This window comes from Oncorhynchus tshawytscha, linkage group LG02, assembly GCF_018296145.1.
Source record: "Oncorhynchus tshawytscha isolate Ot180627B linkage group LG02, Otsh_v2.0, whole genome shotgun sequence".
Lineage (NCBI taxonomy): Eukaryota > Metazoa > Chordata > Actinopteri > Salmoniformes > Salmonidae > Oncorhynchus > Oncorhynchus tshawytscha.
In genome coordinates this window covers 33583057-33655145 of record NC_056430.1, presented here as the reverse complement: position 1 = coordinate 33655145, position 72089 = coordinate 33583057, and the positions used below count along the sequence as shown (strand labels likewise).

General features: G+C 44.5%; 2 protein-coding genes and 1 pseudogene across 6 annotated transcripts; 1 reads left to right on the top strand and 2 right to left on the bottom strand.

Moving 5' to 3' along the window:
• Nucleotides 1-23646: 23646 nt before the first annotated feature.
• LOC112262865 lies at nucleotides 23647-30550 on the bottom strand (annotated as a pseudogene).
• A 5932-nt stretch (nucleotides 30551-36482) lies between these two features.
• LOC112217388 (ruvB-like 1) lies at nucleotides 36483-44572 on the top strand. Its single transcript, XM_024377622.2, has 11 exons — nucleotides 36483-36802; nucleotides 36977-37063; nucleotides 37343-37475; nucleotides 38388-38539; nucleotides 38731-38820; nucleotides 42479-42628; nucleotides 43138-43201; nucleotides 43398-43596; nucleotides 43726-43828; nucleotides 43933-44024; nucleotides 44118-44572. The coding sequence occupies exons 1-11, from the start codon at nucleotides 36662-36664 to the stop codon at nucleotides 44275-44277; spliced, it is 1371 nt and encodes a 456-aa protein (XP_024233390.1). The 5' UTR covers nucleotides 36483-36661; the 3' UTR covers nucleotides 44278-44572.
• Nucleotides 44573-52696: 8124 nt separating this feature from the next.
• LOC112217394 (scm-like with four MBT domains protein 1) lies at nucleotides 52697-71132 on the bottom strand. 5 transcript variants are annotated; one of them, XM_042297108.1, is made up of 21 exons: nucleotides 71010-71132; nucleotides 67835-67931; nucleotides 67675-67766; nucleotides 67295-67538; nucleotides 64396-64484; nucleotides 63996-64248; nucleotides 63707-63801; nucleotides 63537-63638; nucleotides 62353-62512; nucleotides 59988-60070; nucleotides 59784-59904; nucleotides 59452-59565; nucleotides 59298-59340; nucleotides 59092-59153; nucleotides 58873-59012; nucleotides 57200-57309; nucleotides 56617-56792; nucleotides 56280-56452; nucleotides 54616-54819; nucleotides 54394-54522; nucleotides 52697-54287 (listed from the first exon to the last, which is right to left on the bottom strand). In XM_042297108.1, the coding sequence occupies exons 2-21, from the start codon at nucleotides 67857-67859 to the stop codon at nucleotides 54147-54149; spliced, it is 2556 nt and encodes an 851-aa protein (XP_042153042.1). In that variant the 5' UTR covers nucleotides 67860-67931; nucleotides 71010-71132; the 3' UTR covers nucleotides 52697-54146. The 5 variants fall into 5 exon arrangements, with proteins under 5 accessions (XP_042153042.1, XP_042153034.1, XP_042153029.1 ...); XM_042297100.1 differs by having other exon boundaries at nucleotides 59784-59910; nucleotides 67675-67763; XM_042297095.1 differs by having other exon boundaries at nucleotides 59784-59910; nucleotides 71010-71131.
• Between the last annotated feature and the right edge of the window lie 957 nt (nucleotides 71133-72089).

The following is a 72089-nucleotide window of genomic DNA, read 5'->3' as shown; positions in this document are numbered from 1 at the left end:
AACACAAATACACAGGCCTCTGTTGAGCATATAAACACAAATACACACCCCTCTGTGGACCTATAAACACAAATACACAGGCCTCTGTGGAGCATATAAACACAAATACACAGGCCTCTGTTGAGCATATAAACACAAATACACAGGCCTCTGTGGAGCATATAAACACAAATACACAGGCCTCTGTGGAGCATATAAACACAAATACACAGGCCTCTGTGGAGCATATAAACACAAATACACAGGCCTCTGTGGAGCATATAAACACAAATACACAGGCCTCTGTGGAGCATATAAACACAAATACACAGGCCTCTGTGGACCTATAAACACAAATACACAGGCCTCTGTGGACCTATAAACACAAATACACGGGCCTCTGTGGACCTATAAACACAAATACACAGGCGCAATGCAGACAGACAAGACCATACACAGAGGAAATATCATGGACACAAGATGTGTCAGATGAACCAAGTAAGTGGCATGTAAATTGAGGTGGCAGGTAGCTTAGCGGTTAGGACGTTGGGCCAGTAGGCAAAAGGGTCAATCTGTCGATGTGCTCTTGAGCAAGGCACTTAACCCTAATTTCCTCCTAGCACTATGGCTACTAGTACTATGACTGACCCTGTAAAACAACACATTTCACTGCACCTATCTAGAGGGTTCGACAATAAAACCTAACTTTTTTTAACACAGATACTGTACATGATTCTAACGATGTAGTACATTTGTCAATATACAGTACATTGACAAAATATGCCATTGATTACAGAAAGTATAAAAGTATTTAGAAAGAATATACACATTCACACACCACACACACACACACACACACACACACACACACACACACACACACACACACACACACACACACACACACACAGAGACAAATAAACGTTCTCAAATAAACATCTCATGCACACAGGAACGGTTATGGGCTGTGAATGCGACTCAGCGATCTGCACACTGCGGCCTGTGGGCTATAGTAGAGGGCACGGAGCAGGGCATAACAACCACAGAATCTCCATTCTGCATGTGCCACTTCAAAGACAAGGGAACTCAGTCAATTGCAGCCAGTGGGCAAGCAATGTAGGAGTTGGGGAGGGAGGGGTGGGGGCTGTGTCGGTACAACAACGCTATTTTGGCTCCCGGAGTGCCAGGGAAGCAGGACGGATGGGGTAGAAAGGGAGAAGGATTGAGAGGAGGTAGATATGGTTGATTTGGGGCAGCACCGTGTGCGAGTCAACGCTCCCAATCTGTGAAACCAGAGGGAGACGAGAGGATCTAATTACAGAACAGAGACGAATCAAATTAGAGGCAGGAGAGGATTAGTGAAACAGACAAAGTTGTGTTACTTCTGTAAGAGAGTTGAGCTCGGCTCACACAGGGAGGAAGAGGAGGAGCAGAAACTTGGGAGAGGGAAGGTGATAAAGAGATGGATACAGAGAGATGGATTAGGAAAGGTTTGGCTGGTGCTGCAGAGTGGATATACTTTAGAATAGATTCCTACACCGAACATTATATATATATATATTCTCTTTATCTAGTCTCTCATCCTTTTCATTTACCATCTACTCTCTCTGATCTTCTTACCATCCTTTACTATCCTGCTCTTTCCCCACCTCTCTCTCACTCCCTTTCTCTTCCATTCTCTCAGTTTCCCTCAGTCTCCATCCCAGCCCTATCTGATTGGCAGTAGGCCACTGTTTTCATAAACACAGTTTTGGAGGGCCAGCATACATACATAAACAGCAGCTCTGCAGTCTGTCCTGTCAGGTCTCCTCCAAACCTCCGTCACTCACTCTGCCTGCCGGTCTAAAAGCCCCCCCACACCCTTCACGAGCCCCCCCGAACCTCCTCCTTGGGCCTGCCCCTGACAGCCCTAGACGGGTCGCAGACGGTCAGAACAGCCCTGATCCAGCCCCATGTTTAGGTCCCCAGCACAGCCTCCCCCCCACACACAAGAACCCTGGCTGGTTTGAGCTTGTCAGGCCAGGATTAACTCTGTATACAGTCTGCTGCTATTACAGTCCATACAGCACAGCCTTTAGGCCACAATAAATCCTCTACTGCCCTGATCTGATAACATTACTGTAGAGTTTCAACAAAGTCTCTTTCACTATGATACAGTACTGTATCAGGAACACTGTTAATACAAGACGTACATACTGAACATATACACATAACATGCTATAATATAAATAACATCTCAGTTGTAGTTTAGAGAGATACATGCAACAGAATATAAAACACAGGAGGTTGGTGGCACCTTGATTGGGGAGAACGGGCTTGTGGTATTGACTGGAGCAGAATCCCTTCAGCCACAAGAGCATTAGTGAGGTTGGGCATTGATGTTGGGCGATTAGGCCTGGCTCGCAGTCGGCGATCCAATTCATTCCAAAGGTGTCCGATGGGGTTGAGGTAAGGGGTCTGCGCAGGCCAGTCAAGTGGTCTTTTCATTACAGTATTTTCACTGCAGGAACATATGAACAATATCTCTCTATCCACAGACAGACAGACAGTCAGACAGACAGTCAGACAGACAGTCAGACAGACAGTCAGACAGACAACTTTAACATGTGGCATAGTAAAGATTATATTTTCTATTTAAAGGACTAATCCTAAAACACCCTCCATGGTTGCAGCAGGTCAAGAGTAAAGCTGAACAACAACTCTCTATGGAGCATCCATGAGCTACACCTTTAAATAGAGATGCACGTCTACTAAAGTAATAAGAATAGCATGAAGCACATATCTAAAAATGCTGTCATTCAGGGTTAAAGGTCAAATGAAAATGAGGTTTTCATGGAGAAGGAGTGAGCGACCCCAAGACAACACTGACAAGCTCTGTGACATCACTTCCGGGATGGAGTGTGCAGCCTACTCTTTTAGGTCATCCAGTGAGGAAGAGGAATTTTCACACGACCTTTCACATCTCTTTCTAAGCAGAAGTCTTGCTCCAACCTCACATCCTTGTGACTACCCCCACCCCTCACTCTCAGACCCCCACTTGTACCCCAATCTCCCTCCCCACAACCGGGATAAACACAGAATGCCTTAGGGGCTTCCCTAATACAGCCAGTAAAAGCCCCTCTGTCCGCCACCTAACCCCTGACCCCAACCCTGCTATTTGAACATGGTGAAATAACCTCCACACTGAGTTAATGATGTTGATGATGAAGAAGATGATGATTATGTTGGGTTAGAAGTTCATTTACTGATAGAGAGAGGGAGAGAGCGAGAGAGAAAGAGCTAACACAAACGTCTGCCAACTGTTATATTCTGAACATTCAATCTGTAACAATGGCAGTCCAGAGCCATGATGTCACCATGCTGTCATGATACCCTACTGGCCCCCGATCAAAGGTGACATTGACTGATCAGCATGGTGGGGTTGCCAGTTTGGGCCACAGAATTCCCCCACACCCCTCCCCTCCCTGAGGCCAGGTCACAGTCTACTACACAGATCATTCACGGTTAACTGTGACACAACACTTGTGTGCAAGTGTGGCATGGGCATAATTAGGGCCAGGAAAGTCAAGAGTAAAATGGTTCTGTGGTTAAAGAAATTTGAATAAAACACGAACCGCAGAGGGAAAAGGGAGATCCATCTCTTGTTGTCTCCCTGACAAACTGTGGTAGGGAGGGAAATAAATACATACTTTAATCATAACTGTGGTAGGGAGGGAAATAAATACATACTTTAATCATAACTGTGGTAGGGAGGGAAATAAATACATACTTTAATCATAACTGTGGTAGGGAGGGAAATAAATACATACTTTAATCATAACTGTGGTAGGGAGGGAAATAAATACATACTTTAATCATAACTGTGGTAGGGAGGGAAATAAATACATACTTTAATCATAACTGTGGTAGGGAGGGAAATAAATACATACTTTAATCATAACTGTGAAACACAAACTGCTTATGGATTCTTGTCAGCTTGTGTCTGAAACTAAGTTTGGCTTAAACATTTTTCATCCCTGTTCTCTTCTCTTTCATCCCTCCCCCTTTATCTAGCCCTCCATAACTCTACCTCCCACAGATCTCTCTCTTCATCTCTCCCCATTTCTCTCTCCCATCACTGTGATGTGTGTGTGCAGTAGTTGGCCCAGGGGAGAGAATTGGTGTTGCATGTCCATGACAAATTAACGACATCTCTCTCTAGTCGAACAACAGAAAGCTATTGCTTTAGTATACACACAACAGGGCTAGTGTAGGTGAGACAGGTGGGAGGTACAAGGCCTTAAGGTGGAGTAATGATGGAGGGGTGGAATAGATAGGCACAGGTGGAGAGGACGGGAGCAGCATGACGAGGGAAATCCTTTTAGCATTCAATGCGGACAGGATTACCTGAATTACCTGAATCCCATATTGCTCTCATTACACTCAGTAAACACAAACACTCTGTACTCCCCCCCCGCAAGTCTACAGACTCCAGCACCCTGTCACAGAGGTCCCAATCTCTGGCTCACAGCTGCAGACAGATGGGGGGGCAGCCAATCATAAAGCACCCAGGGCCAGGGCGTCTGGTAGGGGTGGTGATAGGGGGTCTAGGATGGACAGGATGACACAGTGACGCTGGTACAGTGGGGCTGCCTGGCATTTCTCAATGTGCGGCTGCCCCCTGACCTCAGTGGCTGGGTTCTGCTGAGCTCTGTTCAGTTGCCATGATTGCCGGTTATTCTTTAGCTGTCAGCCACCCACCCACAACCACACACACTCTCTCTCTTTCTCTGCAGCCATCCTCTTCTTAAAGCGACATGGAGAGCATGGGAATGACAGGGCTGGTAAACACAAAGACAGCAGTCACACAATAACTGGACCTTTGGGTGGGAGAGGTTGGTGTGTTTGTGCATGTGTGCGTGCGTCAGGGATATAGAAACAGTATATCAATACAATGCTGTGCAGGGGTGCCAGCACTAATTTGCATGACTGTCTTTCTCTGTGTGAGTAATGAGACAGGAATAGATATGCAAACAAGCAGGCGGTGATGGGGGAACAATGGTGGCCTTGGAAGGGTCATTTGCTTTTCTTTCATAAGGGTATTCTGCTTTTTTACCTTGCACCAGTTTTACTGAGTGATCAGCTAATGGGTTTCTTTTGTATGTAAATAAAACAGAAATGTGGAATTGGTAACTGAACTTCTGAGGGATTCTTGGATTCATGCATATGTTATTGTCACAGCCGATTGGAGCAGTGTGCGATCCAGTATTGTTGAACTCAATAGCACATGAAATGCCATCTTTTCCTTTGCTATTTACGTCTAATGATGATATTAAAACACATCAACTCAAATCAGGTACATAAGGAAGGTGCTCAAGATGGTTGCCATGAATCAGTGAATGTTTAAGCCTATAGGGATAACTGTGGAGGTCGGTCTACCAATTCAGTGCCTTTTGAGATGTGTAAACGCATTAGATTTCACCTCATTTTAACATCCTGTCACAAAGAGTACATGTTCAAACTTCACAATTTAATCCCGAGGTATAGTAAGTGCCAGGGTTGATCGTAACAGCCATCCCTGAGTCCGGGTCTGGTAACTTGTACGTCTGAAGGTTAACAATAAGGTAAGATGTGGGAGAGGTTAATGCAAGAGGGCTTTATAGACAGAAATATCGCAATGTATCAATCTACGAGACTTCAAGGAGGGCTAGCCTACTTTCTGATACAAAATGCAATGATGTTCACTGAACCTATCACGTAACGGTTTTCTTCCGTTGAAGAAGAGGAGGACCAAAATGCAGCGTGGTTAGAGTTCAACATATTTAATAAAGACCATACATGAGAACACTACACAATACAAAACAACATGTGAAAACTGAAACAGTCCTATCTGGTGCGATGACACAAAGACAGAAGACAACCATCCACAAATTACCCACAGAATATGGCTGCCTAAATATGGTTCTCAATCAGAGACAACGATAGACAGCTGCCTCTAATTGAGAACCAATCTAGGCAACCAAAGACATACAAACTACTTAGAAAGGAAACAGCCCCATAAACATACAAAAAACCCTAGACCAAACGAAACACATAAATCCCACATGTCACAAACTGATCTAACCAAAATAATAAAGAAAACAAAGATAACTAAGGCCAGGGCGTAACAATCACCCGTAATAAAGAGTAACTAAACTGCATTCAATGGCTTCAATACAGTACAGTGGGGAGCTGCATTCATATAGACGATATTGTCATAGTCAATAACCGGAATGAATGTTGAATGAAAAATGTGTTTGCTTCTATTTAACGAAAGACAGGACCAGTTTCTATAGAAGAAGCCTATTTTAATTCTTAATTTCTTAATTCAACATGCTTTTTGAAAGTGAGCATTTCATCAATCCAGATGCTGAGATATTTATAAGTGGGGGCATGATCAATGAGGGCACCACCCAAAGTATGTATGCAAACATCATCAGACACATTTTCTTTTAGAGGGTGGATCAGCAATAATACTGCAAATAGATTGTGGCTTCTATCAATGTAATTGTCTGCATCATTTAAAATTGCCCTTCTATCTTTTTAATAAATATATATAATTTTAAATATAGATATTATTTTCCTTTAACCCTACAACCCCTCCCCTAATTGGAGTAAACTAATGGACAACACAACAACACTTAGGCTTCTACAGCTTCTACATTCTATATACATTTTACGGACACACTATATTTTACATTAGTTATCTCTTTTTGTTTTTGGTCCCATCCTTCAGATACATTTTTACTTGATTTGGAAAATAACAAACTTGCTATACCTGCAAAACTACCAATTTCAGTTCAATAAAGACTTTCTGCAGGGCAACAAAGGCAGATTGAAACTCTGACAGAGCCTGGTCAGCTGTGGAGGCAATAGCAAACACCACAATGTCATCTGCATACAAGTGAACCAATATTGTTAATGTAAATAGAGAAAAGAACTGGACCAAGAATCAATCCCTGTGGGACACCCTTTGTTATGTTCAGAAAACCTGATGTAACACCATCTGTAAATACACACTGCATTTTGTACTTTAAACACGTAGCCTGGGCCAGGCCTATTGACGAAAGCCTCTGAATAAGTAATGAGTGATCCACAGTGTCAAAGGCTTTAAACAGGACAATAAAAAGAGCCGCACAAGGTGTTTCTTCTTATCCAAACAATTAACATGATTTAAAACCAAAGAAGTAGCAGAGATGTGCTACATACTGAGTGTACATCTTCCTAATATTGAGTTACCTCTGCTGCAGAGGATAAGGTCATTAGTGTTACCAGCCTCAAAAATTACAGCCCAAATAAATGCTTCACAGAGTTCAAGGAACAGACACATCTCTACATCAACTGTTCAGAGGATACTGCGTGAATCAGGTCGATTTGCAGGTCGAATTGCTGCAAAGAAACAACTACTAAAGGACACCAATAATAAGAAGAGACTTACTTGGGCCAAGAACACGAGCAATGGACATTAGACCGGTGGAAATCTGTCCTTTGGTCTGATGAGTCCAAATTTGAGATTTTTGGTTCCAACCTGTCTTTACGAGACGCAGAGTAGGTGAACGGATGATCTCTGCATGTGTGGTTCCCACCGTGAAGCATGGAGGAGGTAGTGTGATGGTGTGGGGTTGCTTTGCTGGTGACACTGTCTTATTTATAATTCAAGGCACACAGCATTCTGCAGCGATATGCCATCCCATCTGGTTTGCGATTAGTGGGACAATCATTTGTTTTTCAACAGGACAATGACCCAACAAACCTCCAGGCTGTTTAAGGGGTATTTGAACAAGAAGGAGAGTGATGGAGTGCTGCATCAGATGACCTGGCATCCACAATCACTTGACCTGAACCCAATTGAGATGGTTTGGGAAGAGTTGGACCGCAGAGTGATGGAAAAGCAGCCAACAAGTGCTCAGCATATTTGGAACTCCTTCAAGACTGTTGGAAAAGCATTCCAGGTGAAGCTGGTGGAGAGAATGCCAAGAGTGTACAAAGAATCTCAAATATAAAATATATTTTGATTTGTTTAACCCTTTTTTGGTTACTACATGATTCCGTATGTGTAATTTCATAGTGTTGATGTCATTACTATTATTCTACAATGTAGAAAATAGTACAAATAAGAAACACCCTCGAGTGAGTAGGTGTGTACTGTATTTGTATTCTCGTGTTCTTTAACTCTCATCTTAGTTCTTGTGTAGTTTTTATTCTTACTTGTATTTACAGCATGTTCTTATTATCACTGCATTGTTGAGAAAGAGCTGTCAAGGTACGAATTTCACTGTACTGTTTTACACCTGTTGTATCCTGTGCACGTGGCGAATAAACTTTGAAACTATGACCTGGTCTGAAATCTGACTGTTGTACATTTGAAGTTTTAGCAAGGATTATAGAATTGTTGCTAGGCAAGAGAGTTTGGAAATGGGGCAATTATTTAAATCATGTCACCACCAATGTGAAGGGGGAGTATATGGGCCGCCTTCCAGATCCTGGGGATGGCACCAGAAATATTTGTAAAGTCAAAAACGTGTTATGGGTAACAGGGTTGACGTGTTTTGCTCGACCCATTTAGTTTTCCACCACAAAACACCAGAAAATTGCCAAAAAGAGTAAAACCAGCTCACCTGCTTTTACACTATGATTTGACTATTAGATGCTCAATGTTTCTTTTGAAAAACATCTTGAAAAAGGAATAATATCACCATTTTAAAACAAGAGTTCAGTTCACGTAACAGGGTCGACCTTAAAATGAGGGACAAACGTAAATTAATCACATTAAATAATCATCTTCAGAAATAACTGTCAAAGCAACAATGTAAGTAGGACTTTAGAATGGTGAAACTTAGAGACATTTTGGGAATAAGTGGGTTAAAATCTTCTTAGAAAGGATACAGGGTTGACGGACACTTCAGCAAACAAAATTAAAGTTCCAACCTGGTTGTGCACACAGTTTAACAGATGTTATAGCGGGTGCAGTGAAATTGAGTTACTAACTCCTTAACAGTACACTCAAAACGTCAGAAAAGTATACAAAAAAATCATCAAAAACTAGAAACCACGAATGTCAGGACGAAGCCAACCCAAAAAACACTAATACCACTCCAATAAAACAAGCCGTTCTTCATATTAAAAATCAGATGTATTTAATTCTCCATGTGGTCTACATTAAAGGGGCCTTTGTTGACTATAACAGGATTTTAAAATGAAATATTGGTGCACAATTCCTACTTAAAATATCAAAGAAACACAAAAGGCACTCTTTTCGTAGAGCGACCCGTAGAACAACCCGTAGAGCGACCTGTAAAGCAACCCGTAGAGCGACCCGTAGAGCGACCTGTAGAGAGACCCGTAGAGCGACCCGTAGAGCAACCCGTAGAGCAACCCGTAGAGCGACCCGTAGAACGACTCGTAGAACGACTCGTAGAGCGACCCATAGAGCAACCCGTAGAGCGACCCGTAGAATGACTCTTAGAGCGACCCATAGAGCAACCCGTAGAGCGACCCGTAGAGCGACCCGTAGAGCGACCCGTAGAACGACTCGTAGAGCGACCCGTAGAGCAACCCGTAGAGCGACCCGTAGAGCGACCCGTAGAACGACTCGTAGAGCGACCCGTAGAGAGACCCGTAGAGCGACCCATAGAGCGACCTGTAGAGCGACCCATAGATCGACCCGTAGAACGACCCGTAGAACGACCCATAGAGAGACCCGTAGAGCAACCTGTAGAGAGACCCGTAGAACGACCCGTAGAACTATAAAAAGCCTCATGGAATTTGAAGACGCATCACCCTTAGAATGGCTCATATGAAGTTATGATAATACAATACTGAAAGTTCTTAACTCCCCCAGCTGTCATTCTTCCCATTCAACTTGGACCAAATCCTAAACACCTTCCCTCTCTTCCTCTCCCCCATTTAAGGCACTCTGAGACCCAGGATTTTGAGGAGGGAGGGTGAAAACGGCAGTATGCTGGATCCCATGATGACCAGTGCCCTGCTTTATTGAAACCATACTCAGTTCTCATGTTCCCGAAGAAAGCTAATCCAAAACAACATAGTTTCCATATTCATGTATACATTCAGTCAGAAGGACTTACTTTTCTTCCCCATTCTGCTTAGACAGTAACATTGTGGGCATTAGGCCTGTTAGCAGGGCAGAGGCCATGGCAACACACATGTTTATTTGTTAAAACAATCCTATGAGCCCATCATTTAAATGTATTCCCATAGGCTACAGTACAACAGTATACATATGTATTTAGATCCATCCATCCTTTGGCCAAATAGCAGTATAAATGAATGAACAGAAAAGAGAGAACAGAGAGATGGAGATTCTGACTTTCCTAAGCTCTTTACCGTTAGCGTCCTTTTGACGGCAAAATATGACCGTTAAAAGCGAAACAATGAAGAAATGGCTGAATCTGCACATGTACATTAATGTTCACAATTCTCATCAATCAATGTTGAGGATGACACAAGCAGTAGAGGGACAGAATGAGAGAACCAAACAGCAGCTACAAGGGGAAAGAAAAGGCAGATGGACAGATGAGAAATAGGAGAGACAGGAAATGGAGAGGTAGAGAGAAAAAAGGCGGTGTGGCATTTATTTAAGAATGGACATTTTAAACCACAGTTAATTCCATTTGAAGGCGAGGGAAAGGCTCATCTACACAATGCGGGGGTTTTCTTTTCAATAGAAACAGCAACCATATTTCCTTCTTCATATCATCAATAACATAAACATGCATGGCTTCATGTGAATACAGCGCTTTGAGAACAGGACTTTGAGAATAGGGTCATGTACTATAGGCCTGCCATGGCACTTGACAACAAATTCTATCTTCTGAGCGAACCTTGTACAAGCCATGATCGAAAGACACAGCGAGTGACAGAGAAGAATACGCACATGATCCAAACAAATCATGGAGTTAAAAGACAGATACCAGCGCTACAAAAGTAAATGAGAGAGATTGAGGGTGAGAGAGAGTGAAGAAGAGTTAGGAGAAACAGAGGACGTTAGTAGCCTAACCACATCCACACTGTTAAAAGGCTGTTAATTAACCACATGCTCATTTATCAGTCAAACGCCTGCTAATTATTATTTTTAATCTCCTTCCTCTGCCTCCTGCCACTTTCTCCTTCTCTCTCTCTCTTTCCCTTGCCAATTACCATCCTACCATCCCCCTCCCTTCAGCTCCCTTTCTTTCACCACTCCTCTACAGCCTCTCTCTCTCTCTCCCTGTCTCCTTCTCCATCCCTCTCTCTCTCCCTCCCTGTCTCCTTCTCCATCCCTCTCTCTCTCTCCCTGTCTCCTTCTCCATCCCCCTCTCTCTCTCTCTCTCTCTCCCTGTCTCCTTCTCCATCCCCCCTCTCTCTCTCTCTCCCTGTCTCCTTCTCCATCCCCCCCTCTCTCTCTCTCTCTCCCTGTCTCCTTCTCCATCCCTCTCTCTCTCTCTTTCCCTGTCTCCTTCTCCATCCCTCTCTCTCTCTCTCTTTCACTGTCTTCTTCTCCATCCCTCTCTCTCCCTGTCTCCTTCTCCATCCCTCTATCTCTCTCCCTGTCTCCTTCTCCCACCCCCCCTCTCTCTCTCTCTCTCTCTCCCTGTCTCCTTCTCCATCCCCCCTCTCTCTCTCTCTCTCCCTGTCTCCTTCTCCATCCCCCTCTCTCTCCCTGTCTCCTTCTCCATCCCTCTCTCTCTCTCTCTTCCTGTCTCTCTCCTTCTCCATCCCTCTCTCTCGCTCTCCCTGTCTCCTTCTCCATCCCTCTCTCTCTCTCTCTCTCTCTCCCTGTCTCCTTCTCCATCCCTCTCTCTCCCTGTCTCCTTCTCCATCCCCCTCTCTCTCCCTGTCTCCTTCTCCATCCCCCTCTCTCTCCCTGTCTCCTTCTCCATCCCTCTCTCTCTCCCTGTCTCTCCATCTCCATCTCTCTCTCTCTCCCTGTCTGTCTCCATCTCCATCTCTCTCCCTGTCTCCATCTCCATCCCTCTCTCTCCCTGTCTCCTTCCCCATCCCTCTCTCTCTCCCTGTCTCCTTCTCCATCCCTCTCCCTCTCTCTCTTTCCCTGTCTCCTTCTCCATCCCTCTCTCTCTCTCTTTCACTGTCTCCTTCTCCCTCTCTCTCCCTGTCTCCTTCTCCATCCCTCTCTCGCTCTCCTTCTCCATCCCCCCTCTCTCTCCCTGTCTCCTTCTCCAGCCCCCCTCTCTCTCTCCCTGTCTCCTTCTCCATCCCCCTCTCTCTCTCTCTCTCCCTGTCTCCTTCTCCATCCCCCCTCTCTCTCTCTCCCTGTCTCCTTCTCCATTCCCCCCTCTCTCTCGCTCTCTCCAGGTCTCCTTCTCCATCCCTCTCTCTCTCTCTTCCTCTCTCTCCTTCTCCATCCCTCTCTCTCTCTCTCTCTCTCTCTCCCTCCCTCTCTCTCTCTCTCCCTCTCCCTGTCTCTTTCTCCATCCCTCTCTCTCTCCCTGTCTCCATCCCTCTCTCTCTCCCCGTCTTCATCCCTCTCTCTCCCTGTCTCCTTCTCCACCCCCTCTCTCCCTATCTCCTTCTCCATCCCTCTCTCTCTCCCTGTCTCCTTCTCCATCCCTCTCTCTCTCCCTGTCTCCTTCTTCATCCCTCTCTCTCTCTCTGTCTCCTTCTCCATCCCTCTCTCTCTCTCTGTCTCCTTCTCCATCCCTCTCTCTGTCTCCTTCTCCATCCCTCTCTCTCTCTCTGTCTCCTACATCCCTCTCTCTCTCTCTGTCTCCTTCTCCATCCCTCTCTCTCCCTGTCTCCTTCTCCATCCCTCTCTCTCTCTCTGTCTCCTTCTCCATCCCTCACTCTCTCCCTGTCTCCTTCTCCATCCCTCTCTCTTTCCCTGTCTCCTTCTCCATCCCTCTCTCTCTCCATCTCCTCCATCCCCCTCTCTCTCCCCGTCTCCTTCTCCATCCCCCTCTCTCTCTCTCTCCCCCTGTCTCCTTCTCCATCCCTCTCTCTCGCTCTCCCTGTCTCCTTCTCCATCCCTCTCTCTCTCTCTGTCTCCTTCTCCATCCCTCTCTCTCTCTGTCTCCTTCTCCATCCCTCTCTCTCTCTCTGTCTCCTACATCCCCTCTCTCTCTCTCTCTCTCTGTCTCTTTCTCCATCCCTCTCTCTCTCTCTGTCTCCTACATCCCTCTCTCTCTCTGTCTCCTACATCCCTCTCTCTCTCTCTCTCTCTCTCTCCTTCTCCATCCCTCTCTCTCTCTCTGTCTCCTACATCCCCTCTCTCTCTCTCTCTCTCTCTCTGTCTCCTACATCCCCCTCTCTCTCTCTCTCTCTCTCTCTCTGTCTCCTTCTCCATCCCTCTCTCTCTCTCTGTCTCCTACATCCCTCTCTCTCTCCCTGTCTCCTTCTCCATCCCTCTCTCTCTCTGTCTCCTTCTCCATCCCTCTCTCTCTGTGTCCTTCTCCATCCCTCTCTCTCTCTCTGTCTCCTTCTCCATCCCTCTCTCTCTCTCTGTCTCCTACATCCCTCTCTCTCTCTGTCTCCTTCTCCATCCCCCTCTCTCTCTCTGTCTCCTACATCCCTCTCTCTCTCTCTCTGTCTCCTACATCCCTCTCTCTCTCTGTCTCCTACATCCCTCTCTCTCTCTCTCTCTCTGTCTCCTTCTCCATCCCTCTCTCTCTCTCTGTCTCCTACATCCCTCTCTCTCTCTCTGTCTCCTTCTCCATCCCTCTCTCTCTCTGTCTCCTACATCCCTCTCTCTCTCCCTGTCTCCTTCTCCATCCCTCTCTCTCTCTCTGTCTCTGTCTCCTTCTCCATCCCTCTCTCCTGTCTGTAAACATGTTTGCTCAGCGGTTGACCCTTGGCCCCGTCGTGACCCTGAGGTGGACAGAGACGATACCAGATATGGAGGACGAAGTGAAACACGTAATTTACCGTCTTTTTCTGGTTCAATGAAAGTCAATAAACTAAGTAGACCAGAACAAGCTGCTATTGCATTGGTGTCTATGGGGGAGACACCCATTTAAGTAGACCAGAACTTACCTTTTTTATAATGGTAAACGACCTGAGTGAAATATCTTCATTATCCACCATCTTTGACGATACTAGGGTGAATGGAGACCTAAATTGAAACACGTCATTGTTATCTCTGTGTGGAGAGAGGACCTGGCAAAAACCTCTCCATCAGATTGATTATCTCAGTAACTAGATTAAATGTGGTTAAATACAGAAAGTGAGCATAGACTTACACATACATACAAGTAATCTAGTAATATCACTTATTGAGTGTGGGCGTCTATGTGCTGGTCTGAGAGAAAAGAAAAGGGAAAGGTACCTAAAAGGTGTGATCACTCTATCTGGTGTCTCTCTTCTCCTGTCTGTTTACCTGTCTGTCTGTCAAGTGTATTAAGAGGGTCTGGGGCGAGAATGTTACCCCATAGCCCAAGTCACATCGCCTCCCTGTCTGGCTCCTCTCCTCCTCTTGCCACAATCAGCCATGGCTCTAAAACCAGATTATACCCCCACCCCCTCTAACCCTCCTCACCTAAGCCTAGATAGGGCTCCAGTGATGCTCCCAGCACCACACACACGCAATCAGCCAAGCACACACACACACAGGCCAAGTTGGCCAACAGGATTAGCATGCATCTTATAACACACACACACAGGGAAGAAAGCAGCCCACACTGGCTTGTCTGTCTTAATGAAGCGCAAAAAGATCTTTATCCCGGCAGGAGAAAAGAATGAAGAGAGGGATCGAAACAAGAGGATCACTAAAACATTTTCTCTCCATCTCTAACTGTTCCTCTGTTCCCCAACAAATGCTGCCTCAATTCTCTACGTTCTGTAGGGTTTCTGTCTTGCTTTGCAAAAACAGAATAGACACACTAAAAACCAATTAGGTCGTATGAGTATTTAAGGTCTATACAGTATGACAGATTATACAGGGAAAACCCCTGTTCGTTATTGATGTAATTGACTGATAAATCTGCGTGATAAACAGAACTACAGAGACGAGCTAAAATGGATGGATGATGATGATGACAGTCTGACGGCCAATGACAATGGTTTATTACCCCGCTAACACTGTTATTCCCTGTCTGGTTGGTGTGCTCATATCTGAGGCATGTATACAAATGAACACCTAGTCACATTTGTCACAGTACCGCACAGATCAACACCAACACAATAAAGCAATATATGTAAAGATTTCCCCATTCCCACAATCCTCCTTGAGCTGCACTGTCTCCGTCTGAGGAAATGTTAATGGGTACACATACAAACATACATTAGCATGCACATGCATCTGTGTACAAACACACACATATTCACTACATATACACAGCTGTGCAAATAATGTGTACATGAACATACACGCATCCATGTTCTGGTAAATCGTTCTACTCTAAAATCTATGTGAGTAGAGAGGTTTCACACAAAAAGCTGTGAGGTGCTACTGAGGAAGAATTGACACAATGTGAGAGTGGGAAGTTAGGAAGACAAAACGTGAAAGGGGGTTGAGAGAGTGACATACAGGCACAAATAAAACGCTGAAGGGAGAGACATGAGCAAGGGAGAAATGGGAGAAAGAGAGGAGTAAAGGAGAGGAACAGGCAGAGGTTTTTTTTACCCTTCGTCTGGTTTTCAATAAGAGGAACAGGGAGAAGGTTTTCTATAAGAGGAACAGGGAGAAGGTTTTCTATAAGAGGAACAGGGAGAAGGTGCATTGGTGCGGCTGGCTTCCGGGTTGGATGCGCGCTGTGTTAGGAAGCAGTGCGGCTTGGTTGGGTTGTGTATCGGAGGACGCATGACTTTCAACCTTCATCTCTCCTGAGCCGTACGGGAGTTGTAGCGATGAGACAAGATAGTAGCTACTAACAACTGGATACCACGAAATTGGGGAGAAAAAGGGGTCAAATTCAAAAAAAGAAAATGAACCACAGGAAAAGCGTCCTCCATTTGCTATTTAAGTGCAAAGATGACATGTCTTTTTTTCTGCTGCCCCTGTTTCGAGACAGGTTAATGACAATGGTCCATTTTAAAATCAAAACAAATTTCACACATCATTCAGTACAGTGCCTTGCAAAAGTATTCGTCCCCCTTGGCGGTTCTTCTATTTTATTGCATTACAACCTGTAATTTAAATGGATTTTTATTTGGATTTCATGTAATGGACATAGACAAAATAGTCCAAATTGGTGAAGTGAAATGGAAAAAATTACTTGTTTCAAAAAATGTACAAAACTTAAAAACAGAAAAGTGGTGGGTGCATATGTATTCACCTCCTTTGCTATGAAGCCCCTAAATAAGATCTGGTGCAACCAATTACCTTCAGAAGTCACATAATTAGTTAAACAAAGTCCACCTGTGTGCAATCTAAGTGTCACATAATCCGTCACATGATCTCAGTATATATACACTTGTTCTGAAGGCCCCAGAGTCTGTAACACCATTAAGCAAGGGGCACCACCAAGCAAGCGGCACAATGAAGACCAAGGAGCTCTCCAAACAGGTCAGGGACAAAGTTGTGGAGAAGTACAGATCAGGATTGGGTTATTTATTATTATTATTTTTTTATCTATTTTACCAGGTAACTTGACTGAGAGACTGAAACAACCAAAGATTTCAAGACTAAACGTGGTTTAAGTAGTAGCCTACATTAATGAAAATCTCCAGGTAACAATACACGTTGTCTCGTCCGTGGCCTATATCCTAATCTTACTTTGAAAGTGTCCAGCTAAAAATATTGTATAAATATTTCAGAATTATTAGATGATGCTTACCCAGACCCTAAATTGATGGGCCATGTTAAATAAATGCTATAACCACCCCCCAGCCACATCTATCTAAGTGGATGGGTCACTAGACATGTACATGAAATACAATAGATGGCCGTAATCACCCCCAGACACATCTATCTAAGTGGATGGGTCACTAGACATGTACATGAAATACAATAGATGGCCGTAATCACCCCCAGACACACCAGGCTAAATTGATGGGTCACGTAATCATTCTCTTGCGAAGTGGAGTATTTTGTTTAGACATGTAGCTAGCTAGCAGAAATAAAGTTATGTTAGCTAGCTAGCTAAACAATTAACCATAATCCCAACCCATAGCTACAGTGCAAAATGGATTGTCATAGCTAGCCACCATGCATGAAATGCTGGAGTATGAATCTGCAGGTAGCTAAAGCTAACCAACTAGATTCAATGTTAGTTAGCTAGCTAACATTAGGCTATAACTAGCATTGCAATGGCTTTCTGGTTTATTAATTACATTTGGACAGTGTATCAATACACCCAGTCACTACAAAGATAAAGGCGTCCTCCCTAACTCCGTTGTCGGAGAGGAAGGAAACCGCTCAGGGATTTCACCATGAGGCCAATGGTGACTTTAAAACAGTTACGGCAACACCTGAAAATGACTGTCTAGCAAAGAATTTTGAAATGTATAAATGGGCAAATGTTGCACAATCCAGGTGTGGAAAGCTCATAGAGACTTACCCAGAAAGACTCACAGCTATAATCACTGCCAAAGGTGCTTCTACAAAGTATTGACTGAGGGGTGTGAATACTTATGTAAATGAGATATTTCTGTATGTCATTTTCAATACATTTGCAAACATTTCTAAAAACATTTTCACTTTGTCATTATTTTGAAATCAGGCTGTAACACAACAACATGTGGAATAAGTCAAAAGGTATGAATACTTTCTGAAGGCACTATGTGCTCCAGATACAGAGGCCAGCCTTTACACCGTCTCTGAACCACTCATCTTTCCATCATTACTGTAACATGGCTGACACACCTTTTATTTTGTGCAAGCATTTATTCACCTATCATGGAAAAATGTATTGAAAATATAGTAATCGTTACTTTCAACTCGAAGAGGAGAACAGTGTAGCCACTTGTTTTAACCGCTCTGTTCTCATCCTCTAGCTACTGCTGCCAAGGTCAGGGCTGCGGTCTGTTGGTTTTTACATTCTGGAACGTTCACTTGAACGGAAACGGTGCTGTACTGAACAACCAGTTTAAAAATGGGGAGGGGTTGTGGGTTTGGGAACGCTGTCTGCATGACCGCTGCCCTTTCAATTCGTCACTCCTTGCTTCAAGCCACACCTCGCCATACCCACCAAACGTAGCACAAAGTCTGTTCAAGAACATACAAGAACGTTTTGGGGAAACGTGTTGTTCAGTACAAACCGCTCCACAATGTAGCAAACGTTCAAGTGAACTGAACGCACCTCAAGACTGAACCATCTTCTTGTGGGGGTCAAAAACGTATCTCTTGAATCGGAGGCTGATGTTGATTGGCTGAGTGTCCATCTTGGCATCTTCCTCTTTGGCTAGTTCCCCCTTAGCCCCACCCTTTCCTTTCTTCTTGGAGGTGGAGGAGAGGAGCTGCTTAGTTTCTAGACTGAGACCCTCTGAAGAGAAGAAAGGGGGAATGGGGAAGAGAGAGAAAGAGAAATCATATGAGCATTAGAATTTCTGGTAGTTTATACAAGTCACATAGGTATTTAACAAATACAAAAAAATACCATTTAAATTATCAAAATTAAACAAAGGATTGGACAGAGGTAGAGAGAAAATATAGAAGAGCGAGTGTGCTGAAATAGCAGTAGACCAGATTCGTACCCATGCTGTTGCGTTATATGTGATCTGGAGGCAATGGCTTAGACCACTAGACCTGTTATGACTGCTCTCCATTGGTGAATCAGGGTCAATGGTATATATCTGCTCTTTAGAGTGTTGATGACAGAGATGGAGATGGGAGAGAGAACAGAAACACTACATGACCATAAGTATGTGGACACCTGTTTTTATGAACATCTCATTCCAAAATAATGGGCATTAACATGGAGTTCCCCCTTTGCTGCTACAACAGCCTCCACGTATCTGGGAAGGATTTCGACTACATGTTGGAACGTTGCTGCGGGGACTTGCTTCCATTCAGCCACAAGAGCAGTTGAGGCTCTGTGCAGGCCAGTCAAGTTCTTCCACACCGATCTCGACAAACCATTTCTGTATGGACCTCACTTTGTGCACGGCGGCATTGCCATGATGAAACGAGAAAGGGCCTTTCCCCAAACTGTTGCTACAAAAAGATTTCCATTCAATGGAACTAAGGGGCCTAGCCTAAACCATGAAAAACAGCCCCAGAACATTATTCCTCCTCAACCAAACTTTACAGTTGGCACGATGCAGTCGGGCAGGTAGCGTTCTTTTACAGCACTCTTGCAGCAATCGGCAGTGCCGTTCTGTGAGCTTGTGTGGCCTACCACTTCGTGGCTGAGCTGGTTTTATTTTATACACCTGTCAGCATTGGGTGTGGCTGAAATAGCCGAATCCATTCATTTGAATGGATGTCCACAACTTTGTTTATATAGTGTAGATCTGTTGTGCTGGTCTTGTCTCACAGTTCCTATAGTTGTAGAAGAAACGTGTCTCTGTCAGGGTTCTCTGTGGCGGTCCTGTCCTGGCTGACATTTACACTGGTGTCTGACAGCCGTCAGGCGGTTGTGGGCATGCTCTGGATTCCCCTGGGGCATCTATGCCTGTGTGTGTGTGTGTGTGTGTGTGTGTGTGTGTGTGTGTTTCTGCTCACGTGTAGCTGAGAAATGTTCCCTGAGCAAACCTCTGCATCGGCTGACCTTGCCTACCCGCGTCACACGGCGCCACCGAGGAGATTGTTATGGTTATGCCAGCATGAGGGTTGTTAGGATTACGGGGATGGATATCTCCGATCTATTCGCTTGGCCTTACCCCACTTCTCTCTCTCGCTTTCTCTCATTCACTTACTCACACAAACACTCACGCAAACAATCACACAAAGGGAAGCACTTAGATAAATAGCAGTAAATACAAACTAGAATGAATCATGTGATAGTGTCCAATAAAACGGTCAAATCTAGTTCAAGGTTTAAGTAAAATGCAACTCATTTGCAAACACGCACACAGTGAATTACCCTCCTGAAGCCACCTTCACACATGTATAACAAGCTGTGGTATTGATTTAAACCACATAATGAAAACATTTGTTCTATCCAAGCGGACATCACGTACACAAACCACACTACTCCCCTATCTTTCTCTGCTCTGTTCCCTCCATCTATCCCTCCATCCCTCTCTGGAGAGACAGAATAACTGTCTGGTGCCAGGCTGGTGGCCTTTAGGGGCTTGCAGGGGATGAGTTTGGGGTCAGGTCCAGGGGAGGGCGGATAGCGGGGGGATTGGACAGTAGTGCCTGTGTGAGAGGGGGGAGGTTGTGGAGAGGCCTGGAGGGCCTTCAAAGAAGCCCTTCAAATCTAACTAGCCCTCCTCTTTCCATTTCTCCCTCTCTCCGTGGCTTTCTCTGTCTTTAATCATGTGCCATGAAGGGGTTTGAGGGGAGAAGAAAAGAACAACAACGAGAGAAAGGGAGCACACACACAACACAAACACACCTGGGGTAGCTAGAGGTCAGAGGATCACACAGCACCGTCATTCTATGAGTGTGTACGAGCAATGAGCATACTGAATATCTTAAGTGACTAGCCAAGTATGTCAGTGTGTATGTAAGAGCATGTGTGTGAGTGTGTGTACGTGAATGTGAGTGAGTTGAGAGGATATAGGTAGGCTTCTCTTTCTAAATGTTTTTGGTTTCTCTTCCTGCCCAGCCCGGTGTGGAGCCTAGCTGTGGGTCGGAGGGGAGCGGAGAGACACAAGGTAAAATAAACAGGGAGCAGACTTCCCTCGGACCCAGAGCTACCCCCAGAGGAATCCTGGGAATGCTGGAGTGGGATTCCCAGCCCACCACTCTAACCACATCCTGATCCTGATAACGAACGTAACTGCGAGCACAGGAACCAGAGAGAGAGAGATACAGGAAAAAAAGAGAAGGCCCCTTTCATTCTTTGGTTGTACTATAAATGCAATTGCATAATTCTGACTAATAAACAGATGGAATAAGAAATTGGCAACAAACGCAGTAAGAAACTCTGATGATACAGTCCTTATCTTGACTGTTAATGGAGTTTATGAAGGAGAGACGCCATAGGGAACGTTGGCCGTGCACAGTAGATCACCTGCTGTCAACGAACAGTGGCAGATCAACATGTAGAATCGCCAGGAAATTAATAGAAAATGATTGGTGGTATCGGATGGTCAGATGTGATAAGACGCCCATCCACTGCAATATCTGATGGTAAAATGTGATAGGACGCCCATGGGTCCGCTGATTTTAACCAAGCGTCGGCGCGGTCCTTTTCTTCCTAAACAGATTCATTCACCACCTCCACCTTCCTCTCCAGCCCCACCACTACTTACCTGGCACCCAGATCGTAAACTTGACGCTTTGTCTGAAACCGCCCTCGATGATCCCTGCCCCGCTGATTGAGAGTGACCTTTAACCCCAAAAACAACTGCAGGTTGGTCTACTTCTTAAACAGGTTTCACCCAATCACAGTGTAGTCATCTGTTACCTGATCAAATCAAATCAGATGTTATTGGTCACATTCACGTGTTTGGCAGATGTTATTGAGGGTGCAGCAAAATGATTGTTCCTCGCTCCAACAGTGAAGTAATATCTAACAATTCACAACAATACACACAAACCTAAAAGTAAAAGAACGGAATTAAGGAATATATAAATATTAGAGATGACTAAAGAGACATGAGGGGCACCAATGACAGACACAAAGAAATCATATAAGAAAATATAAAATATAATTATTCTAATGTAATAAGCTTAAATAATATTATTATTCAACGAACAGCTTCCAGTTAATGATACAAGCAAATAATACAGGTGGAAAATCTCCTAAAACCACCCAGCATATCCTTGAATTATTTATTGAGTCTGTCAGTATAAACTTCCTCCAGCACAGAGAGGTCAGTGTGTGTTTGTTTTCTATGTTCCTCTCTCTGATTTAACAGACACTGGTGCATGACCTCGTGTTACCATGCTGCCACTCTGTCGCCATAGTGGGGGGTGGCTGACCCCACCATGACACTGTTCTGTACCCCGTCCCAACCCAACGAGCCACATTGCCCTAGGCCTGCCACCAGCTTGTCTGTATCTCCTCTTTCGTTCCTCTACACATTCTTCTTCTGTTTGTTGTTTGTATTTTCTCTCCATCACTGAGACTCTCTCAACCGTCACTGATCCGATAAAGGGAGGGCACCGCTCTGTCTCTCTCTCTACTTCTCCCCCTCACTCTTTCCTGAACCCTCCCCACTTTGCTCCCTTTCTCTCTCTCTCTGACGTTGGGTTCTGACTGAAGCGTGACCACAGATAAGCTACAGTTGGTACACATGTCAGACAACACTGTGACAAAGGCATAACATAAAGACACAGTCATATCTCAAACATTCCAACATCTCAGGTATGTGTCCTCTTAGAAGACAAAAAACAAACAGCACTTCCTCATTATGTGAGGGGAACCCACACACACCCACATGAACAGAGTCTGACCTCACAGGGAGAGGGTCAAGGACTGCTGTGTAACTGTGGGGTTGGCTGTCGACAGCCTGAGGTGCTAACAGCAGTCAAACTTGTCCACACACTTGACCTCTGACCTCTTAGCGACCCTGACTGAGGGTGTGTACACACAGACAGACTGCTGGCTGCTGCTGGGTGGCAGACAACACTCAAACAGACAGAGACAGACAGGAGCAACGAGAGGCAGATAAGACTCTTATGAGCCAAAAGGGGAAAAACAAACTGAGGAACATAGAAATATATTACAAGAGTGAGATGGAGCCAGGGAGAAAGAGGCTGAAAGTGAGAGACAAAAAACATGATGGATCGAGTACACAAAGAGAGAGAGAAAGAAAAAAAAGAGCAGAGAGTGAATGAGCAGAGAGAGTGAATGAGCAGAGAGAGTGAACGAGCAGAGAGAGTGAACGAGCAGAGAGAGTGAACGAGCAGAGAGAGTGAACGAGCAGAGAGAGTGAACGAGCAGAGAGAGTGAACGAGCAGAGAGAGCGAGCAGAGAGAGCGAGCAGAGAGCGAGCAGAGAGAGCGAGCAGCGAGCGAGCAGCGAGCAGCGAGCGAGCAGCGAGCAGAGCAGCAGCGAGCGAGCAGCGAGCGAGCAGCGAGCGAGCAGCGAGCGAGCAGCGAGCAGAGAGCGAGCAGAGAGCGAGCAGAGAGCGAGCAGAGAGAGCGAGCAGAGAGCGAGCAGAGAGCGAGCAGAGCGAGCGAGCAGAGAGCGAGCAGAGAGAGCGAGCAGAGAGCGAGCAGAGAGCGAGCAGAGAGCGAGCAGAGAGCGAGCAGAGAGAGCGAGCAGAGAGCGAGCAGAGAGCGAGCAGAGAGAGCGAGCAGCGAGCGAGCAGAGAGAGCGAGAGAGCAGAGAGAGCGAGCAGAGAGCGAGCAGAGAGCGAGCAGAGAGAGCGCAGAGAGAGAGAGCAGAGAGAGCGAGCAGAGAGAGAGAGCAGAGAGAGAGAGCAGAGAGAGCGAGCAGAGAGAGCGCAGAGAGAGCGCAGAGAGAGCGCAGAGAGAGCGCAGAGAGAGAGAGCGCAGAGAGAGCGCAGAGAGAGAGAGCAGAGAGAGAGAGCAGAGAGAGCGCAGAGAGAGCGCAGAGAGAGAGCAGAGAGAGAGAGCGCAGAGAGAGAGAGCGCAGAGAGAGAGAGCGCAGAGAGAGAGCGCAGAGAGAGAGCAGAGAGAACAGAGAGAACAGAGCGAGAGAGCGAACAGAGCGAGAGAGAGAGCAGAGAGAGCGAGAGAGCAGAGGCTAGAGTGCGGGTCGGGAGGAATGCAGAGAGCCATGTGGGTATATTTCTGTGCCACTCAGGTGTGTCCAAACAGCACCAGTCTGTCTGGCTGCTGCCTCTGGCATCAGGGGACCACACGCCTGTGTCACAGCCCAGCACAGGTCAAGGCCCCGCATACTTCTCCACACTGCCCTCCCGCACCGCCCCAGGGACTCTGTGTGTGTGCGCACAATGGGAGCTCAGTCCCTGCAACACGCTCCAGCACCACCAGCAATGAAAAATCCAAACAAAGACTAGAGAGAGAGAGAAAGAGGGAGAAGAGGGGTGAGAGAGAGGGCAAAGGAGCAAGGACAGAGATCCATGAAGGGTGATGGGAGGGCAGGGTGTCAGGGAGAGGCGAGCAGGGCGTCCACTCACCCTCTCCACCGCTCCCTCCTTGCGTTTGGTCTTGTAGATGCGTAGTCTGGGTAGCGTAGTCTCAGAATAGCTCTTCTCCTCAAAGCCCTCCAGCAGACGCCCCTGGAACGCCAGCCGGCACGAGTTGGCGTGGATGTCAGTGTCCAGCTTGGAGCCTATCACCAGGCATAGAGGGGGACACGTGACAGGACGCTCAAACTCCAGCAGCGCCCACTGCTTCGGGTCTGGCCTAGCTCCTCCGGCCTCCCGCTGACCAATCACATACTCGTCCTGGTGGAAGTACTCCCGGTCCAAGGAGAAGGCTGAGCTCAGGGGGCTGGGTTCTGGCTGAGGGGAGTGGGGAGTGGGGAGTGGGGGTCGGAGGGTGGTGGTTGGGGGTCCGTGTTGGGAGTCTGGGGGGTCTCCCCAGGGGGCAGACCGAAGAAGGTGACCCTGGCCAGGACGGTCTCGTGGCCCACGGTGATGTGGAACTTGGCACGGGTGGCCAATCTTTAGCCAATCTTTCTGACGGAGATGTGGGCAGCGTGGAGGGTGTGTAGGGAGGCAGGGGTACACACCACCCCCCGTTCTAGCAATTTGGGGCCAAACTGGGTCACACATGCGGTCACCCTGCATGGCCCCACACACCGGCTGCCGGAACATCTGAATCAACTTCACGTTTTTGGTCTCCTATGGGTTTAAGACAAACACAGACAGACAATCAAACTAACCGACTCTTTTTTGTTGTTTGTGCAAGGTTAGTTTTGCAATTGACAAATTACGAGGTATTACCATGTACAATATACAACAGAACAGAGAATGGGGAATACCTATTCAGTTGCATTCAGTTAATGCTTTCAACTGAAATGCGTCTTACGCATTTAACCCAAACCCTCTGAATCAGAGAGGTGCTGGGGGCTGCCTTAATCGACGTCCACATCATCGGCACCCCGGGAGCAATTGTCGTTGGGGTTAACTGCCTTGCTCAAGAGCAGAGCGGCAGATTTGTACCTTGTCGGCTCAGGGATTTGAACCAGCAACCATTCGGTTACAGGGCCAATTATCCTACCCATCACTGAGTGTTGTTTTTGTTGTGTGTCCACTGTAGTGTTGTGACGGAGAGTATGGTCGTTGTGGCCTAACCACCATTCTTCTCTGACACTGAATGCTGAGACAAAAGCCTGTTTTTTTCAGGCTTTTGCTGCCACCTGATGGAGGATGTTATAATGACACCAGTTGATAGTAAGGTTGAATACAATAAGCTGGTGTTTAGACTAGGCTGGCCTACAAACAAATGTGAGTGACTGCATCTGGTCTAAATTAGTCAGCTCCTGTACTGTCAACCCCCACCCCTCTTCTCCAGTCTCCCCATCCTGCCCTTTCCAAAACACACACACATCCTCCACCCCCACACTCCCATCCCTCTTTCCCCTCCCTCCTCTTCCAGTCAACTTATGAACTCTGTAGATTCTACTTCAGCCTTGTGCTGTCCAGGTCATCTGAATCAGGGTTGTTCTACTGCAACAACGTTTCTCCACCTTTCTGGAAGCAGGGACTAAGAGCATGCCATGGAACTAATTCAATTGACTAACGCACTATAATAAATCAGCAATATCACAAATAATTGTTGCTGGTCAATAGACTTAGCGGGTTGAGAACCACTGACCAGGACTTCTTTCAGTGGTCATGCAAATCAATGTTCTGTGGTCAGTGACCGTAGCTCGAGGGCTGGGATCTCCACGGTGTCGTTGACAGCTAGCGCCCCCTGTAGGATGGTTCCGGTCATGACCGTGCCCTGACCGCGGCTGGAGTAGCAGTGGTGCACCGCCATCAGCAGGGCTCCCCCCGGGTCTCTGTGAGGGAGGCACGTCTGGCTCTTCAACAGCTCGGGGAGACGTGCATACAGAGCAAAGTCAAAACTGCTGTCATAACATTGTACAGTCACCGTAGGCATGAGTGTGATTCACACACACACACAGACTAGAGGGCCCGTCCTAATCAGAAGCATATCTTAGTGTTGAGTCTGTGTATCCTGTGGTTTCATAAAGACTTCCTGACAGTGGCTCTTGTGTTTTAATCATAGGTCAGGGGGTTCTGCCCTAGGACAGTGTCTGTCATATGCCTCTTTGTTCTATGGTATCTACCTTTTACTGTGTCATTTCAATTAAAGGATACTGTAGGTGTCATTGAAGTGGTCTTCACATCCGTAAGAAACGCGGCATCGAACGTTCAGGCTGCTGCACAGACACTATGGAAGCTGTAGTCTAGAGCACCCGGTTCAAATGTGTTTGAGAGCACTTAACTCTCTAAATGGGTAAACTAGTGAGAAATATATGGTGATTATTGTACGTTAACTAACTATAACCCTAAATTAAAATATTGCATTTTTATGCCACATCTAATGAATTTACATGACGCTACATCCCATGATGCGGACAGTATGTGTTACTACATTACACAAGCTCACGTTTTGACCACAGGGCAATTCCAAGTTAACCGAATTACTCTGAGACCGATTTTTCACTTCAAAATGTATATCAAACCCAAACTATTGATTTCAAAGTTTAACCAACCATACAGCTCTATGCACAAGGACTACTTTAACAAATTCAACAGAAAATTGTACAAAAACACATCTACTGGAAAAACTGTGCAGATGTCCAAACTTGACATCAGCACAGATCTTCTTGTAAATGTGTTTTGGTACCATTTTCAGTAATTCCATTACCGTGGAATTTCCCTACATCAAATTGGGGGGGAATGAAACATCCTTTTTTACCTCAGATTGGTGATGTTAGTATAAAAGTTTATAGTCAGCATGATGGCACGAGATCATTTGCTTAAAACAGATCAATCTCTTTGGTTTTGTCCTGTGATTTAAGACTCCTGTGGGTCACAGGAGTTAGAACTGTGCTCTCATTTTCGACCTCAAACAGCATGGAGAATTTGGGGTGGTCTCTCTATAAAAAGTTGCTAGCCTCACACCAGATTCAAACTATCACTGACATAACAGCCAAACGTTGTCAGTGTTGATATCATATGCAGGGGCGTGATTCATGTAAGTTACATAACAAATCAATATGTAGACCGCTGTCTTTAGCAAATTAACTTCTAACCAGTGATATATAAAAAAATATCCTCAGACTCAATGTGGCCTTTGAATAGTGTTAGTTCAAACAGCGCCTACCACCCAGACGTTTGCCTCGCTTTATTGATTTCAATGTAATATTGATATGAGTGATTAAAGGGATACTTCGGGCTATTGACAATTCATCTACTTCCCAATAGATTTACTGGAAATCTATAGGTATCTACAAGCATGCTATCCAGCAGTTCATCTGACTCTGGGGAAGTACATAAAGGACCTCATTGACAAAATCCCGAAGTATCCCTTTAACAAAATAGTGCTGCGTTTACCTTTCTGCATTAGCGATCCACTTGAAACAAAATGCAACAATCGAAAAGGTAGCTGGAAGTTTTTTTTTACAAGTTGTGATCTAACCAGTGATACAGTATACGTACTATTCCCAGATTCCGTGTGGTTTTTCAGTAGTGTTCGAACAGGACGTGCAACCTGACTCCCCCCGTTCTATTGATTTCAACGTGATATCGATTATGAGTGATTGGCAAATAAGTGCTGCGTTTCTCTTTCCGTTTTGGTGAGCACCAAATTAAAATGCATCACTCCAAAATGTAGCAGGCTGTCTTCAATAGCTTGTCCTCTAACCAGTGATGTAAACAATATTTACAGTTCCTGTGTGTTTTTTGTTGTGCATACAACCTGATTCCCCCAAAATAAATACGAGTGATTTATTGCCACTTGTTTTTGGTGCATATGCAGTTTATAAGGTGCTCGTAAAAAATTATAATACAAGTAATATATTACTGTTGGGCACATGTAGAGTTGAAGTCGGAAGTTTACATACACCTTAGCCAAATACATTTAATCCTCTTTAAAAATTCCATGTCTTAGGTCAGATAGGATCACTGCTATTTTAAGAATGTGAAATGTCAGAATAATAGTAGAGAGTGATTTATTTTAGCTTTAATTTTTTTCAGCACATTTCCAGTGAGTCAGAAGTTTACTCAATTAGTATTTGGGTGCATTGCCTTTAAATTGTTTAACTTGGGTCAAACGTTTCAGGTAGCCTTCCACAAGCTTCCCACAATAAGTTGGGTTAATTTTGTCCCATTCCTCCTGACATGTATGGTGTAACTGAGTCAGGTCTGTAGGCTTCTTTGCTTGCACCTGCTTTTTCAGTTCTGCCCACAAATCTTCTGTAGGATTGAGGTCAGGGCTTTGTGATGGTCACTTCAATAGCTTGACTTGGTTGTCCTTAAGCCATTTTGCCACAACTTTGGAAGTATGCTTGGGGTCATTGTCCATTTAGAAGACCCATTTGCGACCAAGATTTAAGTTCCTGACTGATGTCTTGAGATGTTGCTTCAATATATCCACATAATTTTCCTACCTCATGATGCCATCTATTTTGTGAAGTGCACCAGTCCCTCCTTCACAAAGCACGGTTGGGATGGTGTTCTTCGGCTTGCAAGTCTCCCCCTTTTTCCTCCAAACATAACGATGGTCATTATGGCCAACCAGTTCTATTTTTGTTTCATCAGACCGGAGGACATTTCTTCAAAAAGTACAATCATTGTCCCCATGTGCAGTTGCAAACCGTAGTCTGGCTTTTTTATGGCGGTTTTGGAGCAGTGGCTTCTACCTTGCTGAGTGGCCTTTCAGGTTATGTCGCTATAGGACTAGTTTTACTGTGGATATAGATACTTTTGTACCTGTTTCCTCCAGCATCTTCACAAGGTACTTTGCTGTTTTTCTGGGAATGATTTGCACATTTCGCACCAAAGTACGTCCATTTCTAGGAGACAGAACGCGTCTCCTTCCTGAACGGTATGATGGCTACGTGGTCCCATGGTGTTTATACTTGTGTACTATTGTTTTTACAGATGAACGTGGTACCTTCAGGCGTTTGGAAATTGCTCCCAAGGATGAACCAGACTTGTGGAGGTCTACTTTTCTCTGAGGTCTTGGCTGATTCTTTTGATTTTCCCATAATGTCAAGCAAAGAGGCACTGGGTTTGACAGTAGGCCTTGAAATACATCCACAGGTGCACTTCCAATTGACTCAAATGATGTCAATTAACCTATCAGAAGCTTCTAAAGCCATGACATAATTTTATGGAATTTTCCAAGCTGTTTAAAGGCACAGACAACTTAGTGTATGTAAACTTTGACCCACCGGAATTGGGATACCTTGAATTATAAGTTAAATAATCTGTTTGTAAACAATTGTTGGAAAAATTACTTGTGTCATGCACAAAGTAGATGTCCTAACCGACTTGCCAAAACTATAGTTTGTTAACAAGACATTTTTTTAAATTGTTTTAATGACTCCAACATAAGTGTATGTAAACTTCTGACTTCAACTGTATATGTAGGTAGTACATTTCATATTTAGGTTTTCAATATCACAAATAGTTTTTGTATCTATTGGCCTATTTATGAACAGTTCTTGTCAACAGGAATCAGCGATAGCATAATTTTGTATGTTTTAAGAATACAAAATGTTTGCTTTCAACATTAATTTCCAACAACATTCTAAACGGGTTTGTCCTGTCTCGTCAGAATATTAACCCATACCGCTAATAGTGCAGGCACATCCTGGGGCACCAGTGTGTTCAGGGTCTTTACCTCCATTAAGTCAGGCACTCCCTGGTGTTCCTCTGTTTCAGGGGCCTCAGGACCCCCAGGCTTCGCTGCCACGGCAATCATAGGACAGTCTTTAAATCTGGTCAACAGGGGATGAAACAGGGTTTAGAATGACTGTGTGTGTGTGTGTGTGTATGTGTGTGTGTTACCTGGTGTTCTCTAGGGTCTTGTGCAGTCTCTTGGTCATCTTGTCGATGGCGGTCTGTCTCTTGTTGGGCTGCAGCAGGTCAGTCTTGTTGAGAATGACCACCATGCGGGTTGCAGGTCAGCTCTCCTATCAGCAGACACTCTGCTGTCTGGGTCTGGACCCCCTTCACCACATCTACCACCAGCATCATCAGGTCTATGATCTGAGTCCCTGGAACACACACGCACAATTATACTTTCATTTATGCTATATGACTTGTCAATAATAAACACCGCAGTCCAAAACTACTGCAGTGAAATGATTGTGCACACTCAGCACTGCATGGTTACAGCTCCTCTACACAGGACTCCTGGAGAGCCAAATGACCAAATTCATAAGTTGAGCAACCAATGGAGCAACAGGAACAGAAACAGACAACCAAGAATAACAACAGAACAAGAAGAGAGGGAAAGAGGGAGGGAGGGTACAAAGGGATGTAAAGAAGGGAGAAGGGCTAGAGGGCTGAAATTAGAGCCCCAGCTCGCTTGGTTGTCTTTCCTCCCTCTTTTCTTCCCCTCACTTTGGCAGTCTTTCTTTCCTGTGCTCCCCTCTTTGCTCTGCCTCTCTTTGGCTCCCTTTCTTTCCTGTGCTCTCCCCATTGGGGATAGGAGGGGAAGCTTATTACATACCCCGTTCCCCACACCTTCCTTCCGCCCTAATCCACAGCATGTGCCATCCACAGGGACACACTGGCTTTATATAGCAAACTACCAGCCATATACACTGACTCAGGCTGCACTCCTGTGTGTGTGTGTGTGTGTATATTCGCCTTATCCTGCTTTCCTTCTACTGCGACTCCCTCTGTTCTCTTCTCCCACCAATGCCCAGTTTGCTCACCCTCACCTCTCAGGCCTGTCAAAGCAGTCTCCTCTTACAGGATACATATTGTCAACTCCTGATATTAATAGAAATAATAAAACAAAGTGGATCAACCCTACAAACACTCATTGGGGGGGATAGTAGCAAGAAAGAAGAGAGGGGAAATGAGTGAGCAGAGTTCAACTGAGCCGTAAGGATAAGGAAATCTCTCTCGTCCTCCTGGAGAGTTCTACCCATTCCTCCTCTCTCTCTCCTTGCAAAGCCACAGGATAGTGGAGGGGCCAGTCAGTCTGCGTTAACCATGTAATGGCTGCTATGCATGGTTGATTCGAGAAATAATCTAAATAGATTTTAGATTCTTTAAAGTAGCCACCCTTTGCCTTGACGACAGCTTTGCACACTCTTGGCATTCTATCAACCAGCTTCATGAGGAATGCTTTTCCAACAGTCTTGAAGGAGTTCCCACATATGCTCAGCACTTGTTGGCTGCTTTTCCTTCACTCTGGGGTCCAACTCATTCCAAACCATCTCAATTGGGTTGAGGTCGGGTGATTGTGGAGGCCAGGTCATCTGATGCAGCACTTCATCACTATCCTTGGTCAAATAGCCCTTAAACAGCCTGGAGGTGTGTTGGGTCATTGTCCTGTTGAAAACAAATGATAGTCCCACTAATCGCAAACCACATGGGATGGCGTAATGCTGCAGAATGCTGTGGTAGCCTTGAATTCTAAATAAATCACAGTGTCACCAGCAAAGCACAACCACACCTCCTCCACCATGCTTCACGGTGGGCCCCACACATGCAGAGATCATCCGTTCACCTACTCTGCGTCTCTCAAAGACATGGCGGTTGGAAACAAAAATCTCAAATTTGGACTCTACAGAGCAAAGAACAGATTTCCACCGGTCTAATGTCTATTGCTCGTGTTTCTTGGCCCAAGCAAGTCTCTTCTTATTATTGGTGTCCTTTAGAAGTGGTTTCTATGCAGCTGTTCGACCATGAAGGCCTGATTCCCTGTCTCCTCCGAACAGTTGATGTTGAGATGTGTCTGTTACTTGAACTCTGTGAAGCATTTATTTGGGCTGCAATCTGAGGTGCAGTTAACTCTAATGAACTTATCCTCTGCAGCAGAGATAACTCTGGGTCTTCCTTTCCTGTGGCGGTCCTCATCAAATCAAATTTTATTTGTCACATACACATGGTTAGCATGTTAATGCGAGTGTAGCAAAATGCTTGTGCTTCTAGTTCCGACAATGCAGTAATATCCAACGAGTAATCTAACCTAACAATTTCACAACAACTAACTTATACACACAGTGTAAAGGAATGAATAAGAATATGTACATAAAAAAATATATGAATGAGTGATGGTATGAGAGCCAGTTTCACCATAGCACTTGATGGTTTTTGCGATTGCAATTGTCCGAGTTGACTGACCTTCATGCCTTAAATTAATGAGGACTTTTCTTCTGTATACCAGCCCTACCTTGTAACAACACAACTGATTGGCTCAAACTTATTAAGGAAAGAAAGTCCACAAATTAACTTTTTTCAAGGCACACCTGTTAATTGAAATGCATTCCAGGTGACTACCTCATGAAACTGGTTGAGAGAATGCCAAGAGTGTGCAAAGCTGTCATCAAGGCAAAGGGTGATTACTTTGAAGTCTCTAAAATATATTTTTATTTGTTTAAATCGTTTTTGGTTATTACATGATTCCATATGTTATGTCATAGTTTTGATATCTTCACTATTATTCTACAATGTATAAAATAGTAAAAATCAAGAAAAACTCTTGAATGAGATGGGGTGTCCAAACTTTTGACTGGTACTGTATTTGTATGGGTGTTTGTGTAGTCTTTATTCTGCAGTCCTCATTCGCCCTCTGCTGGCTAGATCTAGAGCTGAACTCTGACAGCATTTCCTGAGTTCACAGACAATACAGTAAACTCTACAGTATCGGAAGTTACCACCCTCAATCAATTATCCATGAACATGTTGTCCTTATCTTATAAAGTCATTGTATGTTGCCACTTGCCATTCCTGTACCTGACTATCAAACTTCAGGGCTAGAGTACCAGCTGTCAGTCAGCTGACTGGCCCGTTTCATTTCCCAACCAAAATACATGGATTACAGGGAACATCCGCACTGAGCGAAAGCTTCCGCTTTCAACGAGTAAGAAACTAATATGGACGCCTATAAGAAATCCCACTATGACCTCCGACGAGCCATAAAAAAGGCAAAGTGTCAATACAGGACTAAGATCGAATCCTACTACGCCAGCTCTGTCACTCATCTGAAGTGTCAGGGCTTGCAAACTATGACAGATTACAAAAATAAACCCAGCTGTTCAACAACATAGTGCCCTCCAAGTTCATCACTAAGCTCAGGACCATGGGACTGAACACCTCCCTCTGCAACGGGATGCTGGACTTCCTGACGGGCAACAGCTTGGCATTCGACCGCAAGGCGCTACAGAGGGTAGTTCGTACGGCCCAGTACATCACTAGGGCTGATCTCCCTGCCATCCAGGCACTCTATACAAGGCGGTGTCAGAGGAAGGTTCTACAACTTTTCAAAGACTCCAGCCACCCAAGTCACAGACTGTTCTCTTTGCTACAGCACGGCAAGCAGTACTGATGCACCAACACGACCCTGAACAGCTTCTACCCCCAAGCCATAAGACAACTAAATAATTAACCAAATAGCTACCTGCATTGACCCTCTTTGCACTAATTATTTTGACTCATCACACACGCATCTGCTACTGTTTATTACTTATCCTATTGCCTAGTCACTTTACCCCTACACTGTACATACGGTGCATTCAGAAAGTATTCAGACCTCTTGACTTTTTGTTACGTTAAAGCATTATTCTAAAATGACTTAAATTGTTTTTGTCCCCCTCATCAAACTATACACAATACCCCATAATGACAAAGCAAAAACCGGTATTTAGAAATGTTCAGACCCTTTACTCAGTACTTTGTTGAAGCACCTTTGACAGCGATTACCGCCTCGAGTCTTCTTGGGTATGACGCTACAATCTTGACACACCTGTATTTGGCAAGTTTCTCCCATTCTTCTCTGTAGATTCTCTCAAGCTCTGCCAGGTTGGATAGGGAGCGTCGCTGCACAGCTATTTTCATCTCCAGAGATGATTGATTGGGTTCAAGTCCAGGCTCTGGCTGGGCCACTCAAGGACATTCAGAGACTTGTCCCAAGCCACTCCTACATTGTCTTGGCTGTGTGCTTAGGATCGTTGTCCTGTTGGAAGGTGAACCTTCACCCCAGTCTGTGGTCCTGAGCGCTCTGGGATAGGTTTTCAACAAGGATTTCTCTGTCCTTTGCTCCGTTCATCTTCCCTTGATCCTGACGAGTCTCCCAGTCCCTGCAGCTGAAAAACATCCCCACAGCATGATGCTGCCACCACCAAGCTTCACCATAGGGATGGTACAATGTTTCCTCCAGACGTGACGCTTGGCATTCAGGCCAAAGAGTTCAAACTTGGTTGCATCAGACCAGAAAATCTTGTTTCACATGGTCTGAGAGTCCTTTATGTACCTTTTTTAAACTCCAAGCGGGCTGTCATATGCCTTTTACTGAGGAGTGGCTTCCGTCTGGCCAATCTACCATAAAGGCCTGATTGGTGAAGTGCTGCAGAGATGGTTGACCCTCTGGAAGGTTCTCCCATCCCCACAGAGGAACTCTGGAGCTCTGTCAGAGTGATGATCGGGTTCTTGTTCACCTCCCTGACCAAGGCCCTTTCCCCCCCGATTGCTCAGTTTGGCTGGGAGGCCAGCTCTAGGAAGAGTATTGGTGGTTCCAAACTTCTTCCATTTTAGAATGATGGAGGCCACTGTGTTCTTGGGGACCTTCAATGCTGCAGAACATTTTTTGTACCCTTCCCTAGATCTGTGCCTCGACACAATCCTGTTCCGGAGCTCTACGGACAATTCCTTCGACCCCATGGCTTGGTTTTTGCTCTGACATGCACTGTCAACTGTGGGACCTTATATAGACAGGTGTGTGCCTTTCCAAATCATGTCTAATCAATTGAATTTACCACAGAATGATCAAGGATGATCAATGGAAACAGGATTCATCTGAGCTCAATTTTGAGTCTCATAGCAAAGGGTCTGAATACTTAAGTAAATAAGGTATTTCTATTTTTAAAATTTGCAAAAGATAAAAACGTTTTCACTCGGTCATTATGGGGTATTGTTTGTAGATTGATGAAGAAAAAAACTTTAATCACTTTTAGAACAAAGTTGTAATGTAACAAAAATGTGGAATAAGTCAAGGGGTCTGAATACTTTCCGAATGCACTGTATCCACCTTAATTACCTCGTACCCCTGCATATTGACTCGGTACCGGTACCCCGTGTATATAGCCAAGTTATCGTTACTAATTGTGTATTTATTCTTCATGTTTATATATAAATAAAAGTATGTGGACTCCCCTTCAAAATAGTGGATTCGGCTATTTCAGCCACGCCCATTGCTGACAGGTGTATAAGATCGAGCACACAACCATGCAATCTCCATAGACAAACATTTTTAGCAGTATGGCCTTACTGAAAAGCTCAGTGACTTTCAACGTAAGAAGTCATTGTGTCACTTTATTTAATGGTTCGGGGCTAGGCCCCTTAGTTCCAGTGAAGGGAAATCTTAACACTTCAGCATACAATGACATTCTAGACAAGTCTGTGCTTCCAACTTTGTGGCAAATGTTTGGGGAAGGCCCTTTCCTGTTTCAGCCTGACAATACCCCTGTGCAGAAATTGTTTGTCAAAATCGGTGTGGAAGAACTTGACTGGCCAAAACAGAGCCCTGACCTCAACCACATCTGACACCTTTGGGATGAATTGGAACGCCAACTGCGAGCCAGGCCTAATCGCTCAACATCAGTGCCCGACCTCACGAATGCTCTTTGTGGCTGAATGGAAGCAAGTCCCCGCAGCAATGTTCCAACAACTAGTGGAAAGCCTTCCCAGATACGTGGAGGTTGTTAAAGCAGCAGGGGGGCAGCCGTGGACGCTGTGCTGCAGCGTCTTCCCGCTGCCGACATACCCAAGTTCCCCCACGTTAAAATTGAGGGTCTTCGGGTGGTTGTTGCTCGAGTCTGCCATGACTGGTAGTTTTGGCTAACTAGCTATATGTTCCTGTCGCAACCAGTCTCAGCGCGTAGCGTGGCTGGATTTTGAACTCTAGTTTACTTTCCGTAATTACACGTAACACAATTGACTAATTTGACGTTAAACTAAGTCATTCATTAAACTCTTAATCTTACAATTCATTCATATGTTTTATTAAATATAGTTTACTTTAGCTAAACACTAACGTTAGCTGTCGAATTACACAAAACGTTCCTGTCAACTGTGTATCAATAAAAACAGTCATCTGGAAAATATGCCGGTTGGAGTAACGTTTTAGTCCTTCTCGCAAGCATAGCTACAAAATAAATGTGAGATGTGAAGAAATATCCGTCTAGAACTTCGATAAGAGATTATAGGCGATGGAATGCACATCGGATGGAACCAATCTCAAAGTCTGTACCATTTTCCGTAACGTCAAAGTGACGTAAACACAAGCGGAAATAAAAGCCAAAGAGAGGCGTGGTGTTTTCTTATGAGTGAGAGTGACAGTGTTTCTATCCAATCGCTTTATAACATAAAAGCATAATTGTCCAATAGTGTACCCCCAGAACAGATAACTTTACGGTTGTACTTCCTTGGTAACCCACATGGAAACAGACCGGTTCTATGTGTGTTTAGAGTTAACGCGCCGATTATAACAGATTCAAACATTGAAGAAATAACGAGCAAGGGGGCATTATTGTTAGATGTTATTGGTTACTTATAAGACTTTAATAAACATAACACAGCCATGAAGATCGAAGAAGTGAAAAGCACCACGAAAACGCAGCGCGTCGCCTCTCACAGCCATGTGAAAGGACTCGGGCTAGACGAGGCCGGGAATGCAAAGCAAAATGCGTCAGGTCTTGTGGGGCAGGAGGCTGCAAGAGAGGTAAGTTAGCCTAGCTAGCTAGTTACGTGAACGTAAGTCTTGAAGTTGGCTACTTTTAGTTATTTAGCCACGGAATTTGTGATATCACGTGGCTTTGCAGGCCATTGTCCTTTGGAATGTTATTTATTTTATGTCTTTCAATATTTTATGTTATGTTTTTTTTTCTGTCAACAGGCTTGTGGTATTATTGTGGAACTGATCCGCTCAAAGAAGATGTCAGGAAGGGCAGTTTTACTGGCTGGACCTCCCGGTACAGGAAAGGTAGATCAAATGTTACTGCAGTACTTTAATGACACCTGAAAGTAATTGTGAAATGTCTAATATGCTTACTGTGTCTCCAGGGGTGTATTCACTAGAAACCAACTAGAACCAAATGGAAGTGAACAAAATGGGGAGGGACCTACCTGAATGTGTCCAATAGAAACTTGTTTTTTGTTGCAAAACATACTTTTGGACTGATGATTATACCTTTGACCTCCACATTAATAGAAATACTACGAGACTTGAGACTTTAACCAACCCTACTTCTCCCCCTTGCAGACTGCCCTGGCTTTGGCTATGGCACAGGAACTGGGCAACAAGGTGCCATTCTGCCCCATGGTGGGTAGTGAGGTCTACTCTTCAGAGATCAAGAAAACAGAGGTGCTGATGGAGAACTTCAGGAGGGCAATAGGTGAGGGGCCACACACAAACATGGGCCACTGGGAATGAATTACATACACACACAAACACATACCTGGGCCAATTGGAGACCAGATAACGCTCCACCCTTCATTCACCAGCTACACCACCATCAGAATAGTCAGGGGTTCTCTTCCACGCCCCTCCTACTAGGCTGACTAGGGTAGGGGATCAGTGTGGCTGTTGACACTGGGGAAAATGCTTGAAAGGGGCATTGGGGGAAGGGGTTTGTTCGAGTGTTAACATTATGGCAGGTAGCCTCGAGGTTAGAGCGTTGGGCCAGTAACCAAGAGGTGACTGGTTCGAATACTGGAGCCGACAAGGTGAGAAATGTATTACTGTGCCCTTGAGCAAAGCACTTAACTTGGTGGCCATGGCCCACTCCCTGCAGGTGTCTCGGGGAGAGTTGGAATATGCAAAAAAATGAATTTCCATTACATACTTGTGTGTAGCAGGACAAATATAAGCACCACGCCAAATTATTATTTTTCACTGTCACAGAGAAGGGAATGGAACTTGGGTTGAGAGGTGGTGGTCAACACCCTCATCCCTCCCCTAGGATAGAACACGAGTGTTACGATGGAGGGAAAGGGCAGGGTACATTCTGAGCACTCTAAAAACAGCCTCTCCCTCAGAGGCGTGCCCCCCCCACACACACAACAATAGCCCAGTCACCTGTGCACCACTCACACACCGAGAGGCTGTATGCAGAAGGAACAAGGGCTACAGTGTGATCACATTACACAGAAAGAGGACCATGCACTGTACACACAATCACTCTCCTCTCACATTCTCCAATAAATGATCTGCCAGGTAGAATAAAGGATGGTATTATTGGCTCAAGAGAATAAAGGCTTTACAGAGTCTTCATTCAGTATGTGTGACCCTGTTCTTCATCCTCCAGGGCTGCGTATCAAGGAAACCAAGGAGGTGTATGAGGGGGAGGTCACAGAGCTGACCCCCTGTGAGACAGAGAACCCCATGGGTGGTTACGGGAAGACCATCAGCCATGTCATCATCGGACTGAAGACAGGCAAGGGCACCAAGCAGCTCAAGGTCAGGCACCTGTCGGAGGCTAGACCAATCCATGTAGAAGTTGGCCTTAGGCACAGATCTAGGATCAGCTATAACAGTTAGGGAGGGTGGGGGACACAACTGGCCCTAGCTCAGTGTCTAGCGACAACTTCATTCTACTCATGAATGGGCACGAAGCTCATTCTTATCTTACTGTCTCTGTTTGTGTGTAGCTGGATCCCAGTATTTATGAGAGCCTGCAGAAGGAGCGTGTGGAGGCGGGAGACGTCATCTATATTGAATCAAACAGTGGAGCCGTCAAGGTATCAATACACTTCCATCTATTTAATACACTTTTATACAAACACTCACCTTGAAAAGGCTCCCATACACAAATTGCACATTTACAGTGGCTCAAACAATTCAAAGTCAAAGTAATTGACATACTACAAAAACTAACAAGCAAGTACACAAACTAAGAATATTCTTACAAACTACACTAAACGCTATGCCCTTATGCCCCAGTCCTCCATGTCGGCTTTGTTTCATCTCCGTCAGTCCTCCGGCTCTGTTTCATCTCTCTACTGTACACTGGAGTTCTTCCAGCTCTTCATCGGCACCGGGTTTTATTCCCCCTATCTCTCCATCTCTCCCTCTGTTCTGGTGGACGGGCCTCGTGGCCTGTGTTGACACGTGTGTTGACGGCCTCTTTAATTGGTGCAGGTGGGCTGAGGTTGCAGGTGGGGAGGGGTGGTCCTTACATTTGTTGCTGTTGACAGCCCTTGCAGGACCCTCCCTGAATCTTACTCTTTCATCCCCCTGCCTCTTTCATGCCCTCCTCGAGGTGGCATTGAGTCCAGTCATACCCCTGCTTTCTGCCTACTCCCTTCATCTTATTCCCCTATGAAGTGATGGGCATAGTTTCAGCCACCAAGACCTCCTCTGATGGGATTGAGTTAGTACACTGAACAAAAATATAAAAGCAACATTTTCTAAGATTTAGTTCAGGTCATATAAGGAAATCAGTCAATTTAAATACATTCATTAGGCCCTAATCTATGGATTTCGCATGACTGGGAATACAGAAACCTTGTAAAAAATAAAATAAAAATAGGGGGGCGTGGATCATAAAATCAGTGAGTATCTGGTGTGACTATGGCTGGTCCCGTATTACTGTCACACCGGCGGTCACGAGTCATGAACGCAGTCAAATTCCACGTGACCGTTTAGTCACAGTAATTAGGCTTTTTCAAGCTCTGTTGCTGTTATTGTCCCTCTAATCACTCTCCCATTAATGCAAATGTATTTTCACGTTTGGGGAAGATAATTTTCACCATTAAAAATGTACCTTTAAAATAAAGCATTGCATGCATAAATCGCATTTGCCGTCACTTTCAAGAAAGGTGTTTTCCCGCTAATTTCTTGCATTTTGGAACATTCGCGCTAATAGCCCACTGCCGTGTGCGCATTGTTGTTCTTATAATGTGAAAAAAATGGCCTAATAGTTTATCAACATTTTAACCTAAACGATCGGCCTCAATGCTTTTAAACATTTTTTTTTATGCAAGTAGTGGTATTAATTTGGTCTCTATCGCATCTCACCCCTCCTGTCCCAGAGTATGTTTCTAATATTTATTCCTTGCAGAGAAGGACGAGTTGACCATTAGAATAGGTCAACGTTTGTACTATGGGGGATATTAGATTGACATAGGCTAATGCTTTTGCTGTTCGTTAGGCCTACTCAGCTTGATGGCTGATGAAAAGTAGGCTAAATGTGGACAGTTCTAACATCAATATGTGCCTGGGAATTCCATAAGAGGGACGCCTGCACTTGCATCACCGACATGTCGGTCTTCGTTCACTTGTAGCCTACTTAGCTGAAATGCCTGTGAGAAGGATCCGATCATGTGACTGGCATTGGCTACATCTGAGAGAGCCATGTGAGTGAAGGGTGCTTTGGAGCACGGCAGCCGAGAGAAGGGAAGTATAATTAGCCTATTATATTCAGCCCAAGGGCACAACGGCCACTTTGTCAGCAAATTACATGGATTTTTTAGGAGGCATTATGGCCACACAAGGTGGGCCGCTGAGAAATTCAAGGCTTGGTGAGAATATTATCAAGTGCTTGTCAAATTGTGAATGAGAGACTGAAGTATGTGCAGCTTTTGACTTTTCTCAAATCATCAGTCCCATCATGCAGCCTTAGAATGTATTAAACATCAAAACATATAGCCCAACGTTTGTATTACAACTAAAGTTAAATAACTCTAAATTAAGCATGTAGGAGGACCAGTTCTTTGTTAACTGCTCAACACAGAATAGCCACATGTGCACACTTCCTTTTGAAATTGTTTGGAGAAAATATCCTTTCTATTTTATTAAGCTATGTTCGATTGTATTCTTCATGCAATAAAATAATACAAAATAATGGCATGGAATTCAAAGCAAATCTTGTCTGCTGAATGAACTAGTGTAGCCCACAGTAATATGGCATAGCCAGAGCAGGACCTAACATAAGGACAACTCAGTATTCTGTTCTGAAATAGACTACATTATCTTCATATCCTGTATCTTTAGACATGTCTAAAATAATAATGGATTTATTGTGATGGTGTAGGATGTATTACATGGATTTATTAGACTTTTTAAAAATGTAGATGTTCCAAAGGTCTGCATCAGTGGCTTGTAGGCTGTGTGTGGAAGCCAGGAGATTTAAATGTGTTTAGTGGTCAATTACTGTTGAGACAAGCAGTTATTTTCTTGACAATCACCTGCTGACAAATGTCCTGACCACCACAGCCCTAGGTGTGACCACTATTTGCCTCAGGCAGCGCGACCCATCTCCTTTGCAGAGACTTCATCAGACTGTTGATTGTGGCTTGTGGTATGTTGTCCCACACCTCTTCAATTGCTGTGCAAAGTTGCTAGATATTGATGGGAACTGGAACACTCTGTTGTACACGTCGATCCAGAGCATTTCAAACATGATCAATGGGTGACATGTCTGGTGAGTAGGCAGGCCATTGAAGAACTGGGAAATTTTCAGTTTCCAGGAATTGTGTACAGATCCTTGCAACATGGCCATGCATTATCATGCTGAAACATGAGGTGATAGCAGCAGCTTAATAGCATGACAATGGGCCTCAGGATCTCCTCACGTTATCTCTCTGCATTCAAATTGCTATCGTTAAAATGCAATTGTCTAACTTATGCTTTCCTATAACCCCACCCCCATCATGGGGCACTCTGTTCACAACGTTGACATAAGCAAACCACTCGCCCACACGACGCCATACACATGTCTGCCATCTGCCCGGTACAGTTGAAACTGGGATTCATCCGTGAAGAGCACACTTCTCCAGCGTGCTAGTGGCCATGGAAGGTGAGTATTTGCCCACTGAAGTCGGTCACGATGCCAAACTGCAGTCAGGTCAAGACCATGGTGAGGACGACAAGCACACAGATGAGCTTCCCTGAGATGGTTTCCGCAGAAATTCTTTGGTTGTGAAAACCCACAGTTTCATCAGCTGGCTGGGTGGCTGGTCTCCGATGATCCTGCAGGTGAAGAAGCCAGATGTGGAGTTCCTGGGCTGGCGTGGTTACACGTGGTCTGTGGTTGAGACCGGTTGGGCGTACTGCCAAATTCTCTAAAAGGACATAGGTGGTCTATAGTAGAGAAATTAACATTCAATTATCTGGCAAACGCTCTGGTGGACATTCCTGCAGTCAGCATGCCAATTGCACGCTTCCTTAAAAAACAGATTATTTTTGCAAAGGAGAAATGCTCACTAATAGGGATGTAAACATTTGTGCACAAAATTTGAGAGCAATCATCTTTTTGTGCGTATTAAACATTTCTGGGATCTTTTATTTCAGCTCATGAAGCATGGGACCAAGACTTTACATGTTGCGTTTATATTTTTGCTGAGTATGCTTGTGTTCTGTGTTTAACCATTCCATCTGTGTGTGGCGTGTGCGCAGAGACAAGGTCGGTGTGACACATTTGCCACAGAGTTTGACCTGGAGGCTGAGGAGTACGTGCCGCTGCCCAAGGGGGACGTCCACAAGAAGAAAGAGATAATCCAAGACGTCACGCTACACGACCTGGATATTGCCAACGCTAGACCACAGGTACACACACAGACAGTCTCTCCTAGACCACAGGTACACACACAGTCTCTCCTAGACCACAGGTACACACACAGACAGTCTCTCCTAGACCACAGGTACACACACACAGTCTCTCCTAGACCACAGGTACACACACAGACAGTCTCTCTCTCCTAGACCACAGGTACACACACAGACAGTCTCTCTCTCCTAGACCACAGGTACACACACAGACAGTCTCTCTCTCTCCTAGACCACAGGTACACACACAGACAGTCTCTCTCTCCTAGACCACAGGTACACACACAGTCTCCCCTAGAGCCTGGTTAAAGTGAATAAGACTGCACTGCAGATATGCACGTCAGGAAAATAACTGTTGCTCTGAAAACAATTATGTGCAACAACAAAAACACACTTGGTCTTTGGTTGTTAACCACCTAGTGTCTTTCTGCGCCTAATGGAAATCTAAATGATCGTTGGTATGACCCCCCCCACTCTTAAGGAATAAAGTGTGATTGCTCTCCTCTCAGGGAGGTCAAGATATCCTGTCTATGATGGGACAACTGATGAAGCCCAAGAAGACCGAGATCACAGGTAAGACCTGAACAACTGAGTCTAACTTCTTTAAAACCCACTTCCCATATCCTTGTTGAAATAGCAGCTTGTACTTTCAAAACCCCAACCTCCCCCACAATAAACATCACTCAAAAGAAACCCATTCTTTCTGCTCTCTCCTTACCTTTTGCTTGGCTCCCTTGCTTGACCCCTGGCTCTTCCTGCTGTCCATTAGACAAGCTGCGAGCTGAGATCAACAAGGTGGTAAACCGTTACATTGACCAGGGTGTGGCTGAGCTGGTCCCCGGGGTGCTGTTTGTGGACGAGGTGCACATGCTGGACATTGAGTGTTTCACCTACCTGCACCGAGCCCTGGAGAGCACCATCGCACCCATCGTAGTTTTCGCCTCCAACAGGGGCAACTGCCTCATCAGGTGGGTGTGCTAATGTGCATGCACGTTATTGCAACTCAGTCAGTTTGAATATAAGTCAGTGATAATCTGTTTGTTTTGGAAGCCAACTTTGCTCTGTTCACGGACCCTTCTATGTGGTTGGTTTCTCAGGGGGACAGAGGACATCAGCTCTCCTCATGGCATTCCTTTGGACCTGCTGGACAGGGTCATGATCATCCGCACCATGCTCTACACACCACAGGAGATGAAGCAGGTGTGTGTGATGGCATTCCTATATATGAAGTGTGTGTTTAAGAGATGCTATGTTTATGTGTGGTCACTGGTGTGATGCTGACAGTGTGTGTGTGGACTCTGTAGATCATTAAAATCCGAGCTCAGACTGAGGGGATCAACATCAGCGAGGAGGCCCTCAGTCACCTGGGAGAGATTGGAACTAAGACCACCCTCAGGTAACACTCACCAATCTGTTACTCTGCACATGCGTGCACACACTCCACTTGTCTCGTGTGTGTATATTGACTCACCTATCCCTCCTCTGTCAGGTATGCGGCGCAGCTGCTGACCCCAGCCAGTCTGTTAGGCAGAGTCCAGGGGAAGGAGGGAGTAGAGAGGGAGCAGGTGGAGGAGATCAACGAACTCTTCTATGATGCCAAGTCCTCCGCTAAGATCCTCCAGGACCAGCAGCACAAGTACATGAAATAAAGAACTAACACCCCTTCTCCAGTTCATCCACCCTTCTCTACATCCCTCAGCTGCAGTTTCTACCACAGGGCTAAGCATCATGTTTGACCTGGCAGTTCTTTTAAAAATCTCCCAGTTCTCCATGTAAAGTTCATCCCTCTCTTCTTTCTTTTGTCCTGTATTACATCCTGTCTCTTGTTCAACACCCCCCCTCTCAAGCTGCCCTATCTGTGCCTCAGACTGTAGTGGTTTGTACTGTTCTGATAAAAACATTTAAGGTTCTTTGCTTGTTAATAAAACATAGATTTGTTTGTCATTGTTGCTCGCAGACTTATTCTCCGGTACATAGAATAGACACTGCTAGATTAACTATACTGCACTAGCTAGTGATACTGATACCGTAAGGACTGGGAATGGCAGAGATGTGTCTTACATCGTACAATGATGAACATCCTCTTCCAAATGAACACTAGGTACATACACTGAACAAAAATATAAACAACATGTAAAGAGTTTTTTATGAGCTGAAATAAAATATCCCAGAAATGTTCAGAACACACAAAAAGCCTATTTCTCTCAAACTGCACAAGTTTGTTTACTTCTGTGTTAGTGAGCATTTCTGCTTTGCCAAGATAATCCATCCACCTGACAGGTGTGTCATATCAAGAAGCTGATTAAACAAGAATGATCATTAACAGTGGTGGGACCAACTCACTATCATGAGTCCCCAGCAAGTCTCAAGTCGATTACCAAGTAGAACAGGTCAACTCCAGTCAAGCATTCTAAGAGCAAGTCAAGTAAAAAAAATAACGACTTGTTTAACTACAAATATTTATCTATTTTTTGAAGCTACAGGCAGCCCTTTCATTATTTTGTCAACACATGTTGATTAGCCTATATAATGGAAACCTTGTAGCAGGTTTTAAGGGCTTAAATCAGCAGAAGGCAAGGCAGGTTGACATGCTCAGTGTACATTTATTTACAGGTCTTGGTGATCCAAATATACACGGGCAATAGCCCAAAAGAAATCGCCCATGTATAAGGGTTAACCTGACCTATCTGAACCGACACAGGTAGAGGGCAAGAATGCACAGCCTCCCCTTGAGAAACCAAATCGAATCTGTCAAACAGGTAGGCCTGCGTAATTTAAGCACAGGGTCCCCAGAACCATACAATTACCCAATTGGCAACTATAACCAATAAACGGGTTCTACAATATAAAAGGCACTTTTCACATCCACTGTTACATTGGTACCTTCGTCTTAATCAGACTTAATGATATTTAAACATCATGCATACATGGAACGATCATTTTCTCTTAAGTTACGTTCTGACTCTAAAGCGTGTGGCGCCGGCCCTGTTGCGCTCTCCAGCAACAAAAACGACATAGCAATAGGACACATACACACGGAACGTTGGATAGTCCTACATAGATATTTCTGTTTCATGTTTGATAAGCCTACAGATACATTTCCATTTAGCAAACCATGTGTTACCCTGCTCTAAATCGGCGTGATGTTCAAAGCGCACATGGACGTTCGTAAGACTCATGAAGTAGAAGTGATGTTTATTTCATTCATGCATGGTTTCCTTTGTTCATATGTCCCGGGTTATGTCAGAGTTCCGACATGGAACAGAAATGTCTACCTGTTGGAATAAACGGTACGTTGATGTAATGATGAAACCCTAGAAATTGTCATATTAAATGGAATATTGATTTACCACATAGGGTCTATGCATTTAAACGTGTGAAAGCAGCAGCAAACGTTTAAAAATATAGAATCCCCCCCTGGCGGGAGTTTGGAGAGCGCATGTGAAGAGCCGCACGTTTTCTCCACAGTAATAATTAATTTGAACAACAAATTCCAAATGGAAGTTTTATAAGTACATTATGTGTTGATTGAGTTTGTTGGTCCAATCAGAGTGCCGAATGTGCGTTTCAATAGCCAAATTAGTTAAAGGTTTTTGGCAAGAGTGATGCTGCGGCTACTGTCTCTGGCTGCGTGTAGCATAATCCACCTAGCCTCTGTGCCCAAAAATTTGTGACAAACCGTTACAAAACCTGGACAGATAATCAAATCAAATTGTATTGGTCACATACACATGGTTAGCAGATGTTAATGGCAGTGTAGTGAAATGCTTGTGCTTCTAGTTCCGACCGCGCAGTAATATCTAACAAGTAATCTAATAATTTCAAAACTACTTTATACACACAAGTGTAACGGAATGAATACGAATATGTACATATAAATAAGTCATCAGTCTCAAGTCAAAGTCGAGTTGAGGCTCCAAGTCATCAAATGTGTGACTTGAGTCAGACTCAATTCATGTGACTTGAGTCCACAACTCTGATCATTACACAGGTGCACCTTGTGCCAGGACAATAAAAGGCCACTAAAATGAGCAGTTGTGTAACACAACGTAATGCCATAGATGCCTCAAATTTTGAGGGAGTGTGCAATTGGCATGCTGACTGCAACCATGTCTAACAGAGCTGTTGCCAGACAATTGAATGTTCATTTCTCTACCAATGATGTTTTAGAGAATTTGTCAATACATCCAACCGGTTTCAAAATCGCAGACCATGTGTAACCACACCAGCCCAGTTTCTCCACATCCGGCTTCTTCACCTGCGGGATCGTCTGAGACCAGCCACCCATACAGCTGATGAAACTGTGGTTTGCACCAAAGTCAGAAACCGTCTCAGGGAAGCTCATCTGTGTGCTCGTCGTCCTGACCAGGGTCTTGACCTGACTGCAGTTTGGCATCGTAACCGACTTCATTGGGCAAATGCTCACCTTAGATAGCCACTGCCACGCTGGAGATGTGTGCTCTTCAGATGAATTCTGGTTTCGATGGCAGATAGCGTAGCATGTATGGCATGTCAACATTGTGAGTGCCCCATGGTGGCGGTGGGGTTATGGTATGGGCAGGCATAAGGAACGGACAACAAACACAATTGCATTTTATCAATAGCAATTTGACTGCAGAGATACCGTGATGAGATCCTGAGGCCCATTGTCAAGTCATTCATCTGCCGCCGTCAACCTCAAGTTTCAGCATGATAATGCACGGCCCCATGTCGCAAGGATTTGTACACAATAACTGGAAGCTGAAAATGTCCCAATTCTTCTATGGCCTGCATACTTACCAGACATATCACCCACTGATCATGTTTGGGATGCTCTGGATAAACAGCGTGTCCCAGGTCCTGCCAATATCCAGCAGCTTCGCACAGCCATTGAGGAGGAGTAGAACAACATTTCATCGGCCACAATCAACAGCCTGATCAACTCTATGCGAAGGAGATGTGTCACACTGTATGAAGCAAATGGGGGTATCTATGACCAACAGATACATATCTGTATTCCCAGTCATACAATCCATAGATTAGGGCCTAATGACATTTTTTAAATTGACTGATTTTTTTATATGAACTGTAACTCAATATATTCTTTGAAATTGTTGCATTTATATTTTTGTTCAGTGTATATTCATAAAGAATCAGTAGTGCCTATGTAGCCGATGTGAAATGGCTCTAGCTAGTTAGCGGTGGTGCGCACTAGTGGCATTTCAATCGGTGACGTCACTTGCTGAGAGCTTGAAGTAGTGGTTCCCCTTGCTCTGCAAGGGCCGCCGCTTTTGTGGAGCGATGGGTAACGATGCCTCGAGAGTGACTGTTGATGTGGGCAGAGCGTCCCTGGTTCGGGGCGAGGGGATGGACTAAAGTTATGTTACACCTACTCAACTTGACACCCAGTTAATGCCCACTTAAACTCATTTCTTGACATTGACTTATAGAATGAGGGTTCAAGCTTTTAATAAAAAAGTTAAGAAATACTTCACCAAAACAAGGCACATTCAGTCACACCAGTGTGGTTTTCGACGTAGGCCAGGCTGGAGTATAAGAAGTGGCTTTGCTGCCTCTGCTACTTCCTGATTAGTCAACCCTGGAAGGCGTTCTCTCGCCCTGAATGTGCTCCATTGAACACAGACGGGGCAACTTTACAAGCACGCTCTGTCAATACAACATAATTATTTGACTGGAGCTACTTGACTTCAGTGCGAGTGGGTGATGGATCTACAGTGTGTCAGACTGTGGATATGTACTGTATAAACATCTATAGTTCATGCAGCAGGGAGAGGGGCACAGTGTTTGACAGTAAAGTGTGTCTCCCTCTTGTCTTTGACCATCAACTCCTGTATATGGAGTGGAAACGTAATCATGGTAAGGAACTCTACTCACACTAACTTCTTCTTGTTTTATAACACTTCTCCATACTGTGCATTCGGAAAGTATTCAGACCCCTTGACTTTCTACATTTTGTTAAGTTAGTCTTATTCTAAAATTGAATTGAATCCATCTACACCCAACACACCATAATGACAAAGCAAAAACAGATTTAGAAATTTTAGCAAATTTATTACAAATAAAAAACATACCTTATTTACATAAGTTTTCAGATCCTTTACTATTGGACTTAAAATTGAGAAACATCAAGGATGATCAATGGATGCAACTGTTTCCATTGATCATCGTTGAGATGTTTCTACAACTTGGAGTCCTCCTGTGGTAAATTCAATTGAATATAAAAGGCACACACACCTGTCTACATAAAGTCCTACAGTTGACAGTGCATGTCAGAGCAAAAATCAAGCCATGAGGTCGAAGGAATTGCCCGTAGAACTCCGAGACAGGATTGTGTGGAGGCACAGATCTGAGGAAGGGTACCAAAAAATGTCTGCAGCATTGAAGAAGAACACAGTGGCCTCCATCATTCTTTAATGGAGGAAGTTTGGAACCACCAAGACTCTCCATAGAGCTGGCCGCCAGGCCAAACTGAGCAATTGGGGCAAAAGGGCCTTGGTGGTGAGCTTCAGAGTTCCTCTCCACTCTGGAGATGAAAGAATCTTCCAGAAGGACAACCATCTCTGCAGCACTCCACCAATCAGGCCTTTATGATAGTAACCAGATGGAAGCCACTCCTCAGTAAAAGCACATGACAGCCTGCTTGGAGTTTGGGCACCTAACTCATCAGAACTCATGAGAAACAAGATTTTCACCAAAATTGAACTCTTTGGCCTGAATGCCAAGCGTCATGTATGGAGGAAACCTGGTACCATTCCTACGGTGAAGCGCGGTGGTGGCAGCAGCATCATGCTGTGGGGACGTTTTTCAGCGGCAGGGACTGGGAGACTGGGAGACCAGTCAGGATCAAGGGAAAGTACAATCAGAGCTCAGGACCTCAGACTGGGGCGAAGGTTCACCTTCCAACGGGACAACGACCCTAAGCACACAGCCATGACAACGCAGGAGTGTCTTCGGGACAAGTCTCTGATGTCCTTGAGTGGCCCAGCCAAAGCCCGGACTTTAACCTGATCAAACATCTCTGGAGAGACCTGAAAATAGCTGTGCCCCGCTGCTCCCCATCCAGCCTGACAGAGCTTGAGGATCTGCAGAGAAGAATGGGAGAAACGTCCCAAATATCATCATACCTAAGACTTGAGGCTGTAATCGCTGCTTCAACGAAGTACTGAGTAAAGGGTCTGAATACTCATGTTAATGTGATCAGTTTATTTTTAATACATTTGCTAAAAAACAAATAATTAAAAGGGGGAAAAAAACAATTGAATCCATTTTAGAATAAGGCTGTAACGTAACAAAATGTGGAAAAAGTCAAGGGGTCTGAATACTTTCCCGAATGCACTGTATCCACTGGGATTCTCTGCCTCTAACTCCATTACAGGGGCTGAGTCACTGGCTTACTAGTGCTCTTCCATGCCGTCCCTAGTAGGGGTGTGTCACTTGAGTGGGTTGAGTCATCTTCCTGCCCGGGTTGTGCCGTGGGGGAGATCTTCGTGGGCTATACTTGGCCTCGACTCAGGGTGGTAAATTGGTGGTTGAAGATATCCCTCTAGTGGTGTAGGGGCTGTGCTTTGGCAAAGTGGGTGGGGCTATATCCTGCCCGTTTGGCCCTGTCCTGGGGTATCGTCGGACAAGGCCACAGTGTCTCCTGACCCCTTCTGTCTCAGCCTCCAGTATTTATGCTGCAGTAGTTTGTGTCAGGGGGCTAGGGTCAGTCTGTTATATCTGGAGTACTTCTATCTTATCCGGTGTCCTGTGTGAATTTAAGTATGCTCTCTCTAATTCTCTTTCTTTTTTCTCTCGGAGGACCTGAGCCCTAGGACCATGCCTCAGAACTACCTGGCATGATGACTCCTTGCTGTCCCCAGTCCACCTGGCCGTGCTGCTGCTCCAGTTTCAACTGTTCTGGCTGTGGCTATGGAATCCTAACGTGTTCACCGGACATGCTACCTGTCCCAGACCTGCTGTTTTCAACTCTCTAGAGACAGCAGGAGCGGTAGAGATACTCTGAATGATCGGCTATGAAAAGCCAACTGACATTTACTCCTGAGGTGCTGACCTGTTACACCCTCGACAACCACTGTGATTATTATTTGACCCTGCCGGTCATCTATGAACATTTGAACATCTCAGCCATGCTCTGTTATAATCTCCATCCCGCACAGCCAGAAGAGGACTGGTGAACCCTCATAGCCTGGTTCCTCTCTAGGTTTCTTCCTAGGTTCTGGCCTTTCTAGGGAGTTTCTAGCCACCGTGCTTTTACACCTGCATTGCTTGCTGTTTGGGGTTTTAGGCTGGGTTTCTGTACAGCACTTTGATATATCAGCTGTAAGAAGGGCTTTATAAATACATTTGATTTGAAAAGTATTCATCCCCCTTGGTGTAATTCCTTTTTGTTGCATTACAACCTGTAATTTAAACAGATTTGTTTGGATTTCATGTAATGGACATATTTCCAAATGGGTGAAGTGAAAAAAAATTACTTGTGTCAAAAAAAAAAATGTAAATGGGAAAGTGGTGCATGCATATGTATTCACCCCCTTTGCTATGTAGCCCCTAAATAAGATATGATGCAACCAATTACCATCAGAAGTCACATAGTTAAAGTACACCTGTGCGCAATCTCAGTAATATATATATACACACACACACACACACACACACACAGCTGTTCTGAAAGGCCCCAGAGTCTGCAAATCCACTAAGCAAACAGCACCATGAAGACCAAGGAGCTCTCCAAACAGGTCAGGGACAAAGTTGGAGAAGTAAAAATATCCACAACTTTGAACATCCCACAGAGCACTATTAAATCCATTATTTAAAAAAATGGAAAGAATATGGCACCACAACAAACCTGCCAAGAGAGGGCCGCCCACCATCACTCACGGACCAGACAAGAAGAGCATTAATCAGAGAGGCAACAAAGAGACCAAAGATAACACTGAAGGAGCTGCAAACCTCCCCAGCGGAGATTGAAGTAAAGAAGCAAACATTTGGTGTTCGCCAAAAGGCACGTGGGAGACTCTCCAAACATATGGAAGAATGGTACTCCGGTCAGATGAAACTAAAACTGAGCTTTTTGACCATCAAGGAAAACAATGTCTGGCACAAACCCAACACCTCATCACCCCAAGAAACCTATCCCCACAGTGAAGCATGTGGGGATGATCATTGGAGAGTGAATGATGTGATCTTGTCTACAGTTGGAATGGTCTTGCATTCTTTTAAAGTAACTCTTCACAGACTAATAAAATATCACAAATCAAAGTCTAAAACTCAACTCCTCCACTATGATCACATTCTTTCATGGCCCTCCTCGTCCTCTACTTGTCACTGGGCCAAAAATGAAATGAGTTCAAGACGCATCTTTCTGTCCTCAACAGTAACAACAGAAGGGACCAATCTAATGGTTACGCTAAACACTCGACAGTCATTCAATGGGCAAACAAGTCACTTACATGGCAACGGAGATGTGTCATGAAACCTGGTAGGTAAGACCTTTAACACTAAATCATGGAGAGAACAGCTGGAGCGACAGTAGACATTTTCCACCTTACATCTGAGAGCCAATACAATCTCCATGTTATCATTCAGTGCTGCTAGGAAATGGTTTGACAGTGGACCCTAATTTCACTAAATATGAATGAGATCATTCAGTGAAGAAGATCGCGTCCTGGGATAAAAAAAACAACACTGGTAAGAAGAAACTGCAATTTTATCATCCTATTATTACTTTCTTTGTTGTTGAATTTTACCCCCCTGTCGTGGTATCCAATTGTTAGTATGTTACCATCTTGTCTCATCGCTACAACTTCCGTACGGGAGGTTGGTTAGCGTGCACTGCGTCCGGCCCGCCACAGGAGTCGCTAGTGCGCGATGAGACAAGGAAATCTCTACCGGCCAAACCCTCCCTAACCCGGAACGACGCAATTGTGCGTCACCCCACGGACCCAGAGTCTCTGGTGGCACAGCTAGCACTGCGAAGCAGTGCCCTAGACCACATCTTATTACTTTTAAAAGCAATAATCATTCTGGAAACATATTCACATTGGAAACATCCACAAACCATTTACATTTTAGATTGTTTCATGAGAAACCCATTTAGTTGACTTAACTACCAGAACTTATTTTCAACATGAGCAACAGGAATGTAAAATCAAGTAATCGATAAAGTGAACGGGAATAGAAACATGAAGACTTACAATGACAGCCCTGAATGAAATGACAAGCTGATGTGGAAGGTGATAATGAGCATAAATAACAGGGAATGTCTCAAACATGGAACAGTTTTGCCTTGAGTACAGTTCATTTTTTAGAGATAGCGTGAGTATTATCCTACATTTTATATGATCCTACATTATTTTACATAAATCAATACATGTTTTACTCAAAGCAATCTGCAGAACGCTTTTAAACATAGTTGACATTCAATCTTTAAAAATGGTTCCGTTTATACTTTGATCAAGCTGCAATATACAAGAGGTAAAATGAGGCCAAACAGGTCCTCAATAATAAAATACTTTTTGATCGGTGCATAATTGTCAGGACAATCTTATAACCCTGTCGACCACTCCATGAACACCCATAACTAGTGACTGACTTACTATAGTAAACAACTAAAGTGATCATAGTCATCATAGACAAAAAGGTCAAGAACAGCCTAACCCATTGAGAAACAGCCTAACCCATTGAGAAACAGCCTAACACATCGAGAATCTAATAGTATGCATTTAATATTCATTTCACAGACAGGGATTAAGACTATTCCTGGACTAAGAACCATTTAATGGAGAATCTCCATTGAAGATGGTTTTTAGTCCAGGACCAGGCTTAATCTGTGTGGAAAACCAGCCCCAAAAGTCTGAAGTCAGTGAAATTGATTACCCTAACCTTGTAGACCGATGTAAAAACCTGGTGATGATAGTGCAAATATGTCTCCCCACATAAGGTGCTGTTATTCACATTATACAGATTCAACATGTCTAGGGTTTCACAATGAGGGGGCTTTGCATTAATAAGAGGTAAACTAGTACCTAAACAGGTATCCGGATCTATTTTGTTTATATGCTTTACCTTGGGTTTTCATTTCAACCAAAGGCTTAAGTGATGAATGGATGGAAAATAATTCCATCATGACTTTGTTCAATTATCTTGTGCTTTTCAATTCCCATCCACTGTGTACAAACAAATGATAAACAAACATGAAATCCCTGAAAGATACATAATTCAGTCACATATTCCAGGGGTGAACAGCTGAGGCTATAAGCTGTGTCCATCCTGGAGCAGCATATAATGTACATAACAACCGATGATGTATATAAACCCTGGATTGCTGATGCTATGTATTGGCCACATGTCAAAAATGATTCTAGAGCTTCCAACATCTTTTTTACAATTTAGATGTACAGAGATAGCTGTGGGGTGGCTTCAATACAACGCCCCCTATCAGTCATCCAGGGTTTATACACATCATTGAAAACAACAGTGTACATAATGCATGCGCACAGACACACACACACACTCATCAGCTGGCAAAGTGCTGGTAAAAGGCCAGTTTGATCCTCTCTATAAGGTGACACAGTTTGATGGCAGGGCCCAGCTTCAGCCCCATACACTCCTGTACTGTGGGCAGGCTCATCAACAGCAGGGCCTGACCATCTATCTCCTGTCAACACACACAACAACATGGCTCAGTGCACTGTGCGTGTGTATGTGTGTACACATGTGTATGGCCTTCTCCACACCGAAGTGTGTGTGTGTGTCACTCCTACTTGGTCCCTGAATATGCGCGCCAGCGGGGAACAGTCAGTGGTTCTGATGAAGTGAGTCACGTCAGTGATGCTCCAGCCCAGAGGACTGCTGTCCAGATGCAGCTTCTCCTGCACCTCCACCCGCCCACTCTGAGACAGAACACAAAAACAAGGAGTTCCACATATATAGTTCTAGGATCAGTGTGTGTGTGTGTGTGTGTGTAATTATGCAACAGCCACTACCATAGGTGAGGGGGGCTGGTTATCATCATCTGAGTAGGAGGTTAATTGGGGTCCTTCCCGAGGGCGAGGTTCTGGAGGGGTGGGACGGAGAGAGGCGGGCTGGGACTTCCTCTCTAACACCTCAGAGTCACCCTGCTGCTCTGAGCCCGAATCCTCCTCACTCAGAGAGTAGTCCTCATCCAGGTCCTCCTCCTCTCCACTACCCTGGGGTGCAAAGAAAGAGTACAGTTATGAGTTTGATTACTTTCCATATAAAAGTTGCCCATAAAATCAGATGTAGAATCAGATTGCACTGCGTCCTACCCCAAATCCTAACCTTAACTATTCAAAAATCTCTGACCTTGGACCAGTGGTTGAGGGAAACTAAACTTCTAGCTTCTCTTCCAAAAATGTACAGCTAGGACAGCTACAAAACCTAGGAAGCCCATGGTTCTCACCCCCTTCCATAGACTTACACAGTAATTATGACAACTTCCGGAGGACGTCCTCCAACCTATCAGAACTCTTACAACATGAACTGACATGTTATTCACCCAATCAAAAGATCAGAGAATGAATCTAGCACTAAAAGCACAAGCTACAGCTAGCTAGCACTGCATAAAATGTGGTGAGTAGTTGACTCAAAGAGAAAGAGTTTTGAACAAATTAATTTCTTCAAAAGTGAAGGAGAAGCAAGAGATGGAGAGAGAGATATTTCAAGAAAATCTATTTAAGTTTCACTTACTTAGCTAGCAAATGCAGCTAGCTAGTTTAGCCTACTCAAACACCAGGCTCAAACAGAGGGATGCTATGACTATCCAATACAACACTGGAACTCTTCCAAGTCAAGGTAAGCTTTTGGTTTTACTGATTTATTGCCACCGGGGCCTGCTGGTGTAACTGCTAAACTGCTTAATGACTGTACACTAACATTACTGCATGATTGTAGTGGGTTTACTAATGCGTCATCAGCTATGTTGATTATGACGTTACTTTCGCTAGTATGGTGACAATGTAGGCTGTGTGTAGCGGTTCTAATATGGTTTGGCTTGGAAAGGTTCTCGCCTGGTCACATACATCTGATGTGTTGCGCAATGAAGTCCACAAGCAAAAGGACAAGGTGAGAGGAGGAGCGCGCATAGAAGTGAGAAGGAATACAACGTGGCTGCTATGAAAGTGAACTGTGTTCACGTGTGATCAGGGATGTATTCATTCCGCCAATTCTGTTGTAAAAACGTTTCTCAAACAGAAGCACACAGAACGAAACAGGTATAAACAAACCTGGATTTGTCCAACAGAAACTTGTTTGGAACTGTTGGACTAACAATTACACCCTATATCTGCTAGATACAGGCAAGAGTGTGCAAGGCAGTATTTAATGTCACCTCAAATATCGACCTGTGTGCGCCTACGTTGTAAACTTTCATTCATAGGCAAGGTTGTAGCAACCTCATGATGGGTATAGGGAAAATTAGAGTATCATGTAGTAGCCTAAACCGATCGCTGAACTGGGTGAATGGAATATGAATGACAGTCAGCCAATATGCTGTAATGGGAAAAAAGGGGCATGAAAAAAAAACATTAAACAGCATCAACGCCACTGGTCAACAGAATATAATCTTCTCAAAGTGAGATTTTCACTGAACAGTTACTTTAAATGTGTTGAATGTCAGTATATGCAGTACCAGTGGGGAGCAAGCAGGGGTGCTGTCCACAGAGGTAAACAGGCGTTTTTTGCAGACAGACAGGGGCTTCCTCTTCTTCCTCCTGCTCCCCTCTTTGGTGCTGATATCCAGGTTAGTGTGACCGCCAGGGGGACGGCCAATACGCTTGGTCTTCTTCTTACCGTAGTAATGAGCTATAGAGTACATAGACAGACACCAAGGAAACTATCTTAGAAAAATAATAACAGGAGTGGTATTCATGACTGTATAGCTAAATATTGATAAGTACATTGTGAATACAAATCGGTGTGTGTCTGTCTATACATGCATATGTGTGTGTGTGTAAGGTAGCACGTACTGTATTTAGTCTTGGTGAGCAGGGAACAGTTCTCTGAGCAGTGTTCCAGCACCATGTGAGGTGTGATCAGGTTGGGGCAGCACTCCAGCCTCACACATGTCTTCCTGCAGAACTCAGCCACCTGGTCAGCCGTACGGGAAATCCCCACTGTGGCCCGGTAACTCTTCCCTTTGTACCTACACACCACCGTCCAGAGCAGGATAGGTACATTAATACGGTCTGTCAGAGACCAATGTGGCAGAGAGCATCTCTCCCAGTTCCTGCATCCAGTATGATGTTCATGGAGCAGAGAGAACGTATATCCTCAGTGTCACGTGGCTACTACCATATACAAGCATTTCGCTACACCCACAATAACATCTGCTAAATGTGCCCAATAAAATTTGAATCGATATACAGTGGTGTTATGGTGATTACATAGTGACCCAGAACAGAGCAAATCTACCTCGTACAGAAAACTCTGTTTCTCTACCGTTTCTCATTTTATCCTAATACTGTACAATCTAAACCGTCATGGTATAACTATCATGTTAGTGTTGTTATGGTGTATACTGTGGTCTGTCTATTGGTCGGGTAGACTGACTTGGCCTTGAGAGTCTCTCCCTGGCCGTGCCGCCTCAGCTCTGGGTCCTGCTGCAGCTCCCTCAGCACCCGGCTGGGCTTGTAGGCCGAGCTGATCAGCAGCGTCAACACCTGGACCACAGGGCAGGAGGATATGGGGGGTTAGAAGTACACACTGTAGGATACAGCAGAGAATTAAACAGGACACTAGAGTGGATTATGTATCTGTATGGTGATATCAGTGAGAAGTCATCTACAGGAACGCGTGTGTTAATAATTCATTACATTTGTAAAGCGCTTTTCATTATACAGAATAATCTAAAAGTGCATAACATTTTTAAAAAATGAACCAAATGAATAAAAAAAACAGACACAACTAGACAGGGAAACTGACAAAGAACACAACTGACGCTACAAGACACACGGACACCAAGAAGCACAGCTATCAACTGAAATTCTTCCTAAAGAAAAAGTTCTTTAGGCCCCTTTTAAAGTGTGCCTACAGGTGGTCCGGGAGGGCATTATAGAGGCTGGGGGAGGTCGAGATGAAAGTCTAATCCCCCAAGGAGCGGAGATTAATCCTGGGGGTGTGTAGGCGCAGGCTATGGCTTGACCTGAGGGTGTGGGTGAGGTTTTGGAGGGAGAGCAGTTCTTTGAGATAAGGAGGGGTATTGCCACGAATACACCGGAAAGTCAATCCGGAATGAGACGGGGAGCGAGTGCAGAGATGCCATGATGGGGGTGATGTGATGGTGTTTCCACACACTGACCAGGATCCTGGCAGCACTGTTCATGTATTGGGGCTTCTGAAGACTCCTGCCAGGGCTCCTGATGAAGAGTGTGTCGCAGTAGTCCAGCCCTGAGGAGATAAAGGCATGGATGAGCTTCTCTGCATCAGACTGAGTGAGGGTGGGACGGAGTTGGGCAATGTTCTTGAGGTGATAGAATGACGCTTTACGTGGCTGTCAAAGGTCAGGGAGAAATCAAGCTTTACACCCAGATTGGAAACTGAGGGAGAGAGAGGGCTGTGCTGTCCTGCAATGTTGAGGTGTGTTATTGGTGAGTGCTGGACCTGGAGGGGGATACCAACATGTCGGGCCTCGGTTTTGCTGCTGTTCAGTTGAAGGACATTTTCCTTCATCCATCTACTCAAGGCATGTGTTCATCAGCATAACAGTGGAATGAGATTCCATGCCGGGTAATGACACGAGGGGGAACATGTACAGGACGAACAGGATGCGTCCAAGAACAGATCCTGGTGGTACACCGCAGGTGACGTGGTGGGTCCGGGACCTGGGCCCACCTAGCAACACATGCTCAGTCCTGTGAGAGGTAGGAGTGGAACCAGCTCAGAGCTGGTCCAGACAGTCCGGTGGCATCCAGGAAGCGTTCAAGTAGGATGGGGTGGGCGACAGTGTCAAATCCTGCACTCAAGTCCAGGGGGATCAGGGGACAGGGGGAGCCTGCACCAGCAGGTCGTTGGTGACCCTGAGTAGGGCCGTTTCAGTGCTGTGGGCCGGCCAGAAACCTAACTGGAACTTCTCAAATACTGTAGGTTGTTCAGACTGAGATGGTCCTGGAGCTGTACAGCAGACACTTTTTCTAAAACCTTGGAGAGGAAGGTGAGATTGGATGTTTGGCCTGATATTTTTAGATTGAGAGGAGCTTGTAGATGTGTGCTGCTGTCTCGCTCACCTCTTTCAGCACCAAGACACAGTTGCCGGGGCCGATGCTCTGGGGCAGCTCTGCGATGCGGCCCTTGTTCAGATAGGGGCCAGAGAAACATAGGTGGTTGAAGAAGATCTTTGGGCAGCTGTACTTTCCGTTCCCCTGAGCTGCTGACAGACACAGACGTGAGATTCTCATACGCATTATTTTTTCCACAAATTATTTTTCACAAGGTATTACACTCACCGCTCTCTGTTTGGCTCAGATCCTGCTGCCTCGCTGCATGTGGCGTGGCTTTAAGTTGAGATCTGCCATCGGATCAAACCCAAATACACATACAGTTAGAAATAAAAACTGACAAGTCAAAGTTGGGTAAGAGTAGAGGAATAGGTTCAGCTTTTTCATTTAGATTCCCACTCTCTCTCAGTAATGTGCAGTCTGCAAAAACTCACTGCTTCTCTGGTTGCACCACGGCCACACAGCTCTTCCTCGGAGCTGCAACAGAAGAGGTCAAAAGTCAAACTACATTTGACAGTAACCGACAGATAAAACACTGACATAGACCAATCCCCAAAATGGACAGAAGGGTCTTGTTTGGAGCCTGACCTGTAGCTTTGGAGGGGTGTTGGAGGGGGTAGCCGTTACTCTCACACCAGCTGACTGGAAAGATGTCCAGGGAGTCCACATGCGTGATGACGTCAGGCAGAGTCTGCTTAAACCCTGGAGAGAACACACAGAGCAGAGGGAGGAGGGTATGAGTGGCTGAACATGTAAACACTATGTAAATAGAACACTGAGAATTCAGGTAGCTGAAATTACCACACAAAACTGACTTGGTCGTAGTGATAATATTCACAAGATTAACATCCTTCCCCCAAAACCCTTACATCTCTCCAACCCAGCACTTTCTCTCCCTTCTACAGCTGTTCTGTTCTCACCTTCTAGACCTAGCCAGATGTGCTGACCTCTGACCCTGGTTACAGTTGCCATGTGGATGTATTTAGGAGAGATGGGATTCACCGCCTCCAGCCTCATGAACTCAACAAAGTCATGATCACTCTGCTCCTGGAGGAAAAACACCTGTCATCAGTCAGTGGTATAATATATGTGTGTGTGTGTGTGTGTATGTGTGCATGTCTCACCACAGGAAAACAGCTCTCTGGCGCTCCCTCTGTGCCACACTGTTTCAGGTAATACGCCCAGTCAAAGTCTTGACCCTGGTAACCTACACACCCACATACCCAGGAACACAGTCAAAATTTCACTGGTAACTGCAGTACAGTGCATGAGATGAGTGTATTCCACAGTTGGGACCAAGTCACTATTATTAAGTCACAAGGTCCGAGTCTCAAGTTGTGCAATCTAAGGGCGAGTCAAGTCCAAGTTGTGCAATCTAAGGGCGAGTCAAGTCCAAGTTGTGCAATCTAAGGGCGAGTCAAGTCCAAGTTGTGCAATCTAAGGGCGAGTCAAGTCCAAGTTGTGCAATCTAAGGGCGAGTCAAGTCCAAGTTGTGCAATCTAAGGGCGAGTCAAGTCCAAGTTGTGCGATCTAAGGGCGAGTCAAGTCCAAGTTGTGTAATCTAAGGCAAGTCACAAGTAAAAAACAAACCTTTATTAAACAAAATGTTTAAGCTACCAGGCAGCCCTTTTCATTGATCAATTTCAAGCAATTTTGACATACCAAAAGACCAGCAGACCTATGTTAGTCATTGTTGATTGATGCCCCATTACTGGTGAGCTTGCAAAGTAAACCATTAATATTCTTGACCACCAAACTATTTTTGGAGCTGCATATGTATTTATGGCAAACCACTCTCCCTACAAAGTGCAGTTTGTGCTGCACCCGATCCTTCAGCTGGCCAGGAAATCAGCCATCTGTTCGCTAGCTTAGTGGTTCTCAAACGGAGTGTGCACGCACACGCACACAATTTCTGTTCTGTCGCCTGTCATTTCAGATATAAACGGTGCTGCATTTTCAAAAACACAAGACACCTGCATTTGGAGCTGAAAGTCATTCACGTTAGCAGTCAATATCCACTTGTGATATCGTGCCTGTATCCAGCGAAGGTTGCAGGATCGGTTGGAAAGCATTGTTTGTCTGTAGACTTTTTCTTCCTCGCAAATATCATAATTAGTTAGCCAGAATATGTTGCATCTTCATCCCATGAGTATTGAGGTTAGAACGATCTGTAGCCAGAAGTCCTACCCACCACTGAGCTATATAACTAACCCATCCAAACTAGTCCCATCTGAAATATCCAGCTAGTCGTTTGTTCTGGTAAAGATGTGTGAGTAGCAGATTGCTAAATGGTATTTTATATGAAGAAAAAAAAAGTGCCAGGAAAAACCTGAGAAAATTAAAGTGCTGTCTTATCAGGTCATTAACCTGGATATGTGAGCCCGTCTTTGTGCGCCAATGCCGATGACTGGTCAACAGTCAAGATGCGCCACTTTTTGGTTCTGAAGCACAGATGAGATGTTTTTGAAAGAAGAATTTTGTGCAATGCCGTAGGTCTATGTTAGTGGCCAGATTGAATAAACAAAGGAATAAATATAAACTCCAAATGGTAGGCTATACAGAGCCTTCAGAAAGTATTCACACCCCTCGACTTTTCCCACTTTGCTGTGTTACAGCCTGAATTTAAAATGGATTAAATTGAGATTGTGTCTCTGGCCTACACACACACACACACACACACACACACACACACACACACACACACACACACACACACACACACAATACCCCATACTGTCAAAGTGTAATTACGTTTAGACATTTTGGCAAATTAAATACTGAAATGTCTTGAGCCAATAAGTATTCAACACCTTTGTTATGGCAAGCCATAATACGTTCAGGAATAAAAATTTGCTTAACAAGTCACATAACGGTCTCCCGAGTGGCGCAGCAGTCTAAGGCGCTGCATCTCAGTGCAAGAGGTGTCCCAACAGTACCCGGTTCGAATCCAGGCAGTATCACACCCGGGCCGTGATTGGGAGTCCCATAGGGCAGCGCATAATTGGCCCAGCGTAGTCCAGGTTTAGCCCGGGGTAGGCCTTCATTGTAAATAAGAATTTGTTCTTAAATGACTTGCCTAATAAATCAATTTAAAAAGCTGCATGGACTCACTCTGTATGTATGCAATAATATTGTTTAACATGATTTTTGAATGACTACCTCATCTCTGTACCCCACACATACAGATAATTGTAAGGTCCTTCAGTCGCTCAGTGATTTTCAAACACATATTCAACCAAAGACCAGGAAGGTTTTCCAATGCCTCGCAACAAAGAGCACCTATTGCTAGATGGGTAAAAATAAAATAAAAAGCAGACATTGAATATCCGGAGACTCTCTGCAACAAAATTAGTGACAAAACCCTGGCCAGATAAGTTCAGTCTCAAGTCAAAGTCAAGTCACGAGTCTTGATGCTCCAAGTCTGAAGTTATTTTATTTTCTATCAAGTCATGTGACTCGAGTCCAAACCTCTGGTTTATTCTGCCTCACCTGGAGGGGGACTGAGGGGTACCCCATTTTTAAGGCTCCACTGGACAGGGAAGATTTCAGTGCTTCCATGGTGACAGAGGAATGATGAGCCAGGCCCCGCCCCCTCACTGTCTCCCTGTAGACTGTCCATCTGCACCAGGAAGTACTGTTCATTCAACACCTGGGGAACACAATGATGACATCACTGTTGCAGCCCCATACAACTAGGTGCAACCTATCACACACTATACGTAATTGATAAACACGGAAGAAGCTGTGTGGGTGCGGTGGGGGTGTTACTGTGGTGACATCATTTATAACCATTGTGTAAATGTAACACTAAATAGCTGTGTGCCACTTCTGAAAAGACTGTGCACGCACAAAAATAATGAGATTTATAAACTTGGGAGCACACCACACATGTTTACCGTTATAAATCAGACCTGTGGTGAAACTGTGTACGCGTGAACGAGCATTATAACTCCACATGAAAACTGCCCATCATTCACCTTCTATGGTGACAATAATGCCCTTATTTGCTGTATACTTTGGAAGTATTGGAATTAGGCCAAGACAGTTTCTAAGGAAATAGCAATGCAAGGCGAACTTAATCAATTGTCTTTGGAGAGGTGGGCAGACTGTTTTCTTTTGCTTTGACTTTTGTTGTGTCTGAACATGTCAGAAAGACAAAACCAATTGGAAATTGTTGAAGACCTGTAAAAAGATTGTTTGATATATCAATAATATTTTGTATATACTTTTCCCCAAACCTCAATATGCTGCACTGCCCGCGAATTCTGAAACATTGTCTACAGTAGGCCTACTGCTTACAGTGGTAGTCTACAGTAGGCCTACTGCTTACAGTGGTAGTCTACAGTAGGCCTACTGCTTACAGTGGTAGTCGACACACTTCAATGCAAAAAAGTGTTTAACGTCTGTTGGTGACATGGGGGCATTACCTTGGTGACAGTAGCTGGGCTGATGTTGAAGGGGGCATTACCTTGGTGACAGTAGCTGGGCTGATGTTGAAGGGGGCATTACCTTGGTGACAGTAGCTGGGCTGATGTTGAAGGGGGCATTACCTTGGTGACAGTAGCTGGGCTGATGTTGAAGGGGGCATTACCTTGGTGACAGTAGCTGGGTTGATGTTGAAGGGGGCATTACCTTGGTGACAGTAGCTGGGCTGATGTTGAAGGGGGCATTACCTTGGTGACAGTAGCTGGGCTGATGTTGAAGGGGGCAGCAGGGTTCACCGCCTCCAACTTCATCCCCTCAGAGAAGCAGTGAGGAGTGAGGACTGGCCTGTCCTACAAACACACAGAAGATATGTCAGAGGGAGACAGAGAGGGCAGAGAGAGGGAGATGTAAAGCATACCTTAAAGAAGTCTCGATTGAAGGCTTCTTCTTTAGGCTGTCTGATGGTCTTTCTCACCTCCTCCCACTCTGCTTCACTGCGCAAACCACAAAGCACTGAAACACAGCAGTGACATTATCACTAAGTAACTCTCATTAATACTTAAACACACACACAAAGCATCCAAACAAACACAAACAGTGGTCAGCAGGCAACCAGCCCAGCATTAATACTCCTTATTCAAGGACCAGGGTTGGTCAACAGCATCACAAGGTGCACCACAAGGTGCAGAAGCAGTTCTGTTCCTTACCAGCAGGTGGGGTGAGAGAGCAGCAGTTCTCCTCAGCCCAGCCAGGTGGGTGCAGGAGGGGGTCCAGGTAGAATACCCATCGCCTGGCCAGTGACTGGGTGAGCCCCTCTGTCCCAGCGTAGCGCAGACACAGACGGCCCCCTATGTTGTCCTCCACCTGCGCCCCCCAGGCCACCCCTGGGTCCATACTGTCCTGCAGCTCCACACAACACCCCATGGGAAACAGGTCTGCTGGGTCTCCCCCTGCCTGAACCTGGACATGTTGACATTTTTTTATTTAAAAAAAATACTGAAAGTGTAAAAAAAAATAATCAAGCTTTTCTGACATGAGAGGTGATGTTGAATAGGTCCTAGCTATAGTTATGGTCCTGGTGTCCCCACTCCTCCCTCTCCCACTCACCCCCTGCAGCAGGTGTGCTGGTGCACTCCCTCCCTGAGCCAGAGCCTCCTCTAGGACAGCCTCCCAGTCACCATGTTTCTCACGGACACCTGGACCCACATCACATTCATAAATTGTGTGTGTATCTTTAAGCTGTTAATTCCTGTATACAGTTTAAGTCAGAAGTTCCCATACTGTACACTTAGGTTGGAGTCATTAAAACTTGTTTTTCAACCACTCCACAAATTTCTTGTTAACAAACTATAGTTTTGGCAAGTCGGTTAGGACATCTACTTTGTGCTTGAAACACAAGTCATTTTTCCAACAATTGTTTACAGAGATTATTTCATTTATAATTCACTGTATCACAATTCCAGTGGGTCAGAAGTTCACATACACTAAGTTGACTGTAACTTTAAACATCTTGGAAAATTCCAGAAAATGATGTTATGGCTTTAGAAGCTTCTGATAGGCTAATTGACTTCATTTGAGTCAATTGGAGGTGTACCTGTGGATGTATTTCAAGGCCTACCTTCCAACTCAGTGCCATGCTTTACATCATGGGTAAATCAAAAGAAATCAGCCAAGACCTCCACAATCTGGTTCATCCTTGGGAGCAATTTCCAAATGCCTGAAGGTACCACGTTCATCTGTAGCACACAATTCTAAACATCACAGGACCACGCAGCTGTCATACCACCCAGGAAGGAGACACGTTCTGTCTCCAAGAGATGAACGTACTTTGGTGCGAAAACTGCAAATCAATCCCAGAATAACAGCAAGGGACCTTGTGGAGATGCTGGAGGAAACAGGTACAAAAGTATCCACTTCCACAGTAAAATAAGTCAAATATTGACATAATCTGAAAGGCCGCTCAGCAAGGAAGGAGCCACTGCTCCAAAACCGCGATAAAAAAAGCCAGACTACGGTTTGCAACTGCACATGGGGACAAAGATCGTACTTTTTGGAGAAATGTCCTCTGGTCTGATGAAACAAAAATAGAACTGTTTGGCCATAATGACCATCGTAATGTTTGGAGTAAAAAGGGGGATGCTTGCAAGCCAAAGAATACCATCCCAACCGTGAAGCACGGGGGTGGCAGCATCATATTGTGGGGGTGCTTTGCTGAAGGAGGGACTGGTGCACTTAACAAAAGATGGCATCATGAGGTAGGAAAATTATGTGGATATTATATTGAAGCAACATCTCAAGACATCAGTCAGGAAGTTAAAAACCTCTTAGAACTACCCATCCCGGATCCGGTATATTTGTCATCAGCAACGCTGAATAGTATAGCGCAACAGTCAAAAAATATTACTAGAAAATATTCATATTCATGAAATCACAAGTGAAATATAGCAAAACACAGCTTAGCCTTTTGTTATTTACCCTGTCATCTCAGATTTTGAAATCATGCTTTACAGCAAAAGCAATACAAGCGTTTGTGTAAGTTTATCGATAGCCTAGCATAGCATTATGTACACTTAGCATCAGGAAAATGGTCACGATAATCAGAAAAGCAATCAAATTAACCGTTTACCTTTGATGATCTTCGGATGTTTTCGCTCACGAGACTTCCAGTTAGACAGTAAATGTTCCTTTTATTCCATAAAGATATTTTTTATATCCAAATACCTCCGTTAGTTTGGTGCGTTATGCCCAGGAATCCACCGGAATTAGCGGTCACGACAACGCAGACAAAAATTCCAAATTATATCCATAATGTCGACAGAAACATGTCAAACGTTTTTTATAATCAATCCTCAAGGTATTTTTCAAATATCTATTCGATAATATATCAACCGGGACAGTTGGCTTTTCACTAGGACCGGGAGGAACAATGGCTGCCTCTCTCTTTTGCTCAAAAATCACTCTGAGAACCCCCAACTGACCACTTATGTAATGTGGTCGTTCACGCTCATTCTTCAAAATAAAAGGCCTGAAACTATGTATAAAGGCTGTAGACACCTTCGGGAAACCATAGAAAAAGGAATCTGGTTGATATCCCTTTCAATGGTCAATAGGGATGCATAGGAACACAGAGCTTTCAAAATAAGAGTAACTTCCTGATTGGATTTTTATCAGGCTTTCGCCTGCGATATCAGTTCTGTTATACTCACAGACAATATTTTTACAGTTTTGGAATCTTTAGAGTGTTTTCTATCCTAAGCTGTCAATTATGTGCATATTCTAGCATCTGGTCTTGAAAAATAGGCCGTTTATTTTGGGAACGTTATTTTTCCAAAAATAAAAAGTGCCCCCTAGCTTCAAGAGGTTAAAGCTTGGTCACAAATGGATTTTCCAAATGCACAATGACCCCAAGCATACTTCCAAAGTTGTGGAAAAAAGGATTAAGGACAACAAAGTCAAGGTATTGGAGTGGCCATCACAAAGCCCTGACCTCAATCCTATAGAAAATTTGTGGGCAGAACTGAAAAAGCGTGTGCGAGCAAGGAGGCCTACAAACCTGACTATTACACCAGCTCTGTCAGGAGGAATGGGGCAAAATTCACCCAACGTATTGTGGGAAGCTTGTGGAAGGCTACCTGAAACGTTTGACCCAAGTTAAAAAATGTAAAGGCAATTCTACCAAATACTAATTGAGTGTATGTAAACTTCTGACCCACTGGGAATGTGATGAAATAAATAAATAATTATCTACTATTATTCTGACATTTCACATTCTTAAAATAAAGTGGTGATGTCAACTGGCCTAAAACAGGTCATTTCTACTTGGATTAAATGTCAGGAATTGTGAAAAACTGAGTTTAAATGCATTTGGCTAAGGTGTAAGTAAACTTCCTACTTCAACTGTATATGAAAAACTGTGTATTCCAATACATTTATTTGAGCACAGGGCCCAACCGGTCTACAGCAACACAAACGTATATTGCCATTAACCCCTATGTCACCCCCTCACCATTGGGTGGTCTCATTGGCCGCCCCTGCTGCCTACCCCACCCCAGAGGGTGGAGGTCAGAGGTCATGATGTCAGACCAGAAGTCTGCTCGTCGGTCGTCGTGGTAACCCTCATAGCGCAGCAGCAGCAGTTGGCCACAGGCAGTGATGATGGTAGCCACCCAGTAGGGTTGGTCAGGTTCTGAACGCACAGACACCTCCAGCATCATCCCTGGGGCCAGCCCTGTCTGCAGGCTACGGTCCACCTGACAGGGAAAGACAACTATAATTCATGTGTGAGTGGATATACAATAAATAGGTCCCTGACCAGGAAAAACACAAGGCCCTAACTATAAGTACCATATCTGCAAATGGGCCCTGATGCAGTGAAATAAGACATACATGTTTGAAGGCGTGATGTGGAACAGCCAATACTCCATTCTCCTCCAGATATTCATCCCAGTTGAAGTCAGACTCCAGGTCAGAGCCCCCTGCTGAAAGACAAACTCATTTATAAAGACAGAAAAATACACCACTGCCATTGAACCATTGTGAGACTCACCAGATTCCTGTGCCTCGGGGTTCATGATGCCCCCACTGTGTTCCCAACACCACCCAGAAGACTGTATTAGCAGTAGCTAAAACCACTTTAGATCCACCTGAAAAAGATAAAGACGACATTAAATAAACATGTCTGTGTTTAGTGCCTGGTACTCAGTAACTACAACACACTTATACAGTTCCACTTCCAAGACAAAAAAAGGTTAGCACTCATGAAGATTTAGGTAGATTGAGAGGAGAGTTGCAATAGGAAAGCTGTCCATTTTGAATGTGGGACCTTTAGGCACAGCCAGCCTGCTCATTAGGCATCTGCCTACAAAACATCACTCTGCCCCAAAACAATGACAATTTCTCTCAACCAGTGGCATATGGGCTTTTCAGGTGAGCGTTGATGCCGCCCTGTGATAAGCAGTGCCCACTTTGTCAAAGGCTGGGGTGCAAAATATGTTGCTTGTCCATTCCCAGTGTGCCCCTCCAGGGTGCTGTTGGAGAGACACATCGCTGCGGTGCTCCACCCCAAAATTGTATTTCACTTTTATTTAACCAGGTAGGCTAGTTGAGAACAAGTTCTCATTTACAACTGCGACCTGACCAACATAAAGCAAAGCAGTGCGACACAGACAACAGAGTTACACATGGAATAAACAAACATACAGTTAATAACACAATAGAAAAGTCTATATACAGTGTGTGCAAATGAGGTAAGATAGAGGTAAGGCAATAAATAGGCCATAGTGGCAAAATAATTACAAATTAGCAATTAAAACACTGGAGTGATTGATGTGCAGAAGATGAATGTGCAAGTAGAGATACTGGGGTGCAAAGGAGAGAAAAAAAATAACAGTATGGGGATGAGGTAGTTGGATGGGCTATTTACAGATGGGCTATGTACAGGTGCAGTGATATGTGAGCTGCTCTGACAGCTGGTGCTTAAAGTTAGAGAGGGAGATACGAGTCTCCAGCTTCAGTGATTTTTGCAATTCGTTCCAGTCATTGGCAGCAGAGAACTGGAAGGAAAGGCAATTGGCTCTGGGGGTGACCAGTGAAATATACCTGCTGGAGCACGTGCTAGCGCGTGCTACGGGAAAGTTTATGGCCTTTTCTGTAGCCTACAGGCTGGAGATAGACTGTATGAATGTATTGAGACTGACACTTTTTACATCATGCAGGTTTCTCCAATCAAATAGCCTAACCTAAATGCTGCCCAATCAAATAAAAGATATGTTAACAAAAATATCCTAAAAACAAGCCAGGTCAAAGTAAAACGGACAATATGGAATGGCCATTCACAACTGTTGTCCAGGAGTTTCACCCCATTGTCATGATCAGTGGTTTCAAGTTTGTATCTGTACATTTTTGACAAGCTGATCATGCGAAAAATCATATACTTCTGCATGTCCTGCTGTGTAAACACATTGCAAATAGGCTCACCATAACTCCTAAAAAGTTGGGTAGCTGATATTCAGAGCTTAAAATAGTCAAATTGATTTAACACAGGAATAAGGACTAATACAGTCAATGCAACGGCCTGTTTTACAAATGGTGGGCCTACCACATGGATGGGCATTCATAAAATTCCATTGCGGGCAGACATGGTAGGCCACACCCAAGTAAACAGGAACCGACGTATTTTTGGGGTGTTTTACAAACTGTAGGCTTACCACTTAGCCGTCGCCTTTTGGAGGTCGTTTTTTTTGTTGCAGTCTGGACCGGCCTTGATTTCCACGGACATTGGATTTTGGTCCGGACCAAATATGAACCAATCATAGACGTCTATGTTTGGTTCAGATTTGGTGTGGTCCAGACCAGCCTTGATTTCAACATCAACGGACATTGATTTTTGGTCCGGTCCGGATTTCAACGTGCGGAATATATATATTTTAAAAGTCTGGAAAATAGGTATTTTCAACATACGGGAAACACGTATTTTAAACTTTCATTCATGACCAAAAATGAACCTGACTTCAACATCCGGAATATATGTATTTTTCAATGTCTTTCATGCTTTTTCAACGTCCTGGAAAATACTTACCATAATTCAGAACCTAAACTGGAAAATATTTTAGACGTCTTTTCAACGTCAAGGACCGGCCCTGCCTTTAAGCTTTCTTTCAATTCAATATACTGTCCATCTCTCTCCCTTCTCTGTCAGGGGTGATCAGTCTTAGGAAGATTAGAGCCCTGCTTAAAGCAGGCTATCTGGCCTAGACCCATTCCTACCACACACACAGCCTTCGATCAGCCCATGAGTTGTTGACATCTTTATTCATTTAAGAAGTCATTAACTGAACTCATCCTGAGAAATCCCTGCCTGATATCCTCCGATAATAATAATAATAACGTCAATGTGACAAAGCAGTGATATCAAACGATGAGTGTGCACTTTTAAGGTTAGAAACTGCACTAATAATATATATATATATATAGCATACTCTGCCTCCCGCCTGCAGTGACAGGTGTTCCCGCCAGTAGGTTAACGACGTCCCATCTCAGAAAAGGGGTAGGTTGACCATGGCGTGGCAAAACCAGCACAAATGCTAAAGCCTGCCTACACATATGTTGATACTTTGTTTATGTTAGGTTGCAATAAACAGTATAGGTCACATTTTGCCACAGAATAGCGTGGAACGGTGTAATCGGCTACACTGTATATTATTTTACAATGTTACATTAGTCGCTTGCAATGATACATCGCAAGCTAAACAACCATGAAATAAAAACATTGACTACAAAAAAAACGAGTCCGACTTTTCAGGGAAAGGTTGTGTCAGCATCAGCAATATGACAATCTGTTGACACACTATTGCAGGCAAAGGCGTCATGCGCCCAGCTCAACTTTAAATTCTATATTGTGGTCGTGATCAAAATTGAATTCACAACATTGAAAAGAGAATAACACAACCAGGCGTGCCTCTGGCGGTTTTGCAATGTTGATCGTGGATATCAATCTGTGCAATGAAAATGATCGGGTGCGCGAAGCTTGCACACTGTTCCCACTGTCCACGAGCAAGTTTGCAGCTGAAATGTCAAGTATTAGTATGGCGCTGCGTACTCAATAGAGCACAACACAGCTTCTTTGACACCAGGAAAAAACACACGTGAGCCACTAAGGCAGCTGAAAATACGTTTGCCCGTTAGTACATTGTAAATATTAGCTAAGTATTTTATAAACTTACGTGAATCTCACCGTTTCCTAGTTTTTCCAAGTAAATTTAAAACATCTCCCTCGCAAGCCTCTTGTTCTCTGCTTCCTTGCAATATGTCACAAACCTCAACTGCGCATGCTCGATCATTTACTTTCTCAAACTGGGGCTGTCAAGAGGAAAAGGCGTCCCGCACCGATGGACTTGGTCATATAATTCAGCGATTAGAGGAAAAATATGAACATACTCTGCCCCAAACTTTGTGTTGTCTTTGTTTAAATTACAACAGCATATCTAAATCAATTCAAAAACAAAGACACGCGGTCAAGGATAAGCAAAAGAAAATAGGCCTACACAGGCTGTCGTCGTGGGCCATGCAATCAAATGTATTTATAAAGCCCTTTCTACATCATGTCACAATGTGCTGTACAGAAACCCAGCCTAAGACCCCAAACAGCAAGCAATGCAGGTGTAGAAGCACGGTGGCTAGGAAAAACTCCCTAGAAAGGCCAGAACCTAGGAAGAAACCAAGAGAGGAACCAGGCAATGTGGGGTGGCCAGTCCTCTTCTGGCTGTGCCGGGCAATCAATTATACAGCACACTAACTGTATGAAACGCAATATGGATTGCAAAGTGCTGTCTTGTGCATTGTGCATATATTTAGCCATGTATGTTTTAGCTTTCTGTATTTACAGTGCTGTGCATCTGTCTTGCTATCTACATTTATTCAGACCAGTAGATATATCAACAATGCAATTCAATACCCTATCTTTTGACTTGTCTGCATCGAATTATCTATAGACTAAAGGTAACTTTTCATTTGTATGGTATATTTCTGTAGGCCAAAAGACATGATTGTTTTAGACTTTGCAGGTAGGATTATAGACTTTTTTTCCATATGACTATAGACTTTTTTTCTCTCACAGGGTGGAGACTAAATCAGTAATTAGGTCTGCTCCGTTTCCATGGCAACAGCACCAAGAGACGCACTAAAGGACAGATGTGGGGTGGTGGGAAACTCGATGCAAATACTTCCATTGAATTTCCATTATTTATACTAGACAATATTCCCTGCCATCATGCAGAGCAAATTGGCAGATCCATTATATTACA

Coding starts and splice junctions, on each gene's coding strand:
- LOC112217388 (XM_024377622.2), top strand. CDS start 36,662: ATGAAGATCGAAGAAGTGAAAAGCACCACGAAAACGCAGCGCGTCGCC. Junction 38,540..38,730: donor AGGGCACCAAGCAGCTCAAG/GTCAGGCACCTG, acceptor GTTTGTGTGTAG/CTGGATCCCAGTATTTATGA. Junction 42,629..43,137: donor TTGCCAACGCTAGACCACAG/GTACACACACAG, acceptor CTCTCCTCTCAG/GGAGGTCAAGATATCCTGTC.
- LOC112217394 (XM_042297095.1), bottom strand. CDS start 67,859: ATGAACCCCGAGGCACAGGAATCTG. Junction 62,513..63,536: donor GCCCAGCTACTGTCACCAAG/GTAATGCCCCCT, acceptor TGTGTTCCCCAG/GTGTTGAATGAACAGTACTT. Junction 54,523..54,615: donor ACCAGCCCCCCTCACCTATG/GTAGTGGCTGTT, acceptor GTTCTGTCTCAG/AGTGGGCGGGTGGAGGTGCA.